At 52.1% G+C, this 60,948-nt stretch overlaps 3 protein-coding genes and 2 pseudogenes across 5 annotated transcripts; 3 read left to right on the top strand and 2 right to left on the bottom strand.

Moving 5' to 3' along the window:
• Positions 1 to 16,341: 16,341 nt before the first annotated feature.
• On the bottom strand, positions 16,342 to 17,704 carry LOC310892032 (olfactory receptor 14C36-like; annotated as a pseudogene). The gene has a single exon. The product of its transcript is annotated as an olfactory receptor 14C36-like (transcript).
• Positions 17,705 to 22,358: 4,654 nt separating this feature from the next.
• LOC310892025 (olfactory receptor 14C36-like) lies at positions 22,359 to 24,887 on the bottom strand. Its single transcript, XM_083854210.1, has one exon. The coding sequence runs from the start codon at positions 24,850 to 24,852 to the stop codon at positions 23,848 to 23,850; it is 1,005 nt and encodes a 334-aa protein (XP_083710336.1). The 5' UTR covers positions 24,853 to 24,887; the 3' UTR covers positions 22,359 to 23,847.
• A 6,731-nt stretch (positions 24,888 to 31,618) lies between these two features.
• On the top strand, positions 31,619 to 33,172 carry LOC310892048 (olfactory receptor 14C36-like; annotated as a pseudogene). Its single transcript has one exon. The product of its transcript is annotated as an olfactory receptor 14C36-like (transcript).
• Positions 33,173 to 45,100: 11,928 nt separating this feature from the next.
• LOC310892045 (olfactory receptor 14A16-like) lies at positions 45,101 to 47,196 on the top strand. The gene has a single exon (XM_083854227.1). It carries the CDS (start codon positions 45,264 to 45,266, stop codon positions 46,221 to 46,223), a length of 960 nt encoding a protein of 319 aa, XP_083710353.1. The 5' UTR covers positions 45,101 to 45,263; the 3' UTR covers positions 46,224 to 47,196.
• A 7,347-nt stretch (positions 47,197 to 54,543) lies between these two features.
• Positions 54,544 to 57,882, top strand: LOC310892044 (olfactory receptor 14C36-like). Its single transcript, XM_083854226.1, has one exon. It carries the CDS (start codon positions 54,718 to 54,720, stop codon positions 55,720 to 55,722), a length of 1,005 nt encoding a protein of 334 aa, XP_083710352.1. The 5' UTR covers positions 54,544 to 54,717; the 3' UTR covers positions 55,723 to 57,882.
• The last annotated feature ends 3,066 nt before the right edge of the window (positions 57,883 to 60,948 follow it).

The following is a 60,948-nucleotide window of genomic DNA, read 5'->3' as shown; positions in this document are numbered from 1 at the left end:
GTAGCCAACAGCTCATCCCTTGACTCCTATCTGTGCCTTTAGGTTCATATCAGAGAGTGTTCTTGATAGGTCTGCAGAAGGCAACTGCTTTGCACATAGTTTGTGAGATCCACTATTTCTAAGTATCTGGTAGTCACCGTAGAGGAAGAGGTCTTGGACAGGGGTTGTCATGTCAGAGGTGTCAGCTTTTGCCTAAAGTCATCCTTCAGGGCTGCTTTTTGTTTTCTACACAGAGGGGGCTACTGCCTCAGAGACACCTGGGGGAAACTGAGGCATGCATGAGGGCCTGCGAAAAGTTACTCTGGATCTATAGGGGCCACTCTGGAACCCAATCTTGTAGGCAGGAAGTGCATTTTGTGGTGGTGCAGAGCTGCTGCGCACAGCTGCTCCCAATAAGATGACTAATAAGCTGATCCCAATAAGATGACTGATATGGGGAGGTCAGGAAAAGCCTGGACAGGAGCAGTGTGAGATTTGGGAGAGGGAAGAAGAGCGTGGCCAGCAGAAATTAAAGATTCTGTAGAGGTAAGAGGGTTCAGGTAATGTTGATTCTGCTGTAACAATGGCTTAAAACAGTCATGTGAGGCCCTCACACTATTGCAACCAGTCTCCTTAACCCCTAAACCTAAGTGCTACTCCACACCCTGACAGGAATCCACTAATCTATTGCCTGACCTTAAAGCATCCATTGAAGACAAAAGTCAGCCCATAGCCCCTTTTTCTTATTCTGTTGCTCACCATAATCCTCGCCCTTAATACTAGCATTAAAATGCTCTAGTTAACCCTAGACAACTTCCTGACACACATAAAACAAAACAAAACAAAAAAACTAAACCACAGAGCTTGCCCATACCCTAACCAGAGACCTGACACCACAAGCAGAACACCAAACACTCCCAATAAATATTTCCTTAATCTCTAAACCAGCAAGGTGAGCCCTAGTCCCTAATTCCCTGCATGAACACCTAACATGCAAAGTCCCCGTTCCTGTGCATTAACCTCCTCATCTGCAACCCCTCTCCTAAACCTTTACTTGAGGCACTTGGCCCTTTGGGGCAGGGCAGGCATTGTGAGGAGGCTGTGCACTCACATGGCATTCCAAGATGACTGTGAGGGGCCATGGATCTGATCAGCTCGTCAAACACAAGGAGGAGATGGGTGGGAATGCTCTGATGAGCTCAGCTCTGCCTCAGGATCCCCTGCCCCAGCAGGAGGAATGTGACGGTGGCAGTGACTGTGAGGTCACTTCTGTCTCTGCAGATGATAGGGCAGCAGCAGGAACGTGTCACGGAAAGGGACTGTGAGGTCACTTCTGTCTGAAGTAGCTGACAGGTCACCCTTGACTTCTCCCTGGGATCTGTACTTTTTGGCTGGCATCTGCCAGTGGCCCTGGTAGGCCAGCAGAAGGCACCTGGTTGGCATGCTGACTGTGGGATCCCCTCTGCCTCCATACCCAGGAGGACCCAGACAGAAAGAAGACCCGCATATGGGTTGTCCTGCCCCTTCTGCTTGAGTCCATGACTGGACAGCAGGCGGCACAAGGCTTGGGTGCGTCTCGCCAAGAAGCTGCAAGGCCAGCAGCAGGCCCATGGCTTGGAAGATGCTGGTGAGGTGACTCGTGTCTGGTTTGCTGACAGGCCGCAAGGAGCCTGATGGGTTGGGATGCCTACTTCAGGAGTGGTTTCCACCCTTATGGAGCTTTCTTTGGTATTGGGAAAGAGCAGGAGAGAAAAAACTGCCACAAAGTGTATCTTGGAAGGGTGGCACTGGCCATGAGGAGGAAGAAATATCCCTCAAAGAGTCATGCTGTGGTGCCAGAGGTCACCCCAAGAGTGTTGTGGTCAGACCCTGGCTTTGTGTTTCAAGGAACAGCTGGTGAGGGTTGACAAGACATTGGTGAAATGATGGAAATGCTGGGATGAGATCAAGGTGGTGAACAGAGATGGGTGTCTGCAGGCTTCAAGGAAATAGAACAAAGTGTGGCACAGCACAGGAAAGCCTGCAGAGGAGAAGGTAGGGGGTGCTGGCAAGAAGGGAAGGCCCCAACAGCCCTGACATTTCTGTCCCTTTGGCTAGAGTTTATGAGGAGACACGTTATATTCATTGCAAGCTAACCTCATTGCTTCCTTGCAACCCTATGCAGAGGTGGAGAGGTGTCATACCACTGTTCTCGTGGGATCGCACTGCCCACCACATCCCACAGACCCTAGGAAGAGCCCTGAGCGAGACATGGGGGTTCAGGATCTCCCCTCCTAGTGGCTGGGGTCAGGCCTTGGCCCTTCTGCTTCACTAAAACCTGGACTTTTCTCAGCACAGTGCCTTTGCCTACCTGTAATCATGGCCTCCAATTATCTGCCCTAACAAGTCCCTGGGGAGGCTTTGTTAGTAACAGCCCTCAGTGGGGCCCATTAATACTCCAAGTCAATTCAACTGTTCCTTCTGACTTTACTTTCTTAAGCAATTGCATCATTCTCCTCTCAGTACCTGTGCTTCATAGACTCAGCACCAAAATATACCATGGAACTCATTAAAATGCAGAAACTCCTAAGGAGCCATATCTCTCCCAAAGTTTTCTTCAAGACTTGTAGAGCTAATTGGAGAGCTTTCATGGTGTAGTTAAGGAGGAAGATTTCAAAGAGCATCTAATAAAAATCCTTTCTCATTTTAAAGGATGGATTTTGCTGCATTTCAGTTTGGAGCATCATTCTCCTATTGATATTGACCCAGGGTAACTTTGGAGGCATGCATAGGGTGGAAAAGCAGAGAGGTCTGACTGCATGGACAACCTTATTCCTCACCACCCCAGCCCTGCCATTTCTCTCATTGGCGCTTGCATCACTTCTCCTTACACCAGATTTCTGCACTGTAGTCTGCAGCTGGATGTTACTGCTCCTTTACACCAGCTCCTTATAGAGCTGTCTGCACTCAGGCACAGAAGGGTTTTTCCTGTTTCCAAACAAACAACAGGAAAACATGCTGCAATTTTCTAAAAAGCAAAGAAAGCTCCTCATCTTGTATGCCTCCATTGAGGTATACCTTCCCAAAAGGATGACAGCACAATAAGTGTTTTATACTGAGAGATAGGGAATTATAAGTATTAAGATAAGTATTAATCCATATGATATGAATTCAGTGATAAACGATGATGAGTTTCCTTAGGACACAATTAGACAGACTGCTGATAGATGAGCAAGCTTGAACTCCCTGAAGCTCAAAGCAGCAGCTGGGTCGGGTGAGAGCGGTCTGAATGATCAAAGAATAAGGGGAGGGCAAAGCAGGAGAACCATGAGAAGTGCATAGGTCCAGACAGGCAGCTGGACAGGGGACATCCAACATGGACTGGTTAATCAAGACAGATGCAAGTACCTGGAAGATGAGGGAGCACACCATAACAGACAAAGCAACGACGATTCAAGTACAGAACATCAGTATTTGTTTTCCTGTGACGAATACAGATCTTTAAAATTCACAGTCCTTCATGATACACTGTGTGACATTTTAGGGAAGGGATTGAATCATTTGAGGTTATAAATAGTTGCTTTATTAGTTAAGTACTGAACAAATTACTGGGTATTCAGGCAGAGCTTTACTATCTGACCATAAGCAACCAGCGCCAAGATCTTCAGAGTAGTTTATTCGCATTTGAAATATTTCCTTGAAGTCACATTTCATGGTTATGCCTTCAATAAAATCATTAGGCCTCCAGAGGCTCTGGTGCATTTAAAGTAATTCCCTGGAATGGAAGCTGTGTGAAAGGACCTGCAGGAGACCAGAGCCCATTGGTGGATCAGGTGGAGACAGACGGAGTTCCCAGGGCACATCCACTGCCAGCAGTGGTCTTTGACCCTGAAACTGCAGCCCAACCCAGCACATGAAACCCCTTCAAAGACAAACCTCTTCTTCAGTGGGTTCTTGGTGTTGATCTGAAGTTGAAATGGCAACTGGGATCCCAAGATACTCTCCCTTGTTCCTAGTATACACCTAAACATCCATTTACCATCCTGGGTCAACTGTGAAAAACTCAGGCTGAAAGACTCAAGAGCAGGACATTTCAAATGGCTGAGGCAGAACCCATCAGTTTGCCCCACTTTGGGAAATCCTCCCTTTCAAACTGAGACTATGAAAGTGAAAAATGTGAAATGACCTGTCAGGTCAATGCACAGAGTAAGGGAAAGTCATATGTATTGTGCTGCTTTGGCAGAAGGCAAAAAGCACTGCATTGTGCCTAAGACCAATCAAGGACCTAATCCAGTTCATCTAAGATAAAGCAGAGTGAAGGACGTTATGTCCTAACACGAAGAAGGATGTAAATCACTGGTGAAGGAACTGTCTTTCTATGCCACCACCAATATACAGAAGCCCTACACTACCTAAAGGTAACACATCCCACTCTGGCTCTGTCATCCTGTAGGGCAGGGGAGACGGAGCTGACATCAAAGGGACACATTCGGATGTGGAAGTTGGGGCCCAGCAGAGACAAGGTCAGGAAGTTTCCTGGCAATGTCCCTGACCTGGACCCCAGGTAGGCAGCAGACTTCCCTACTGGTAGGGTCCGGCGGACATATGGGGCCCTCTGTTCCCCTTAGAAGGCTTTGCCCTCTCCCTGCGCACCACATGGAAGTGTCTGGCCCTGGACACTCCATGACCGCCTTGCCGGTCCTGGCGGGCTGCAGTGAGAGGATGAATGCCCTGGGCCCCCCTTCCTGCTCTTCCCAGGCCAGCTAGGGACCAGAGGGGCCTCCTCTCCCCTGTCCCTGCAGCTCTGGGCTCCCTTCACGCAGCCCTGGCTCTGCAGCACCAAGCACTGCTGGGAGCCCTCCCCTGCATGCTCCCACCGCTCCCTGACGCTGCTGTTGCCCTCTGCCGCACACTGCCCAGCCCAGCCCAGCCCCTGCCCACCTCTCCCCACCTCCCTGCCCTCTCCCCAGCCCAGCCCAGCCCAGTCCTGCAGCCCAGGCTGGGCTGGCCTCATGGCAGTGCCCACCGCAGGCTGCTGCAGGGCTCTGGGCACGGCCACCACAGCCCCAGCCCCTCGCAAGGCACCGCAGCTGCTGGGACAAAGGCAGCCTCTTTGGTTGGGCTCTCCAGCAGCCCCTGGGCTGGGGTCAGCCACAGCTCAGGAAACGGAGGTCGGTGAAGCTGCAGAAGCCGTGGTCTCTTGCCTGGGAGATCCCCAGCACAGAGTGCCTGTGCCCCGCAGGGCCAGCCCCGCTCCCCAAGCCAGTACAGGAGACCTGGCTCAGCACCAGGCAGTGCTTGGCAGGACCATGGGGTGTCTCTAAGGGCACAAAGGGCAGGCGAGTGCAGTACCAGAGGTGGCCCACAAGATTTCAAATACTGCCTCTTCTATTATTCTTCAGTGTTATGTGCCTTCACCTACTCGCTCTTCACCACCTCTCCTGGCATTGCAGAGCCCTCCTTAGACCAAGGAGTCCTCAGATTCGCCTTTTCCTTTACCAGACTCTTCTTTGGATGGTCATTCATTTTATAAGGTTCTAATCACTACCCACTGAGCATTGTCCCTGCAGATCCCCTGACATCTCCTGGCAGATCCAGATTCCTCTCCAGGCTGGCATTGACCATCATCCCCAAAGCAGGTGCACATTCCCATACAGATGAGTCCAAGGCCTGTTGTCTTCTGATTTGATAAGTGCTGTCATAAAGGGAGATCCTGGTCCAGCCCTGGTCTCCTCACAGACCACCCTGTGAACCTAATGAACCCAAGGACAGGAAGCCTGTGTCCTTCACTCCATGAAGAACCCCAGAAAACAGAAGAGCGTGGAGCAAATCCTTGGCTCTGTTCCTAACAGCGGCATTGGAAGAGGCATCCAGGCTTCTGGGTTTGCCCTGCAGAGCCCCATTTGTTACTGCCGTGGTATCAGGGAGGGCAGCTGTGACACAGGCTGCTGCTGCCTGCTGGGACAGGGATGCCAGTGCGGAGACAACAGGACTGTCACCAAGGTACACGAGATCTGAGGGCTAACCCACGTACAAGAGCACAAGAGAACAATGTGGAAGCCAAAAGAAAGCAGCAGTGAAAAGGCCACGTCCTGCTGCTGGCCATGGCCATGGCTCCAGGGAAGCAGCAGCCCCGACCCAAAGGCAGCAGAGAGGCAGAGCCCAGCGGGCAGTGAGGGGCAGCCGCGAGGGCCACCGGGGCTGCTCCTCCATGTAGCAGCTGGGCTCTTGGCCCTGACCCCCTCCTGCATGCTGGGGCTGCTCCCCCAGCACTAGAAAAGGTGTGAACAGATTGGACCTTAGACCAGTAAGGTTCTGATGGCATCTTTATTGTTTTTATCTGCACAGGAAGCCTGGTTGTATAGGTACAGAAGATGATTAGTTTAGAATAAATTAATGAATTTACAGGCAGAACACGAAGAAAAGCAGGATTAAAGTCAAAATCATTCGAGAAATTAATTAAAAAAAAAAAAAAAAGAAAAACATTGACAAAACATTTTCTGAGATATTGTGGGAATCCTTTAAGGAATATATGGACATTACTCATATGGAAAATTTTCAGTACAGAAATGACACCACCAGGTCCAAGGATTGGGAGGAGATGCTGGTGGGCTTTAGGTGGGCAAACATGATTGTGCTGAGAAAGAGGGAGACCACGTCCAGGTGAGGGAGGCACGTGGAAGAGGCTTTGTGCCGGCCATGCTCAGAGGGCATCCTGAACACCGCCCTGAAGATCTGCACATACGACAACAAAATGAAAACAAAACAACAAAAGAATACACAAAGGCTAAAACCAATAACTGCATGTTCCCTGTGGTAGTCTGAGTCTGAGCAGGAAAGCTTGAGAATCTGGGGGATTTCACAGAAGAACTGATCCACAGCATTGCCTTGGCAGAGGGGCAGGGAAAATGTATTGGCCGTGTTCAGGACACCATGGAGAAAGCCACTGCCCCAGGCAGCTGCTGCCATCTGGGCACAAGCTCTGCTGCCCAGGAGGGTCCCGTAGTGCAGGGGCTTGCAGATGGCTACGTAGCGGTCGCATGCCATGATGGTGATGAGGGAATACTCTGCATCAAAGAACGAGATTAGAAAAAGGACTTGAGATGCACATCCTTGATAGGAGATGTCCTTGGTGTCCCAGAGGGAGTTGGCCATGGCTTTGGGCAGAGTGGTGGAGATGCAGCCCAGGTCGAGGAGGGTGAGGTTGAGGAGGAAGAAGTATATGGGGGTGTGGAGGCGGTGGTCACAGGCTACGGCGGTGAGAATGAGGCCGTTGCCCAGGAGGGCAGCCAGGTAGATGCCCATGAAGAGCGCGAAGTGCAGGAGCTGCAGCTCCCGCATGTCTGCGAATGGCAGGAGGAGGAACTCGGTGATGGAGCTGCTGTTAGGCATTTGGTAGTTCTAGGCATGGGGTCCTGACCACAGAGGAAAAAGGCAGTAAGGAAGTACAACAGAATTATCTGATAAGAACTAATTCAGTTTTGGTGTATTCTTCATAGATGTTGCAGGTTCATTTCTTGAGTTGTGATTGATGCTGCCTGAGGGTGTCCCTGAGAGTAGGATACTCTACTCTGGGCAATGTTGTAGTCAGTCCTCACCTATAATAATAAGGAAAGGGGAATGTGGTAATCACAGATAAAATTCACTCCTCATATCAGGTGATTATCCACATTGCCTTTCCAAATTCACCCAACTGCAGAGCAGGGCTGTCTGGATTTCTTTTCTGTATACTGTCGTTCCTGTTACACTCCAAGTGAAACCTTGTGGCTCCACAGAGGCAAACAGACTGTCCCTTTAGTGCAGAGTGTTCCTTCAGAGGGGACAGCCAGTCTGTCCATAAAAGCTGCTCTCTTCTGCTGGCATGTCTATGAGCTGCGGGATAATTACACTCACATGTTCACCTGAAAAGAACCAGGGCACTGCTGAATCCATGCTCAAAGTGCACATCTCCAGACCCTTCACCCTGTCCCCCTACTCCCCTTCCCCCAAGCACACTGAAGGTTCATTCCATGTGCATGTGAAACCCCCATCCCCAGCCAGCCTGGAAACAAGACCAGCAGCAGCACGGCCAGGTGAAGCCAGGAGGAATGCCAGCTGCTGCCAGGGGAGGCAAGGCCAGGGAGGGACAGACGGACGCAGCAGACCCTTCTCTGCTGCAGATCTGTCTGCAGAGGAGGCAGCTCCTGCTGGGGACACCAGGGGCTTGAAGGCAGAGGCTCTGCTGGCAGGAGAGGAGAGCAGGGGGTGCCCCAGGGAAGGTGCCTGCCCTGCAGGGGATGGCAGGGAGGTGCCTGAGCCCTCCCTCGCACAGCATTTCTGGCAGCAGCTCCCTCCCACCGCTTGCCCGTGTCCCTGCTGCCTGCCAGTGTCCCTGCTGGGAGCGGGTTCTCTGTCCCCACATCTCCTGTCCACGCTCACAGACCCCATCCCATAAGCTGTGTGCTGAGCTCTGCCCTGCAGAGGACTACTGAATACAGAGCCCTGTCCATGGGCGTCACAGGGGTTGCAGCTCCTAAAGATCAGCTCAGTTAAAACCTGAGGAGACCACAAACATGAAGCTGGTGCAGTCTTTAAGCTGAGGTGCCTGAAGGGACTTTATCAAGTTCATCGTTGACATATTGATCTCTCAGTGCAATACTCTAGGAATCTCAGTCTCCTCTACAATTCAGAAAATCCATTGCCATGAAACCTGCTTCCCCTCCACTGCAGGAATCTGAGAGCACACAACCAAAAAAATCCTCTTCAGATTAACCAAGCCTCGGTCTTCCTCTGGAAATGCCCCCTCATAAATGCCATTCTCTAAAGCATCTTCTAGTCCACATTACAGGTGGAGTGAGACCTATCCTGACAGATGCTATCAGCCATCAGATGTGCCAGCTGTAGAAGACCCCTTTGGCAACTACACCTGCATTGCCCTGCTGCCAGAGACTCACTGTGTCAAGAGTCTGCAGATCTGTCCTGCCACACGCTGCCCTCTGCTGTTGCGCTCCTCACTGCCTCGAGCCCCTCTCTCCTCCTCTCCTCTCCTCATGCCACCTGTGGTCAGAGCTCCCAGCCCTGCTGCACTGTGCAGAGGAGCTGCTCCTGGGCAGAGCTGGCTCTCTGCAGCGCTGCCCGCTTGCCAGGAGCTCCCACTGGGCCCAGGAGCCTGGCCCAGCTCAGCAGCACAGCACCTGACCATGGCATCGCTTGCTCTGTGCCACTGGGCTCCCTCAAGGTGTCCCCAAGGCCTCAGGGCTGACAGCTCCTGAAGGCAGCAGGGTCTCTCCTGGGGTGTGGTGCTTGCAGCAGACTGAAGTCATCTCAGACTGCTTCTCTCTGAACACGGGAAGACGTGATTTGTGTTATTAGAGTGTGGTTGTCAAGCATGTTGTGCTTTAACCTGGCAGGCAGCTCAGCACCACACAGCTCACCCTTACCCCCAAAAAGCTCATGTGTTGAGATAAGGACAGTTTGATAGGACAGAAAAGGAAGAGATGATGATGATGATGATAATAATAATAATAATAATAGTAATAACATGTAGAAAGCAAGGGATGCACAATGCAGTTGCTTGCCACCCACCGCCCAGCCCGAGCCAGAGCTGCAGCCCCCTTGACCCTGGTCAGCCTGCATCAGGATCCAGTGTGCCGGTCTCTTGACCTTATTTTAATGTAAAATCATATTTCAGAAGGATTTAGTACATTTTCTTCCCGTTCTCAAGAACAGCCTCTGCTTTGTAACCCCACATGATGATGCCATCAATGTACTGCTGGTGTTCAGGAGCTTCCCCCTGTTCCAGGGCAGTCTGGGTCTGTCCATGGCAAATGGTAGGGCTGTGTTTCCACCCCTGGGGCAGTTGATTTCAGGTGGACTGGGTGCCCCTCCAAATTAAAGCAAACTGTTACCTGCATGCTGCTGGCAAAGGAATGGAGAAAAATGCATTAGGAATATCAGTTGTGACATAGCAGTAGGCTGCCTTTGACTCCAGTTTGTATTGAAGATCTAGCATGCCCATCACTGCAGCACTCGGCAGTAGTGAGACTTCATTCAGGCCACGATAGCCCACTGTTAGCCTCCACTCACCATTAGACCTTTGCAGTATCCACAGAGGACAATTAAAGGGGGAGCGAGTCTAGCTGATCGATCCTTGGCTCTCCAGTCGATGAACCAGCTCATAGATGGGAATCAGGGAGTCGCAGTGCAATATTTCTGCTGGCGCGCTCCTGTGGTACTGATGGGCACCTTCCTTTCTTCCACCCTCAGCAACCCCACAATAGAAGGGTACTGTGAGAGATCGGGAATGCACACAACTGTTTAATTTCCTCCGTCTCCAGTTAACAGTTGAGATCCCCATGTCAGTCCAGAAATACAGATGGGTTCTGCCCCTTTATAGCTTGATGACATCACAGTACACTGTGCTCCAGTGTCCACTAGTGCCTTGTACTTTTTTGGGTCTGATGTGCCAGGCCATCGAATCCACACAGTCCAATAAACCTGATTGTCTCTTTACTCCCCTTGGCTTCAGGCAGGGTCCCTCTAGTCCTGCTCATAGTATTCATTACTGTGTTTGGAGGACTACCCACTAGAATCTGGAGCAGAAATTTTACATTCCTTGCAACCCTATTCAGAGGTGGAGAGGTGTCATACCACTGTTCTTCTCGTGGGATCGCACTGCCCACCACATCCCACAGACCCTAGGAAGAGCCCTGAGCGAGACGTGGGGGTTCAGGATCTCCCCTCCTAGTGGCTGGGGTCAGGCCTTGGCCCTTCTGCTTCACTAAAACCTGGACTTTTCTCAGCACAGTGCCTTTGCCTACCTGTAATCATGGCCTCCAATTATCTGCCCTAACAAGTCCCTGGGGAGGCTTTGTTAGTAACAGCCCTCAGTGGGGCCCATTAATACTCCAAGTCAATTCAACTGTTCCTTCTGACTTTACTTTCTTAAGCAATTGCATCATTCTCCTCTCAGTACCTGTGCTTCATAGACTCAGCACCAAAATACACCATGGAACTCACTAAAATGCAGAAACTCCTAAGGAGCCATATCTCTCCCAAAGTTTTCTTCAAGACTTGTAGAGCTAATTGGAGAGCTTTCATGGTGTAGTTAAGGAGGAAGATTTCAAAGAGCATCTATTAGAAATCTTTCCTCATTTCAAAGGCTGAATTTTGTTGCATTTCTGTTTAGAGCATCATTCTCCTATAGATATTGGTCTAGGGTTTCTCCTTTGAAGCCCTGCTTAGATAGGAAAAGCAGGGTTTTTCCTATTTAAAAACAAACAACAGGAAATCATGCTGCAATTTTCAAAACAAACAAAGCTCAAGTTCCTCATTTTGTTGCCTCCAGTGATGTTTACATTTCCAGAAAGATGACTGTACATGATGTATTTTACACTGATTAATAGGAAATTTTAAATAGTAGTGTTAATATTAATCCATATCATACTAATTCAATGATAAACGATGAGTTTCTTGCTACGGAAACCATTAGACAGACTGCTGATAGATGGGCGACCTTGAACTCACTGAAACTCAAAGCAGCAACTAGGTTGGTGAGAGCGGTCTGAATGATCAAAGAGTAAGGGGAGGGCAAACCAGGAGAACGATGGGAAGTGCATAGGTCCAGACAGGCAGCTGGAAAGGGGACATTCAGCACTGTCTGTGTAATCAAGGTGGGTTTTGAGCCTGGAAGATGAGGGAGCACACCATGATAGACAAAGCGATGACAGTGCAAGTAAAGGAGATCATCAGTATTTCTTCTCCTGCGATGAATATAGATCATGGAAATTAGCATTTCTTCATGATAGAAACTACACTTCACGTGAGACATTTAGCAGAAGGGATTGAATCATTTGAGCTGGTGAGTAGTTGCTTTATTAGTTAAGTACTAAAAAAATTACTGGGTATTCAGGCAGAGCTTTGCTGTCTGACCATAAGCAACCAGGGAAAACCTCCTGTGGCCCCCTTGTGTTTGTGGCACCTCCCTGGACCGGCAGATGTCAGAAAAGACTTGCAGGAGACCGGAGCCCTTTGGGAAAATCAGGTGGAGCCAGGTGGAGTTCCCATAACACCTCCACTGCCAGCAGTGGTCTTTGTCCCTCTAACTCCAGCCCAGCCCAGCACAGGAAACCCCTTCAAAGACAAACCTCTTCTTCAGTGGGTTCCTGGGATTGACCTAGATTTGGAATGGCCATTGGAAACTCATGATACTCTCCCTTATTCAAACTAGATACTTGAACATTCATTTACCTTCCTGGGTCATCTTTAGCAAACTCAGGCTGAAAAACTCAAGTATAGCATGCTTCAAATGGCTGAGCCAGAACCCATCAGCTTGCCCCACTTTGGAAAAAAAAACTAAGGTTTTGAAAGTGAAAAATGTGAAATGACCCGTCAGGTCAATGCGCAGAGTAAGAGAAAGTCACACATATTGTGCTGTAGGGACTGAAGGCAAAAAGCATTGCATTGTGCCTCAGAATAATCAAGGAGAACTGATCTAGTTCATCCATGAGATAAAGCAGAGTGAAGGACATTGAGTTGTGTCCTAACATGAAGAAGGATGTACATGATTGCTGAAGGAGCTGTCTTTTTGTGCCATCACCAGTGCAAATACACAAGAACTATATCAAATACAGGTAGCATGTCCCACTCTGGGTCTGTCACCCCACAGGGCAGGGGAGAGGGAGCTGACAGCCAAGGGATGTATTTGGGTGTTTAAGAGGTGGCCCAGCAGAGACAAGGAGTCTATGCAGTGGGGTTGGGGAGGCCAAGAGAAGCAGCCCAAGGGGTGGTGCTGCTTGTGAGGACACGTTTGTGCCAGCAGCCTGAGTGGGCAGCAGCTGTGCGCAGGCAAGGGGAGGCCAGGAAGCGCATGCCAAGAGCGCTCCTGCCAGCAGAGACAAGCCTGGGCCGAGGGCAAGGGGAGAGGGAGGCCCAGGGCAGGGCCATGCTGAGCTCCCTGCCCCTGCAGCAGCTGCACTGGCCCTCAGCAGATGTGCTGGCCGGCATGCACTGGGAGGTCCTGGCGTGCATCAGAGAGCAGCAAGGAGGGCACTGGAGAGGGCTGGGGTGAGGCGGGTGGCAGAGCCCCATGCAGGGGCTGGTTGGGGGTCCCCTCTGCTGCAGCTACCGCATGCAGCATGGCAGGAGAAGGGCAGGCAGGGCTCGTGGCTGCGGGGCAGAGCCTGGCCCTGGGCTCTTCCTGACATCCCTGCAGCTCCTGGCAGGCTGCAGTGAGGTGCCCCTCAGCCTTCCCTCCTGTGCTGCCAGGGCACACGGCTGCCTCCTGCCCAGCTCACTGCCCACCAAGAACGCCTGACAGGGCTGCTTCCCAAGCTGGGCCTTGCCCAGGGTCAGTCCCCTGCAGGGACAGAAACTGGCCCTTGTCCTGGTGGCTTTTCATGGCCTTCCTCTCAGTACATTCTCTTCTCATCCTTGAACTCTTTTACTGAATACATAGGCCTAGGAGAACTTTTTGGTACAGACTAATACAGAGAAAACATTGAGTCCCTCAGTCCCGTCTCTGTCTGCTGCTATGACGTGGCTATGAGACATGGATTCGCTATCAGGTATTTTCCTCTGACAATCTCAGCAGTCTCCATGACAGGACAAGACATGAGAATACATGACATTACACACAGGAAAACACTTTTACTGTGAGCAATACCAAGCACTGGATCATGTTTCCTAAAAAGTACTGGAGTCCCCATCACTGGAGATACCCAAAGAACAGCTGGAAATGGGCCTGGGCTGCCTGGTTTAGGTGTCCATGCTTGGCTAGTGGGTTGGGCTAGATGGGCTTTGGACGTCCCCTCCAGTCTCAGTGAACCTATCACTCTGCAATGCTTGTCAGTGTTTCTGAGAACTCTTTGGCAGTATCTCCAAACCAGCTGGACACCGGGTGCTCATGGGGCAGAGCCTTCTTTTGAGGACGAATTCGTTCACGATGTAACCCCAAGGACAAAGTTGAGCAGGGATTACAAATGCCAGCAATACCTCGACTCACAGAGAGGGAGTGCCTGCCAGGGCAAAATGGGGCAGCCCCAAGGGCCACCAGGGCTTTTCCTCCGCATTGCAGCTGGGCTCTTCATCCCACAAGCACTGCTGTACCTGAAGAGAAATTATGAGAAACAAGAGTCACAGAAAATGAAACAGAAAATGACTACCTGCTGGTTCCTTTATTTGGTTATCTACCAAGACCTTATCAGCACCTGTACATGAGGTCTTTGGGTTAAAAAAAAAAAAAAGAAAAGAAAAAAAAGGTGAGCTCTGACTCAAAACGGAGCACTTTGACCTGAAACACAGCACATCTTTACATTTGCTGAGGGTGCACTCTATTCCATCATCCAGGTCATTGACAAATAAGTTGAACAGGACTGGACCCAGTGTAGATCTCTGGGGGACACTGCTGGCTCCAGGCCTCCAACTAGACTCTGTTCCACTAAACACAATCCTCTGACCTCTGCCATCCAACCAGCTCACAATCCGCCTCTCTGTCCACTCATCCATCCCACACTTCCTGAGCTGGCCTGTGAGGATGTTATGGGAGACAGTGCTGAAAGCCTTGCTGAAGTCAAAGTACACAACATCCACTGCTCTCCCTCACCCACTCAGCTAGTCATTCCATCACAGAAGGCTATCAAGTTGGTGAAGCATGGTTTCCCTTGGTGAACCCATGCTGACTACTCCTGATCACCTTCTCCTCCACATGCTGGAGATGACCTGCAGGATGAGCTGTTCCATCGCCTTTCCAGGGATGGAGGTGAGGCTGACCGGCCTGTAGTTGCCTGGGGCCTTCTTGCGCTTGTTGAAGACTGGCATGACATGAGCTTTCTTCCAGTCTTCAGGCACCTCTCCTGTTCTCCATGCCCTTTCAAAGATGACGGAGAGTGGGCCAGCAGTAACATCTGCCAGCTCCCTCAGCACTCATGGATGTATCCCATCGAGGTCCATGGATTTGTGGGTGTCAAGTTTGCCTAAGAGATCTCTGACCTGATCCTCTTCAACCAAGGGAAAGTCCTCGTTTCTCCAGATCTCCTCCCTTGTCCCGAAGCTCAGAGATTCCAGAGGGCTGGTCTTAGCAGTGAAGGCTGAAGCAAAGAAGGCATTCAGTAATTCTGCCTTCTCTGTATCCTTTGTCACCAGGGCACCCTCCTCGTTAACCAGTGGGCCCATATTTTCCTTCGTCTTCCTTCAGCTCTTGATATATTTGAAAAAGCCCTTTTTGTTGTCCTTGACACCTCTTGCAAGATTTAACTTCAAATGGGCCTTGGACTTCCCTGTCACTTCCCTGCATCCTCAGACATTGTCCCTATATTCTTCCCAAGTGGCTTGTCCCCTTTTCCACATTATGTATGCTTTCTTCTTTCATTTAAGTCACTCCAGGATCTCCTTGATCATCCAAGCAGGTCTCCTGCCCCCTTTGTCTGACTTTTTGCTCACAGGAATACACAGCTCTTGAGCTTGGAGGACTTGTAGGTCATTGCGCTATTGCTGCCGGTGCACCGTTGGGGCAGCCATCGGCACCTGCTCTTCTTCGGCTCTCAGCAACCCCACAACAGAAGGGTCCTGTGCGAGACCAGGCAAGGTAGACAACTATTTGACGTTCTCTGTATTCAAGGCAGTTATGCCAACAGCCCTCTGGTATCCTTTTATTTAGTTGTTTACCCTTGGAAAAAGCCAGAAACAGAGTCTGGAGGCATGTCATTAGGGTTACCCAACGATGTTCACAATACTCAAGAGCTATCATGACTGGCCCCAAAGAAAGAAGGGGAAGGTGCCCTGCCTTGTGCCATCCACCAAGTGGATTCATGAGTGTCGTACCAGTAGCAGCTCAAATAGTATTTATTGGTGCAGATTTAGGGAAAGCATCACAAGCCCATATTTGCTTTCCTAGTGGTAACTTAGTAGTTTCTTGCACTATGTAGTTGCTTTACAGGTAGGGTTTTGTAGCAATATGTAATAAAGACATTCATGAAAACGGAGCAACGAGGTGTCTGTGTCCTTGTGTACTATGGAATCCTACCAACCTCCTGTTGCGATCCATGGGCAGGCTGACCCTCATAGGTCCTGACCATCGTTACTGTGATGCCCTTGGAGTGGTCCTCAGAGCTGCAGGAGCAACCACAGACCTGGGGCTTGGTGACAGCTCTTTGCTGCGGAGAACAGACCCAACCGCAGGGGCTGGACCCTTCAGATGCCCCGGTGCCATGAAACTGGCTTTTTATCTGCTCAGGTCTGCTGCTCCCTCACACACAGCCAGGCCTGTGGCTTATCTCCCTGTGGAGGAGGAGGAGGCAAAGCGCTGCTGGTGCCCGAGTAAGGGAGAAATACTCCACCTGTAGGAGGGCAGGGCTGGAGGGGAGGTGGCACAGGACAGGCACTGGCCTCTTTCTCCTATTCCCTACCCTAAGAACATTGAGACCACAGGTCAGTGTCAGTACTGCTCACAGGTGCCTGCAGCCCTGTATCCTCAGGATCCATCTTCTCTCCTTCTGTACGTAACATTATTACTTTGCTTCTCACAGTTTGGGGCCAGCATTTGTGGACCTGGTACCTGGCACTGAAAGGCTGTGTCTCACACCATGTTTTTTTGGTGAGTTTTTCCCATTGCAGCAGCAGAGCAGCAGCTAATTGTTTCTGGAAGACAACGGAAACAGCTTCTTCAGTGCATGCTTGAGCTCCTGGTTCCTCATGCTGTAGATGAGTGGGTTCAGTGCTGGAGGCACCACAGAGTAGAGAACTGCCACCACAAAGTCCAGGTATAGGGAGGAGATGGAGGGGGGCTTCACGCCAGCAAACATGATAGTGGTGATAAACAGGGAGACCACAGCCAGGTGAGGGAGGCACGTGGAAAAGGCTTTGTGCAGGCCCTGCTCAGAGGGCATCCTCAGCACTGCCCTAAAGATCTGCATATAGGACACCACAATGAAAACAAAGCAACCAGCACCTAAACAAAAGCTAAATGCAATAAACCCAACTTCCCTGAGGTAGGCATCTGAGCAGGAGAGCTTGAGGATCTGTGGAACTTCACAGAAGAACTGCTCCACGGCATTGCCTTGGCAGAGGGGCAGGGAAAATGTACTGGCCGTGTGCAGGACACCATGGAGAAAGCCACTGCCCCAGGCAGCTGCTGCCATCTGGGCACAAGCTCTGCTGCCCAGGAGGGTCCCGTAGTGCAGGGGCTTGCAGATGGCAACGTAGCGGTCATAGGACATGACAGTGAGAAGAAAAAACTCTGCTGACATCAAGAAGACAAATGCAAACACCTGTGCAGCACATCCTGCATAGGAGATGGCCCTGGTGTCCCAGAAGGAATTGGTCATGGCTTTGGGGAGAGTGGTGGAGATGCAGCCCAGGTCGAGGAGGGCGAGGTTGAGGAGGAAGAAGTACATGGGGGTGTGGAGGCGGTGGTCGCAGGCTACGGCGGTGAGGATGAGGCCGTTGCCCAGGAGGGCAGCCAGGTAGATGGCCAGGAAGAGTGCGAAGTGCAGGAGCTGCAGCTCCCGCGTGTCTGCGAATGCCAGCAGGAGGAACTCGCTCACAGAGCTGCTGTTGGGCATTTGCTGCCCTTCATCAGGGACACTGCCAAAGAAGAAAAAATATAGAGTGTTAGGGAAAATTGCTCTGAGCTGTAGCCATTTGATTCTTCAATGCAGCCTTCACATTGCCTTTCTTTCTAGAAGACCATTTTGTCTTTCCCTGGCTGGAGCCCTGCTCTGTGCTGGCTGAGTGTCCTGTACACAGCAAATGCCTCTGCCCAGCAGCTCCCGATGGGCCACCTCTGCTCCAGAGCTGTGGTACACAGAGGTGCCAACAGAGCCATGTACTTGGAGGAGGGTTCCAGGGAAGGGGATCCCTCTGTTGAGTGAGGGGTGTTTGGCTGTGTGACTCCATGTGAGTCTTCTCTATTCCCCACCCTGAGAGAGGAAATCAGCTCACAGACCGCCTGTGTCTGGCCGGAGAGAACAGGAAGCATTTCCTCCTGCTTCACCCTCCCTGCACAGCATTCCCTGTCAGAATCAGGCACCAGCAGCTGCCACGCTGGGCAAGGGAGAGAAGCAGGCATGGGCAGGCAGGGCGGACCCAACCCGGTGCCGAGGCTGCGGTGTCGATGAGGTAGAACCTGTCCTCACACCCCTGTGCCACCTGGCCAGCACAGGCAGCAGAGGGAAAAGAGCTCTGGAGTCTAAGAAGCGTTTGGAATATGCTCCTTGTCATATGGTAGGAATTTTGGGGTAAGACCTCTGTGGAGCCAGGAGCTGGACTCGATGATCCTTGTGGGTCCCTTCCAACTCGGGATATTCTATGATTCTGTGATTCTATGCCTTCTTCCGTGGAGGAAGGTGGAGGGGGCCTGCAGCAAATGTGCCTACTTACACAGAGATTTAGGGTTCAGACACCCCGTATTCTCAGCTCCACAGATTATACATGCCATGACAGAAGCTGTGCTGGGGAGGAGAGGAGACCAGGGGCTGCTGCAAGGAAGGCGCCTGCACTTCAGGGGATGGCAGGGAGGGAGCAGCTCCCTCTCACTACCTGCCCATGTCCCTGCTGCCTGCAACTGTCCCTGCCAGCAGCTCTTTCTCTGTCCCCACGTCTCCTCCTGTCCATGCTCACAGACACCATCCCATCCGCTGTGTGCCCAGCTCTGCTCTGCAGACACCTCCCAGGGACATGTCCCTGTCTGCAGGTCCTAAAGAACAGCTCAGAAAAGCCCTGGTGCAGTGTGTAAGCAGAGAGAAGGGAAGGGATATTCTCAGGTTCATCACTAACCTGTTTATGTCTCAGTTCAATGCAATAGGAAGTTCCTTCACCTGTGCAATCCCTACAACTCTGTTAACACAGAGCCTGCGCAAGAATTAGAGCAGGAAAATGCAGGCAGAGACTGCAGAAAGTGCCTTCTCTTTGCAGGCAGCCCCTGCCCTCCCCTTCCTCTGCCCAAGGCTGCTCTGCAGCACCTTCTCCTCCACACAGCACGAGCCACAAGAGACATCCTGGCAGCTCCTGGCCAGGCAGAGACGTCCCAGATCCAGGAGCCCCTTCCAGGAACCTCTCCTGCACTGTCCTGCAGCCGGACACTTACCATGTGCAGAGCTGTGAAGGTTTCTCCTGCACTGAGCTCTCCTCTGCCCGCACCCTCCAGGCTGCCTGGAATCACTTTCTGCCTGGGTGCCTGCGGTCAGAGCCCCCAGCCCTGCTGCGCTGTGCAGAGGAGCTGCTCCTGGGCAGAGCTGTGTCTCTGCACCAGGGCCCTCTTGCCAGGAGCTCTCTCTGTCCCAGGAGCCTTGCCCAGCTCAGCACCAGAGGCCCAGCCCAAGGCATTGGAATCACCCCTCTGGGAGTTTTGGTGATGAGCCCACGAACCTCAGGCACTGAGAGACAATTGAAGAAATCTCTCAAGAAGTCCAAGTCAGAGGCAAGTTTCCTGCAGTGTCTCCCTGAGGGCCAGCACTGACACAGCCTCCCTTGGAGCTCGTTAGAGCAGAACATTGGAGGCAGTGAGAACAAGGAGACAAAGGCAGTGTAAAGGTGACACTGATGTGTAGACAACCTGGATGTGTTTCACCAAAGAAAAGGAACAGACCTTGTCCCCTGGCACCCAGGAAGGGAGATCTGTTTCTGTCACACACTGCTCAGGGCTCTTCCTGGGGCAGTAGGAGATGGGGATGTGCATGGACAAGTGCAGGAGAATGGTATGACCCCTGCCTGGTTCATGGGTGGGGTCGAGGAGGCAATGATTCCCTGGTACTTTAATGACAAGCTGTCTCCTCATAGGCCTCAGTGGCAGAGACAACAGCCATAGCCATGGACACAAAGACCTGAGTCCTGTTGGGACTTTCAGCCTTGCCACAGCCCTCTATCCTGTCTACACCTGGCTGTTCAAAGGACTCCCACACTTGCACATCTTTCCCTGCTGGCTTTAGACCCTTGTCCGTGTGGTGTCTTATTGGATCTCAGCTGAGTCTGATAACTCAGATTTTCTTGGTGCAATGCTCCTCTTAAGTCAGCTCCGTAGGAAGCTGGCCTGGTTCCTGGTGAGCGGCACCACTGCTCGTATGGCATCCGTCGTGGTGTTCCAGGCCCTCCTCCTCTTGGGCACTGCTCACTCAGCAGGGTCCCAGTCTGCCCTCATGTGTGGGGTTCCTCTTCCTCTGGTGCAGGATTAAGCTCTTCTCCTTGTAAATGTCGAGAGGATTCTGTAGGCAAAATCCTGCAGTTTCTCAAGGTTCCCCCACAATGACGCTCCATTCTGTCAGCTGTTCATGTCTGCAGGCAGACAGTTCAACCTTCACGTGATTGTGCTCTCTCTGACAAGATGGCAGCATCAGGAGTTGCAGGAAAGTTTGGATAATACAGGAGTAACGAGTTGAATGGAACTGCAGCACAGAGTCACAGAAGGGTAGGGGATGGGAGGCTGCCAGGTTCCGCATTTTCTGTGCTTCCTTCTCATGCATGCTGTCAGTTTGTCTGGAGCTGTGTCCTGAACTTTATGGGGCTGTGCAGGTCAAAGTTAGAAGGGCCAAAGCCCAGCTGGAGCTCAATCTGTCTATTACTGTCAAAGACAATAAAAACTGTTTATATAAATACTTTAATAAAGGAGGATTAAGGAGAATCATCATATTTTATTGGATGTGGGGGGAAACCTGGTGACAAGAGATGAGGTAAAGGCTGAGGCACTTAATGCCTTCTTTGCCTCAGTCTCTAGCAGCAAGACCAGTTATTCCCCTAGATATTTCTTCCTCCTCATGGCCAGTGCCACCCTTCCAAGGTGCACTTTGTGGCAATTTTTTCTCTCCTGCTATTTCCTACTTCCAAAGAAAGCTCAAAAAGTGTGGAAACCACTCCTGAAGTAGGCATCCCAACCCATCAGGCTCCTTGCGGCCTGTCAGCCAACCAGACAGAAGTCACCTCACCAGCATCTTCCAAGCCATGGGCCTGCTGCTGGCCTTGCAGCTTCTTGGCTGGACACAACCAAGCCATGTGCCTCCTGCTGTCCAGTCACGGACTCAAGCAGAAGGGACAGCACAACCCATATGCGGGCCTTCTTTCTGCCTGGGTCCTCCTGGGTATGGAGGCAGAGGGGACCCCGCAGTCAGCATGCCAACCAGGTGCCTTCTGCTGGCCTACCAGGGCCACTGGCAGATGTCAGCCAAAAAGTACAGATCCCAGGGAGAAGTCAGGGGTGACCTGTCAGCTACTTCAGACAGAAGTGACCTCACAGTCCCTTTCCGTGACACGTTCCTGCTGCTGCCCTATCAACTGCAGAGACAGAAGTGACCTCACAGTCACTGCCACAGCCACATTCCTCCTGCTGGGGCAGGAGATCCTGAGGCAGAGCTGAGCTCATCAGAGCATTCCCACCCATCTCCTCCTTGTGTTTGACGAGCTGATCAGATCCATGGCCCCTCACATTCATCTCTGAATGCCATGTGACTGCACAGCAACCTCACGGCTCCTGCCCTGCGCCAAGGGGGTAAGCGCCTAAAGTTAAGGGTCAGGAGAGGGGTTGAAGGTGAGGAGGTTAATGCACAGGGATGGGGGCTTTGGGTGTTAGTTGTTCATGTATGGCATTAGTGACTAGAGCTCACTTTTCTGGGTTAGAGATGAAGCAAAATCTAGTGGAAGTGTTTGGTGTTCTGCTTGTGGTGTCAGGTCTGTGGTTAGGGTATGATCAAGCTCTGTGGTTTAGGGTTTTGTTTAGGTCTGCAAGAAGACTAGGGTTAACTAGAGCATTTTAATGCTAGTGTTAAGGGCAGGGATCAGGGCGAGCAAGAGTGTAAGGGTAATGGAAAAAGGCTATGGACTAAGTTTGGCTTCAAGGGATATTGTGGACAAACATTAGAGTAGTGGATTCCTGTCAGGGTGGGGAGTAACATTTAGGTTTAGGGATTAATGGATATGTCCAGACTTTGTCTTGGATGAGGTGAACACCAGTATTTGAGGCAACTTCTAGACAAGGTCAGCTCCCATCTGATCTCTCCTCATGCCTCCTCTCTCCTCTCCAGCTCTTCCTGGCCACCTCCCCATGCTCCCCATGTGGCCCTGAGCTGGTGGTGCTATGAGCAGACCAAGCATGCTGTGGTGCCCAAGAGGTGACGGCACACTGGCTGTGCTGCACACGGTGGGAAGTAGACCTATCTGTATTGGGATCACTGCTGCTAAACTCTCACTCTGGATTCAATATCTGTGGCAGATGCTCAGGAAGGCTAGGGAATATTTCCAAGGACTCTAGGGGTTTCCAGGTGTTTTATAGATCCAGGCAGCTGGACTTCCCTGAGGATGAGAGGAACCCCTCTCCAGCCTTCCTTCTGTGAGCATGCTGGTCCCTCACTGAATCCCACAGGCACTGAGTTCTTGTTTGCCTGGGGACATCAAAATTTGGCACTGTTCCTATGGGTGACTCCACCTTGGGCAAGCTCTCACTCTGTAGGGCTTCAGGCACTGCCCACCCCTGGGACATGCTCCCTAGGGAGAACCCCTGAGCTTCCCAGGCAGCTCCACATTACTCTCCTAGAGGATGTCCTCTACCCTGCCCCATGTGGGACAGACACGGGGATGTACCTCAGTGGCCATTCACCACTTTCACTGTCATCAGACACCAACAGGTTACTCCTAAATCCTACCCTTGATATCTCCCAACTCATATGATGGTGATGAGCTTTTTGTCTCCCAAACGCATGGAGTTACAGGCCTCCTGAGGTGCAGCAGCTTGTATTGGGCTTAGGTGTCACTGTTTTGGTAGCAGGGGGGATCTAGAGCTGGACCCTGTGAGCAGAGTCCAGAAGCTGCCCCATGTTAAAGAAGAGCCGGTTACAGATGGCTCCAGAAGTGACCCGTCACCAGCCAGAGCCGAGCCATGGGCGATGCTGGGTTGGCCTCTGTGAGAACAGATGTAAGTAAGGGGGAAAAAAACCTGCTCTGAAGCTGCAGCTGGGAGAGAGGAGTGAGAAAATGTAGTGAGAAGCAGTCCTTGGTACAGACACCAAGGTCAGTGCAGAAGGAGGGCAGGAGGTGCTCCATGCACCAGAGCAGAAGTTCCCCTGCAGCCCGTGGAGAGGCCCCTGGTGGAGCAGGCTGTCCCCCTGCAGCCCACGGGTCCCACACGGAGCAGATCTCCACGCTGCAGCCCATGGAGAAGCCCCCGGTGGAACAGGTGGATGTGGCCTGGAGGAGGCTGTGGTCCATGGAGGACCCCTGCCGGAGCAGACTCCAGGCTGGACTGTATCCCATGGAGAGGAGCCCACGCAGGAGCTGGGGGCCTGGGGGGATCAGTTCGGGAAGGATGGCATCCATGGGAGGGACCCCATACTGGAGCAGGGGCAGAGGGTGACCATGAAGGAGCGGCAGACACAAAGTGTTAGAGACTGACTGCAGCCCCCATTCCCCGTTCCGCTGCACCACCGGGGGGAGGAGGTAGAAGACGGTGGACGGGGGTGAAGGTGTTTTTAGGCCTTTAGTTTCTCCCTGCTCTCGTCTGTTAGTAATGCTCAATAACTTACCTGAATCTCTCTACAAAGTCTGTTAAGACCATGACTGAAATATATCAGTCATCTGCCTCTCCCTTAAATCAACCCTTGAGTCATTTTCCATTTTTTTTCTCCAGCTTTTCCTTTAGACGGGAACATGCTCAGCCATGTTATTGGCAACATCTTTGAAAGAAGAGACAGGATTTCAGGCAGTGCACTGGGGAGATTCCATTTTATTAAGCAGATGCTAAGAGAGAGTACTGGCATCCAGGTAGACAAAAAATGTCCAGAGAAAAAAAAAAATAGCAATTTCATACCTCGGGAGAAGTGGGGTGAATAAAATACTTTTTTCTACGAAAGTAATACATGGAAATGACACTGAAGATAAATATAATATCATGGTAATGAAAGTAAGTACCAGGCCTCCAAGGGAAAACAGAGGAAGTCACTTGTGGAGAAAGAGGAGAAATGTATCAATCTTAAGAAAAATCCATGTAATCACTTTGCTGATAGCACGCCTGAGCTCCTTGTTTCTCATGCTGTAGATGAAAGGGTTGAATATCGGGGGCACCACTGAGTACAGAACTGCCACCACCAGATCCAGGGATGGGGAGGAGATGGAGGGAGGCTTCAGGTAGGCGAAAAAGCCAGTGCTGAGGAACAGGGAGACCACGGCCAGGTGAGGGAGGCACGTGGAAAAGGCTTTGTGCCGCCTCTGCTCAGATTGCATCCTCAGCACGGCCCTAAAGATCTGCAAATAGGAGAGCACAATGGAAGCAAAACACCCCAAGAACAGAACACTACTGAATGTCAGAAGCCCAGCTTCCCTGAGGTAGGAGTCTGAGCAGGAGAGCTTGAGGATCTGGGGGATTTCACAGAAGAACTGCTCCACAGCATTGCCTCTGCAGAGGGGCAGGGAAAATGTATTGGCCGTGTGCAGCAGACCATAGAGAACCCCACTGCCCCAGGCAGCTGCTGCCATCTCCGCACAAGCTCTATTGCCCAGGAGGCTCCCATAGTGCAGGGGCTTGCAGATGGCAACGTAGCGGTCGTAGGACATGATGGTGAGAATAAAATACTCTGCTGAAAACAAGAAGACAATCAGAAAGACCTGCGCAGCACAACCTGCATAGGAAACGGCCCTGGTACCATGAAGGGAATTGGCCATGGCTTTCGGGAAAGTGGTGGAGATGCAGCCCAGGTCGAGGACGGCGAGGTTGAGGAGGAAGAAGTACATGGGGGTGTGGAGGCGGTGGTCGCAGGCTACGGCGGTGAGGATGAGGCCGTTGCCCAGGAGGGCAGCCAGGTAGATGGCCAGGAAGAGCCCAAAGTGCAGGAGCTGCAGCTCCCGCATGTCTGCGAATGGCAGCAGGAGGAACTTGGTGATGGAGCTGCTGTTGGACATCTGATGCCTCTTGGCCTTGGAGCCTATCCAAAGACAAAAGGACATGGACTGGCTACCTAGGAAAGGCCGTGACACATTCTGAAACCCATAGTTTAGTTCACATGCAGTGCACCTGTAGTACAGAGGGGTTGTTCAACATCTTCCAGCAGGAGAACCTCAGGGACATTGCTGGATTACGTTAAATCAGTGACTTCAACAGAGCCAGCTCATTTCCCAGCCCTACGCACTGCAGTGCCCAGAGCCATATTGGCTGGAACAGCTTGAACACTTTGCTCCCAGTGACATACCTACAGAGCAGGACTCGCTATTCTGATGTTTGAGCATTGGCTTTAATCCCACTGCCCAGAGAGACTGAGGGGAAACCAAGGGCAGGATGGCTGGGAGGAGAAACAGAGAGAAATGCCCCAGTGCTCCTGCTTTCAGGGGCAGGAATGGGACTGAGAGATTGGCACTTGGGGGGTTCTCTCCTTCTGAGGGTCCTGCTGCTAAAGGGACAACAGTCAGAAACCCCATGGTTTTGGGGCAGAGGCTTTGCTGGATTTGAGCAGAGACCACGTGGTTGCTCTGGGTAAGGTGTCTGCACTGCATGGATGTCAGGGAGGTGCCCAAATCGCCCCTACCACGGAGTTTCTGGGAGCAGCTCCCGCTCACTCCCTGCCCATGGCTCTGCTGCCTGCAGCTGTCCCTGCCTGCAGCTGGGTCTCTGTCCCCACGCCTCCTGCCTGCAGGTCACAGCCCCCATCCCACCCGCTGGGTGCTCAGCTCTGCCCTGCAGACACCTCCTGGCAGCAGGGCTCTGCCCAGAGGCAGCTCACTGGGGACACGTCCTAGAGACCAGGTCACACAGACCCTGCTGACTCTGCACGTGTGGTGGTGGAGCTTTCTGTGAGCAGGAAAGAGACTTCCTACGGTCCTTGGAATGCTCCTTAATAGGGCTTAGGAATGTCAGCCTCTTCTTAAAAATAACAGCCTCTATTTCTATTTCCACAGGGACAAAGAAGAGAAAACTGAAAGCAGAGGCTCAGGAAAGCAGAGATGCAAGCATCTAACCCCTGATTGGCTTCTTGCCTTGGATACAACCTGGGAGTGCTGTGGATCTGTGAGCAGGCTGCCCCAGGCAGCAGCCTCCCGCCAGCAGCAGGACTCTGCCCTGCCGGGGGGGCTCCTGCCACCCGCAGCTTCTCCCCGCAGCGCCCTGGGCAGCTCCCCGGGCAGGCTGAGTGCTGAGCCTGGCAGGCGGCAGAGGCCCTGCCCCGGCACACAGCCCCTGGGGCACAGCAGGGACCCTGCTCTGCACCACAGCCCTGGGCACCCCTGCCTGCACCCACAGCTTCTCCTTCCTCCAGGAGCTGCGGCTGCATTGCCCTCCAGCCAGAGACTTACCGGGGTCAGGGCTGGCAAGTGTTCTCCCCCAGCGAGCTCTGTGCATCCTGCCACTTCTGCCTGCCTTTACCCACTCTGTCTCTGCAGGCAGTGCCCCCAGCCCTGCTGCGCTGGGCAGAGGAGCTGCTCCTGGGCAGAGCTGGCTCTCTGCAGCGCTGCCCGCTTGCCAGGAGCTCCCCTTGGGCCCAGGAGCCCGGCCCAGCTCAGCAGCACAGGCCCAGCCCAAGGCCTCCCTTGCTCTGCCCCCCACCAGGCTCCCTGCCCATGGCCCTGGGGCTGCAGGGGAACCTGCTGGGAAACAGCCTGAAGGGATCCCTGGGCTTCCCTCATTCCCCTGGGCACACACACTTGGCAGCAGGCTCATTTCACCTAACAGAAAACCAATTAAGTGTAACAATCACATCTTCTTGTCCCGCTATCAGTTTGCGCTTCCAGACAAAGTCAGGGAATCTTCTTCTTTATCCCCTGTTCAGGGAAGGGATTTTGCAGAGTCACTTGAGACATCTCATGATGGATTTTAGGACTGGGACCAAAAGGGAGCTCATCTCCCTCCCATGCCTGCCCCAGACCCACAGGACCTGGAATTCCTCTGCCCTCCCTTTAATCTACACCACATGGGCACCTGCAGGTGAGCTCCTTTTCTCAGCTCCAGCATCATTAATGGAGATGGAGGAAATCACGGGGCTGCAAACACCTGGTGACATGTCAGGGGGCAGAGGGACGTGCAGGTATCTGCAAGCTCTCATGGAGGAACCCTGAGGGACAGGGCAGCACCTGGGGGCATCCCCTTGGAGGCTGGTGGGGAATGCCTTTGGCCAGCTGAAGGGACAGCAAATGCACACATTTAGGACAACTAAACCTGTCCCTCCTCAGTAGGCTCAGGGCAGCCTGTAGAGGTATCCACCTGACCCAATGGAGAACTGTGCCACAGGGAGACCTGAGTCTCTCTCTCCCTCTTCTCCATCTGGTTTTCCCTCCATCTCCAGTGACTGTAATGCCACTTGTCTCAGGGACATCCCTACATTGCCTAACCTCGTTCAGGGCAGCTGCTCCATGTAATAGCCAGTTCCAGGCCTGCAGTGCTACCTGCGATGCCAACGCTGCCCAGCACCGCTGGAGCATGCAGCTGACACGGGCAGCACAGGACCCACAGGACAGCTCTGGCCATTCATAGCTGGTACTTAACGGGAACCCCGATGGCATCTCCGACAGATCTGGTGCTTATGAGCAAGTGACTGCTTCCCAGGGCTGCAGCAAGCCAAGGTCTGTCCCTCCTCTATCCAGTAGAGGCAGGCAGTGCATGGATATGAGGCACATCACACCGGCGTTTCCACTTGTGTCCTTTGGTTTGCAAACACTGCTGCTGCTTCTCACCCCCATCCTTTACTCAGTCAAGACACAGCCCAGTGATTTTTTCTGTGTCCCTGGATCACAGGATGCCCATAGCCAAGGACATTGGCAGCAGTCCCTTCTCCTGCCTGGAGATCAGCCCCAGCTCCAGCACTGGCCCTCAGGGCTGCACCAACACCACAAAAGGCCCTCTGCTGTCAGGGCGCCACAGCCCAGGCCTGTTTCCTTCTGGACTGGGGAACACCAGGGCGTGCTCTGCTTCGGGCCCCTTATTTCATCCTCCCATGGCCATCTGCCATCCACGGCAGCAGGTCTCTGCTGTGAAGGAAAGCCTCTGCATGCCCACGCTTGGGCACAAGATCTGGGACAAGGCTGAGTTTGGCCCTTGTGCCACAGCTGAGGTGCTGCAGCCCAGATGTGCCCCAATGCCCCCAGCGTGGGGCACAGGCAGGAGGAGCTGGATCCCCGCCTGCTGTCACAGGGCTGGGACATGGATGGAAGAGCTGCTGAGGTGTGGGGGGACAGGTCCCTCAGCTTGGGGTGCTGTGCTGGATGGGTGCAGATTCTTCAGAAGAGACAGGTGGGGATGATCAACAGCGATTACGTTTGCCATTCCCTCGTGTACCACCTCTGCCTCCTGCATGGCAGACCGGGGGATGTTGCTGAGGCCTTCTCAGAGCACAGAGCCTTGTGGGATGTCCAGGGAGGAAGGCCCTGGTATGCACTGCAATTCCATCCATATAACACATCCTACTTCTACAAGTGAGGGACATGCAGAGAAGAGGAGTTCAGGCACGGTGAGGGGCTGCTGCATCCCAGGTGCCTTCGCTCCCATCTTTTGAAAAAAGCCCAGGCCCAGGACAAGCCTCAAACCCCACCTTCCTGGAAGGGCTTCCAAGAGCAGAGGTGTGTTGGTGCAGGAGGACAGCGGTGACTTCCCCAGTGCTCCACTTCCTATATCCAATGGCCTTTGTCACCATTTGGAGATGTTTCTGGTGGATTTGTCAAGTTCCTGTGGAAAAGAACTGGGCAGAAGGGAGGTGACAGTTTCTCAGGACAAGAAGGGAAATCGCTTGTCTCTCTCACAAGCTGTGCCGTCTCCATGCTGCTGACCTCATAGGCCTTCAAATGACACGTGCTGATGTCACAGGGGGATGGATGCACTGCATCACCAGGATATCATCACTGGAGCAGCGGCAGTGCCGGCACTTCCCTGCAAGGCCTGGTCCCTGCTGGGCACTGCTTGGGTGCTCCCCACCGCTGTCCTTCTGTGGCCAGGAGTGGGGGCAGCAGGCAGCAAGGTTGCACTGGGCGACCCTCGGTGACGGGCAGAGGAGCAGGGGCACCTTGCAGAGGAGCTGTGGTTGAGGAGCCAGGGCGGGCATCCCTTGTCGTGAGCTGAGGGCCAGCAGCAAGTGAGATGGAGGGCTGCTGGAGTGCGACTATCACCTCCAACCTGACTTGCCTGTTTCCAGTGCTCCTGCAGCTCTCCTCCAAAGGTGAGGGTGTCAGGAGCCCCTTCCCAAGGGCTGGAACAGGAGCTGTCAGCTGTCCAGAGCTCCAAGTCCAGGGCTTTGGGAGGAGGCTGGACAGGGCTGATGGCTGCTGCAAGAGTCCTGCCTGAGGGTCCTTCTGGGCTGAGGGGACAATGTGGCAGTCAGGATTCCTCGGTCCTGATGCTAGGGCTGCCCTGAGCCCCAGGGCTCCTCTGGGCATGGCTCAGACTTCTCCTGATGGGGACAATCCAGGGCAAGGTTTCCCTGGGAGCTGGTGCCTCTTTGAGATCTGGCTCTGGGAGGAAAGACCTCTGGTGTCCCAGAGCCTGGTGTGGCCTGCAGCTCCCACAGGCCTCTCAGGGATGTGCCAGAAATGCCTGTGTTGGAAATCAAGCCTTCCTCTTCTACTTCTCTCCTTCAGGGGAACCTCTGTTCCTTCTCTTCTGTGCAGCCAGGCTGGCAGAGCATGTCCTGGGTGTTGAGATGCCATCCCTGGGTGGCCACAGTCCTGGTGCTGACCCCTTTCCATGTCCATTCCTGTGGTGGTTTTATCCAGCTACACAGGTGAACTCCACGGCAACTGCTCTTTCACTTCCAACCTACAGCACCTGTGGGAACGGTGTGAAGCTGAGGCAGGGGAAGTTTAGGCTGGACATCGGGAAGGGGTTCTTCACCGAGAGGGTGGTCACACACTGGAACAGGCTCCCAAGTGAAGCAGTCACTGCACCAAGCCTGTCTGAATTTAAGAAGAGATTGGACTGTGCATTTAGTCACATGGTCTAAACTTTTGGGCAGACCTTTGCAGTGCCAGGAGTTGGACTTGATGATCCTTATGGGTCACTTCCAACTCGGGATATTCTATGATTCTATGATTCTATGATTCTACGATTCTACAAGGAAAAGGGGGAGAAAATACGATGAAAAGACCTCAGGGGTTGAGGCAGAGCACGAGGTCACCCACCAAATACCATCATGGGCATCAATTATCATCACGGACAAGACAGACTTAGCAGAGGCAGATTAATAGAATTTATTGCCTATTACCAGTGGACTACAACCATCAGGAACCACAAGCAAACTAAAAACACCATTCCCCCCATCCAGCCTCTTGTAACTCCTTCCCCTGAGTGGTGCAGGGGAATGGGGATTGCAGTCAGTCCATGACACTTGTCTCCACCGCTCCTTGACAATCCATCTCTGCCCTCTCTGGGTCTCTCCTGTGGAGTGCCCTCCTTCCTGAATGGGTCCTGCGTGGGGCCCAAAGGGTTGAGATAATAACAGATATGACCAGATCATGTTAAAATAAAATGGTTACAAGCATTATGTCTGCTTCATAGCTGCTGACCACAAGGTGTATTTTTTTATTTATTTTTTAATCTCGATGTAGTAGTTGTGTTTCGCCTCAGAATTCTGTTAGATAGCACATTATGTACTCGGCGTATTCCCTGTTGTGCTGGGGGCTTTCTGGGGGCTGGTTTATGGTTATTAGTTTACTCTACTGGGTAACGCTACCTTATGTTATTATGAAATTGCTGGTCATGAGACTAATCTGGTAGTTGTACTCAGCATTGCTGTGGGAGCTTGCCTGGGGCAGCCTGCTCACAGCTCCACAGCACTCCCAGGTTGTATCCAAGGCAAGAAGCCAATCAGGGGTTAGATGCTTGCATCTCCGCTTTCCTGAGCCTCTGCTTTCAGTTTTCTCTTCTTTGTCCCTGTGGAAATAGAAATAGAGGCTGTTATTTTTAAGAAAAGGCTGACATTCCTAAGCCCTAATAAGGAGCATTCCAAGGACCGTCGGAAGTCTCTTTCCTGCCCATAGAAAGCTCCACCACCACACGTGCAGAGTCAGCAGGGTCTGTGTGACCTGGGCTCTAGGACGTGCCCCCAGCGAGCTGCCCCTGGGCAGAGCCCTGCTGCCAGGAGGTGTCTGCAGGGCAGAGCTGAGCACCCAGCGGGTGGGATGGGGGCTGTGACCTGCAGGCAGGAGGCGTGGGGACAGAGACCCAGCTGCAGGCAGGGACAGCTGCAGGCAGTAGAGCCAAGGGCAGGGAGTGAGCGGGAGCTGCTCCCAGAAACTCCATGGCAGAGGGGATTCAGGCACCTCCCTGCCATCCCTGCACTGGAGATGCCTTCCCCTGAGCAGCTGCATGGTCTGCTCTCTCATCCAGTAAAGCCCCTATCCCCACAACCATGGAGTCTTTAAACGTTAGCCCCTTGGCTGCCCAATCTTCAGCACAAGAGGTCACCCCAAATGCCCAGCTCTCACTCTCATTCTTGGCTTCTTCAGCAGAAGCAATGGGGCATTTCTTTGTGTTTCCCCTCCCATCCATCCTGCCCTTACTATTCTCCTCAGACTCTGGGCAGTGGGATTAAAGCCAGATCTCAAACAGCAGAGTACTGAGTCCTGGAGGTGTATCCCTGGGAGCAAAGTGCCCAAGTTGTTCTAGCCAATATGGCTCTGGGCACTGCAGTGCGTAGGGCTGGGAAATGAGCTGGCTCTATTCAGGTCACTCTGGTTTAAGGACATCCAGTGGTGTCCCTGGGGTTATCCTACTGGAGGATGTATTACAGGTGCACAGCATCTGAACCAAACTATGGGTTTCAGAATGGGTCACCAGCTTTCCCAGGTACCCACTGCTGCAAAGCAGGGCTGAGTCCTAGAGAAATCATGGGCAGAGGCTGCTGCTCCAAACAGCACTCAGCCAACACGAAGCAGAGCTCCAGCCAGAGAAGAGAATGAAACTGCTGCTGAGAATGCGTTTGTGTAGGTGAGTGAGAAAGGAAGAGTGTTGCTGAAAGTACAGAGCTTTGCTCAGAGAAGTCTGCCCTAAGTTCTCTGTGTCCTTTTGTCTTTGGACAGGCTCCGAGGCCAAGAGGCAGCACATGTCCAACAGCAGCTCCATCAGCGAGTTCCTCCTGCTGGCATTTGCAGACACGCGGGAGCTGCAGCTCCTGCACTTCGCGCTCTTCCTGGCCATCTACCTGGCTGCCCTCCTGGGCAACGGCCTCATCCTCACCGCCGTAGCCTGCGACCACCGCCTCCACACCCCCATGTACTTCTTCCTCCTCAACCTCGCTGTCCTCGACCTGGGCTGCATCTCCACCACTCTCCCCAAAGCCATGGCCAATTCCCTCTGGGACACCAGGGCCATTTCCTATGCAGGTTGTGCTGCACAGGTCTTTCTTTTCCCCTTTCTCATGTCAGCAGATTTGTTTCTTCTCACCATCATGGCCTAAGACTGCTACGTTGCCATCTGCAAGCCCCTGCACTACGGGAGCCTCCTGGGCAGCAGAGCTTGTGCCCAGATGGCAGCAGCTGCCTGGGGCAGTGGGGTTCTCTATGCTCTGCTGCACACTGCCAATACATTTTCCCTGCCCCTCTGCCAAGGCAATGCTGTGGACCAGTTCTTTTGTGAAATCCCCCAGATCCTGCAGATATCCTGTGCACGCTCCTACCTGAAGAGTTTTTGGGTAGTTGTGACTGGTGTCTGTTTAGCATCTGGCTGTTTTGTTTTCATTGTTTTTTCCTATGTGCAGATTTTCAGGGCTGTGCTGAGGATGCCCTCTGAGCAGGGCCGGCACAAAGCCTTTTCCACGTGCCTCCCCCACCTCTTTGTGGTCTCCCTGTTTATCAGCACTGGCTTTTTTGCCTACCTGAAGCCCCCCTCCATCTCCTCCTCATCCCTGAACCTGGTGGTGGCAGTTCTGTACTCGGTGATACCTCCAACATTGAACCCCCTCATCTACAGCATGAGAAGCAGGGAGCTCAAGTGGGCTGTTAGCAAAGTGATTTCATGGATGTTTCTGAATAGTGACAAAATTCCCCTCTTTTTCCAGAAATGACTTAACTTGGTACCTCCCCTGAGGCCCGGTCCTTCTTTCATTATCATTATTGTTATTCTTATCTTTGGTATCATTTGCATTTATTATGCTCTTAGAGTAATATTTCTTTTTCCTCCTACTTCTGCTGAGGATCGACACTGCTCTGTTTGCTCTTGAGCCTCTGTAAATATGTGTCTAACAGAAGGTCAGAGCTGATTCTTCCATAGCATCTGCAAAATAAAACGGGATCTCCACAGTGCACTGTCTGAAGCCTTGGCTCTTTTTTCAAGGTTGTTGCCAAGCTTTCCAGAAGCTTGTGCCACTTTCCATCACCTGTCAGACGCTTTCCATCCTCTGACAGTGGTCATGGTCATCCAGAGAGGTCCCAGATGACTGGAGACTTCCTAATGTGAAGCCCATCTACAAGAAGGTTTGTAAGGAGGACCCGGGGAATTACAGGCCTGTCAGCCTCACCTCGGCACCAGGAAAGGTGATGGAACAGATCATCTTGAATGCAGTCACACAACGTATGTGGGACAACCTGGGGATGAGGCCCAGTCAGCATGCGTTCATGAAAGGCAAGTCCTGCCTGAACAACCTCATCTCCTTCTATGTCTGGGTGACTTGCATGGTGGATGAGGGAAATCATGTGGATGCAGTCCACCTAGACTTCAGCAAGGCCTTTGACACGGTCTCCCATAGTATTCTCCTGGAGAAGTTGGCAGCCCATGGCTTGGACAGGTACACACTTTGCTGGGTTAAAAACTGGCTGGATGGCTGGGCCCACAGAGTAGTAGTGAATGGAGTGAAATCCAGCTGGTGACCGGTCACTTGTGGTGTTCCGCAGGGGTTGGTGTTGGGGCCCATGCTCTTTAGCATCTTTATTGATGATTTGGATGAGGGAATTGAGTGCACCCTCAGTAAGTTTGCAGATGACAACAAGCTGGGGGGAAGTGTCAATTTGCTGGAGGATAGGAAGGCCCTGTAGAGGGACCTGGACATGTTGGATCGATGGGCAGAGGCCAGTGGGATGAGGTTCACCATGGCTAAGTGCTGAATCCTGCCCTGTGGCCACAACAACCCCATGCAGTGCTACAGGCTTGGGGCAGACTGGCTGGAAAGCTGTGCAGAGGAAAAGGTTGGATGTAGTACTTAGGGATCTGGTTTAGTGGGTGATATTGGTGGTAGGGGGATGGTTGGACCAGATGATATTGGAGGTCTTTTCCAACCTTAATAATTCTATGATTCTGTGCTTCTTACGATACAGAGCCACACGTCCACGGTTTCCTGGTGCTTCACCAAGCCTAGGAAGTGGCTGAGGAAGAACTGGTGCCCTATATTCTCCAGCCCTTGAGGCAACCATCTTTCTAGTTGGGTGGCATCGAAAGCAATGCCTGTGCCCTGTGTCAGGGCTTTGACTGATGGAAACAGGGCCCAGCAGCCATAGCAGTTTGCTGCTGTTCCTCTGGCTGTGTCTAGCACATGGCCGTGAGACAGTCTCCCCCAGTCTGTGTGCTGAACCTGAGCCCAAAAGTCCTCAGCAAGTCCTCAGCTTGGGTCCTCCCCAAGGACTGCAGTGCAGTTGTGACCACAGGAAGGACGATCCCTCTCCTTGGGCCTGTCCATGGCTGGATGCCTTTGCATGCTCCACAGGAAAAGGGAGCATATTGATAACATGCTACCACCCCTTTCACCATCTCTGTGTCTGTGGGAGCATCAGAAAATGTCCCTCAGTCCTAAGACCCAGGAAAGCTTCTTCTTTCATCAGGAACCTGGAGAAATTCTCTCAAAATTTCCAACACTCTCGTGCACACAGGCAAATACACACAGGGCATGGACACAGCCGACCACACACCGACCAGCTCCAACAGGGAACAGCACCTTCACAGCCACCACACCACCAGCAGCACACACAGAGCCATGAGCAACACACCTGGCCCCATCCCATTCCCCACCTCAGCCTGATCTGCTCTGAAGGTCACCAGTGCTTCACGCATCCCCAGCAGCAATTACCCATGGGTGCAGACGCACACATGGCTATGTGGTTCCATAATTGTATGATTCACCCCTAACACACCCAGGAGTGGGCACACTCATACAGCAAATAGCCAGCAACAGAGTTGAATAAGAAGGCAGGACAGTGATCAGGAACAGGGCCTGACCAGACTAGCCCTGACCAGCCCCATATCCACATGCAGCTGGCCCCTTGCATCCCTCTCCCCTCCTCTTCAACAGCATTCTTCCTCCTCGAGACACTTTAATCCCTTCCTTTCTTACATGCAGTGCCCTGCTCAATTACCAGTGCTCACCAATCACATTTTCCCCCACTGATCCCTAGTTTGCTATACCTGTACCCGCATTTGGTAATTCAGATACCATTGTCTACTTCATCTGGGCCTCCAACAGGCAGGAGAGGTCGACATGTCACAGATTTGCTCTGCGGCAGGAGTGAGGGTTGGCATGAACAGTCCTGAGCAGGGAGTGTTTTATGGTAACTGTGCTCAAGGCAGGACTGAAAATCGTCATTTTATGGCTGTAGGCCCGAGTATTGCCTCCATTTTTTTTAACCATTTCAAACATTTCACTTCAATCAGCACACTTCAATCAACTGAAATGACTGAACACTTCTAATACAATGTTTGAATTGTCCCATGACATTTTTTTTTCTTGAATGTTTATTACAGCAAAAGAAAAAAATACCAATCTTCCCCTGTACTTGCATTGCCAGAACTCTGTCTCTTATGCACTGCACTTCATCTCCCCAGTCTATCTGGTATTTCCACCTGGCTTTATGAAACAGACCATGTTGGAAGCCACTTTTCCAGCAGACTCTCTGGACATGTGCAGTTTCCATTCTTCTCCAGATTCCCCTCCCCTCACCCTTTGATCATTCAGATACCTCTCACATACACAGTTGGTTCTCAGAACTTGAGGGATCTCAAGCTTGCCCATATTTCAGTTTTCTATCTCATCATCCCTACAGCCAACTCTGTAATTGCATTTCTATTCATTATTTCCTACCTATGTCAAACATTTATGTATAGTCATCCCTTGTGGAAGTTGCACCTCATTGGAGGCAACTTGGATTTGGCTCACAGTTGGGGACTGTGGGGTTTGCTTCTTTGTTGTAAAATGTTAATAACAACGACATCAAAAACTGTGCCTGTGTGCAGCCAGTTGTCTGAGGAAAAGAGGTGGGACTTGGTGCAAAGAAGCTATAACAACTGTGGACTTAACAGCTATAAGAGCTGTGGACTATAACAGCTATAACAGCTACAACAGCTGTGAACTTAAGTGGAGAAGTTTGGTGTAAGGCAAAGTGATGCAAGTCCCAGGTGCCTGATGAGGGAAGTGCTGGGGATGGAGAGGTGAGCAGCAAGGTCGTCCATAGGTTGTCCATACAGCAGCAAGGTTGTCCATACAGTCTAGGACTTCAAGGGACTGCTTTTCCACTTATACAGATCTCCTTAGGAGGCACATTGGATCCATGACAACTAGAGAATGATGCTATCAGTTCTTCTGAAAACTCTAAACTAATGGAAACTAACCTTAAATAAGGAAAATGCTCTTAGTGAAGTGGTCATTGAAAATTTCCTCTTTAAACTGCATTCTTGAAACCTCACTAATTAATTGTACAAGTCTGGAAGACTGAATGAAAATGACTGAATTGTAATGAGCCCCATGGTGCATTTGGTGCCGAGTCAATAAACTTCAGGTAGTGATAAGAGAATGATGTAACTGCAGGAGAAGTTAAAGTCAGAAGGAAACTTAGAAGTGTCTAGGAGTATTAATGGGCCCCAGTGAGGGTCATTACTGACAAAGCCTCCCCATGGACTTGTTAGAGCAGACAATGGGAGGCCATGATTGCAGGTAGGCAAAGGCACTGTGCAGGAGACTCTGATGCTGAGTAAAGGCCTTGGTTTGTTTGGTGAAGCACAAAGGCTAAAGCCTTGTCCACAGCCCCTGGGAAGGGAGGCCCTGACCCTCACCCATGGCTCAGGGCTCTTCCTGGGGCAGTGGGATGTGGGGTGTGTGATGCTGTGTGAAGGACAATGCTACGACACCTCCTGGCCTCCCCACTGGGTTGCAAGGAGGCAACAAGGCCCCAGTGTCATGAGCACAGCATGTCTCCTCATGAGCCTCAGTAGCAGAGACAACTGCCATCGGCAGGGGGACAAAGCCCTTGGATATGCTGGGGTCTTCCAGCCTTGCCAGTGCTCTCGGTCTTCTCCACCACAGGCTGTCCTGCCCTGTCCTATCACTTCCCCCTTTTCCCTGCAGGCTGTAGGCACCCACCTTGCTTCTCCACCTTGCTCTCATCCAGGCATTTCCTTACTTTCACTGATGTCTCCCCACCCTCCACGGCAGTTGCTTGAAACACAATAGCATGGGCTGACCACAGGCTCCTTCTGGGTGACCTCTGACACCACAGCACTACCCTTTCAGTGACATTTCCTCCTCCTCATGCCCAGTCTTAAACTTCCAAGCAGCACATTGCAGCAGCTTTTACTCTCTCCTGCTGTTTCCCACCAGCAGAGAAAGCTCCATCATCCACAAACCGCTTTTTTAGCAGATGTCCCAAGCCATCAGCCTTCTGGAGCCCTATGGCCTGACCAGACAGGAGAAACCTCACCATGGTCTTCCAAGCCATATACCTGCTGCTGGCCTTTCAGCCTCTCAGGTAGACGTGACCAAGTTGTGTGCCTGTTGCTGTCCCACCATGTGCTCAGGCAGAAGGGATGTTATAACTCACACCAAGGCCTCTTCCTGCATGGGGCCTATCAGGCTCTCAGACAGAGGGCATCTCACAATCAATGTGCCAAGCAGGTGCCTTCTGCTGCCTTATCAGGGATGCTGGCAGGTGTAAGCGGAAAAGCACAGGTCTCAGCCAGGAGGCAAGGGCTGACACATCAGCTGCTTCAGGTAGCAGTCACCTCATAGGCCCTGTCCCCAGCCATGTTACTGCTGCTGGCCTGTCAGCTCCAGAGACTGAGGTGACCAGATGCTTCCTACTGGACTTTAAGTTTCTGAGGCACAACAGACCACATAAGAACACATTCACCCAGCACTCGCCTTGTGGGCCAGGACATGAGGACACAAAAAGTAAGCTTTTTAAATGAAATTTATCCATCAAATTTTCTAACACTTCTTTAAATATGGAAACATTCTTCACAGGATCTACTTTGTTCATAGTAAGACACGATGTATCTGTACCTCTGCCTGTCTCTCTTTTCTTCTTCCTCTCCCTATTATGTCTTCAGAGAGCTCTCCAATGGAAAGAGTCATTGAATCACAAAATAACTCATGTTGGAAGAGACCCCTGAATGGCATCCTCTTCACCTGTCCTGCTCAAGGCAAGCTAAACCAGATGAGGTAGCTAAAGGGCTCCTCTGAGCTTGGCACCATCCAGAAAGGATCTGAAAGTGTGCTCCATCCTCTAATTCAGAGAGTTAATAATGACATTCAGCAGTGTTGGCCCAAGTACTGCTCACTGAGGGATGGTGCTAGGAACTGCCTGACAGGAGAACTTTCCATCACAGATGACAACTGCGCCTGAGTGTCCAGCCAAATTCCCACCCACAGCCTCATCCATTTGTTAAGTCCACATAGCACCAATCAGGCTGTAAGTAGTCTCCAGGAGACAATGTCAACGGCCTTGCTAAAGTGCAGGTAGACAGCGTCCCTTTCTTTTCCCTCACCTATGGGTTCTGCAATCCCATTTTTGTCCTTCAAGTGCCCGGAGGTAGCTGTGGAAAAACTTGCCCCATCACCTTCCCAGGGACTGAGGTGAGGCTGACCAGCCTTAATTCTTCCCACCCTCTTTTTTCCTCTTCTGGAAGGCAGATCTGATGTCATTCCAAGTCTCCAGAAAGCTCTCTGATCCCCCTGGCACATTTGCTGACACAGTCCAGGAAGGCAGGGGAGGGTGGTGCAGGAGACAGGCAAGAACACACAAGTCCTACCCTTGTACACCCAAAGGCAGGGCATTGCAGTGCTTGTGGTGTCCCTCTGGCTCCTGCTGCCTCTCCCAGATTCTGGGAGGCACCTCAGCCCTGCAGTGCATGACCCTGCTCTGCACTTCTCTGAGATACCCCATGGCATGAGGAATGGACACAGGGAGAGGGCATTTGTGCTCACTCATGTTCACCTCACATGCACATGCACACAATGTGCACACTGAAGCCTCAATTGTGCAGGGCACAGATATGGACTTCTGACTTATCCATTAAGTGTCCCATTAAGTGTGGGGGAGTAAACCACCTCTCTGAGCTGCGCTGGGAGCCAAAAAAGTCACCCAAGAAGTAACCAGGACAATACTCACCCCTTATTCTGTACCGTTTATACCATGACAGGTTCCAGACTTTCCAATATGTCTTCATTAATCAGCACCCTGCAATTAGAACACGGATATCATTCCCTTAGTCTATGGGCCACCTCCCAGAAATGTCCGTATTAATCAAATATTCAGTGAATCCATTTAGTTCATGAATTGGTTTCTATCTGTTGTTGTGGCCTCACAGGACAGGAGAAGGCAGTTTGGCCCACACTGGCCAAAGGGATATCCCATACCACATGATGTAATGCCTAGCAAGAATGCTGGGGGAATTGACCAGGAGTGTCTGGGCATTGGTCAGCAGAGGTCAGCAATAGCATTCTGCATCACTTTTTTGTTTTTTTTTTTTTCCCCTTTGTTACAAAACACTTGTTTGTTACACCAACAAGTACCTGCGCTTTTACCATTTTCAGTCCTCTGCCCTATTGCGCTGGGGCAGGGGATTTGAGCCAATAGCTGTGTGGTGCTTATCTGCCTGCTGGGTTAAACCACAGCACAGACCAGGCTGCAGAATCTGACCCTGCAATGAACTCCTCCCCTCACCCCTGCTCCAGCCTGGGCTCATCCACTGGCCACACACCCTTAGAGCTGTAACTGTTCCAACACATCCTTATCCACAGTCCCTTCAAAGCTCTACCTACTGTGCGTGGACTTACCAACAGCCATAGACGGTTGCAGGTGTGCCTTCAGAGGTGTGGACTTATCTATGTGCCACACTCTCTTCAGAGGTGTACCTGCTCTAGTGTGGCCTTTTCCATTCCAGAAGGATTATGTCGAGTTCAGGGCGGCAATGTAGAGATTCAATCCAATGACAATTGAAGCAAATGTGGGGCTGGGACATACTGGCTGATAGAGTTCCAATAGGGTGAGGCTTTGGAAGAAGCCTGATGTGTCGTGGGGAAACCACAGGTATTGGTAAATCCTCAGGAAAACACAGGTTTGTGTTTGAAGCCAAAGCTAGTAAGGATGGAGAGAAATTAGGAGAGCTTTGGCAATCATGGGGTCAGAGTGAGGTGGGAATGTGAGTGCGTGGTAAAAGTGTGCAGGGATGCAAGCACAGATACAGGAAAATGTAGGACAGGATGTGGAGGGGCATGGGAGAGGGCCATTGTGGAGCAACCTATTCCAGTGCTCTGTCACCCTTACAGTAAAGAAATGTTTTCTCATATTCAGCTGGAACTTCCTCTGTGTCAGTTTGTGCCTCTTGCCTCTTGTCGTGTTGCTGGGCACCGCTGAAAAGAGTCCGGCCCCATCCTCTGGACACCCTTCCCTCAGATAATTGTACACATTGGTTAAGATTCCCTCTCAGTCTTCTCTTTCCCAGGCTAAAGAGTTCCCTCAGCCTGTCCTAGTACGACAGGTGCTCCAATTCCTCTAATCGTCTTCATAGACCTCCTCTGGACTTCCATGTCCCTCTTGTACTGGGGAGCCCAGAAATGGACACACTATTCCAGGCGTGGCCTCACGAGGACTGAGTAATAATTGGTGCCCGTAACAATGCACGGAGGATGATCTCATGTTCTTATCTCAACAATCGGGCTCTTTCGTCGTATTTTCTCCCCCTTTTCCTTGTATGTGGGGATATGAAAGAGCGGTTGTGGTGGAGTTCAGATGCATAGCAGGATTAAACCACCCCAGTAGGGACATGGAAAGGGTTCAGCACCAGGACTGTGGCCATCCAGGGATGGCATCTCAGCATCCAGGACATGCTCTGCCAGCCTGGTGGCACAGGAGGGAATGAAAAGAGGTTCCCCTGAAGGAGAGAAGTAGAAGGGGAAGGCTTGTTTCCCAACTCAGGCATTGCTGGCACATTCCTGAGAGGCCTGTGGGAGCTGCAGGCCACACCAGTCTCTGGGACACTGGGCATCTTTCCTCCCAGATCCAGATCCCAAAGAGGCACCAGCTCCCAGGGAAACCTGGCCCTGGATTGTCCCCATCACGAGGAGGCTGAGCCATGCCCAGAGGAGCGCTAGGGTTCAGGACAGCCCTAGCATCAAGACCCAGGAATCCTGACTGCCACATTGTCCCGAGTCCAGAGGGACCCTCAGGCAGGGCTCTTGCATCAGCCACCAGCCATGTTCAACTTCGCCCCAAAGCCCAGGACCTGCAGCTTTGGACAGCTGACAACTCCTGTTCCAGCCCTTGGGAAGGGGCTCCTGACACCCTCACCTTTGGAGGAGAGCTGCAGAAGCACTGGGAACATGGAAGTCAGTTCGGAGGTGATGATCACCCTCCAGCAGCCCTCCATCTCGCTTGCTGCTGGCCCTCAGCTCAGGGATGCCCGCCCTGGCTCCTCAGCCACAACTCCTCTGTGAGGTGCCCCTGCTCCTCCACCCATAAGCGAGGTTCGCCCAGTGCAAACTTGCTGCCTGCTGCCCCCACTCCTGGCCACAGAAGGACAGTGGTGGGGAGCACCCAAGCAGTGCCCAGCAGGGACCAGGCCTTGCAGGGAAGTGCCGGCACTGCCGCTGCTCCAGTGACGATATCCTGGTGATGCAGTGCATCCACTGTGACATCAGCATGTGTCATTTGGAGGCCTGGGAGGTCAGCAGCATGGAGATGGCACAGCTCAGGAGAGAGACGAGAGATTTCCTTTCTTGTCCTGAGAAACAGTCACCTCCCTTCTGCCCAGTTCTTTTCCACAGGATCCTGACAAATCCATCAGGAACATCTCCAAATGGTGACAAAGGCCATTGAATATAGGAAGTGGAGTGCTGGAAGAATCACCACTGTGTTCCTGCACTAATATGCCTCTTGTTTGGAGCCCTTCCAGGAAGGTGGGGTTTTCACCTTCTCCTTGGCCTGGGCTTTTTTCAAAAGATGGGAGCGAAGACACCTGGGATGCAGCAGCCCCTCATTTTGCCTGAACTCCTCTTCTGCATGAATCTGGGCTCTCTCTTACAACCTGACCAAGTCTCTCATTTCAGGAGACCTGTGGCATGCTGAAGGCAGGACTACCGTCCCTGACTGTACTGCACAGAGATCCACGTGGTTCTGTGTCAGCTGGACTATGCTGCAAGCGAACCCTGCTGGATCATGTGGAGCTGATCATGGTGTCCCGTCCATTAGCTGCCATGTCTGCAACCAGAGCCCCAGAAGAGGAGAGGCGCATCTCTGCGGACATGCTCCCCTTTCCTCTTGCATGACAGAGGGGATGCCAGTGACTGCCCAGCAGTGCCCATCCCTGGGGGCTGTGCACAGCTGGGTGAGGCTCTCGGGGGGGGTTTCTCTGCCTCTTTGTCTTCCTCAGAGTGAGCACCGTGATATTTCCCCACATTTCTCCACCCGTTCATGCTGCTCCTGCTATTGTGTTTAGGCTCTCTAGGGATGGGGGTTTCAGGTGCAGTTCCAAAAATGACCCTGAACATCCTGCCACAGATGTGTTGGCACAGCAATGAGGTGTTCCATCGCCCATCTGACTTGTGGGGCCACAGGCAATGCAGTGCAAGGGGGTGGGTAACATGCCAACTGTCCCTGCACAAGACCTAGAGTGCCTTTCTCCTGGGATCATAATGAACCAGCACCTCCTGGTCACAACCAAGAATTCTTCAATGTAGGCCCTACTGTCCCATGGACTATAAGAATGTAGTTTGCAAAGTACCAGTGATTTTATCCCTGCCCAGCACCTCTTGTACCCAGGCAGAGTCCTGTGTCAGGGCATAAAAGGCAGGCAGACCTTGCTGGTGTTAGATGAAGCCATGTGGACATGTCCATGACATAACAAACTAATTCTCAGAGAAGATGTGATTGTTACACTTAATTGGTTTTCTGCAAGGAGAAATGAGCCTGCTGCCAAGTGTGTGTGCCCAGGGGAGGGAGGGAACCCCAGGGATCCCTTCGGGCTGTTTCCCAGCAGGTTCCCCTGCAGCCCCAGGGCCATGGGCAGGGAGCCTGGTGGGGGGCAGAGCAAGGGAGGCCTTGGGCTGGGCCTGTGCTGCTGAGCTGGGCCGGGCTCCTGGGCCCAAGGGGAGCTCCTGGCAAGCGGGCAGCGCTGCAGAGAGCCAGCTCTGCCCAGGAGCAGCTCCTCTGCCCAGCGCAGCAGGGCTGGGGGCACTGCCTGCAGAGACAGAGTGGGTAAAGGCAGGCAGAAGTGGCAGGATGCACAGAGCTCGCTGGGGGAGAACACTTGCCAGCCCTGACCCCGGTAAGTCTCTGGCTGGAGGGCAATGCAGCCGCAGCTCCTGGAGGAAGGAGAAGCCGCGGGTGCAGGCAGGGGTGCCCAGGGCTGTGGTGCAGAGCAGGGTCCCTGCTGTGCCCCAGGGGCTGTGTGCCGGGGCAGGGCCTCTGCCGCCTGCCAGGCTCAGCACTCAGCCTGCCCGGGGAGCTGCCCAGGGCGCTGCGGGGAGAAGCTGCGGGTGGAAGGAGTCCCCCCGGCAGGGCAGGGTCCTGCTGCTGGCGGGAGGCTGCAGCCTGGGACAGCCTGCTCAAATCCACAGCACAACCAGGATGTATCCAAGGGGACTTTGCAACAGCCGAGAAAAGGTAGGGGATTTCAGCTTCAGTCACGGCTTTCCTGAGCCTCCTGAGTTTTCAGTCTTCTCTACTTGCTTCAGTGGAAATAGAAATATATGCTTTTAATTCCAAGAAGAGGCTGAGACTCCATGATGGCTGAGAGGTTACAAGGATCTTTTCCTTCCCCTCAGCCCATAGAAAGCTCCACCACCACACGTGCAGTGTCAGCAGGGTCTGTGTGACCTGGTCTCTAGGACGTGCCCCCAGCGAGCTGCCCCTGGGCAGAGCCCTGCTGCCAGGAGGTGTCTGCAGGGCAGAGCTGAGCACCCAGCGGGTGGGATGGGGGCTGTGACCTGCAGGCAGGAGGCGTGGGGACAGAGACCCAGCTGCAGGCAGGGACAGCTGCAGGCAGCAGAGCCATGGGCAGGGAGTGAGCGGGAGCTGCTCCCAGAAGCAACATGGGACAGGGGATTTGGGCACCTGCCCTGCTGACACCTTCTTCATACAAACTCCTTAGCTTCTTTTCTCATCTAATAATAATGTCATGAGTTTCTTTTGATTCACTAGAGTTTTGAGGATGAGAATTCGTGTGCAGCTCAAAAACTGGTGATGGTGTTCCTATCTCTTCAATACGTCCATGAATAAAAGGCATCCACATTCCCTCCTAACTGTTGGGTCTCTGGGAAATGCTGTGTGTGGGGAAGGAGCTGACTCTCCCTTCAGGACTCCACATCTAAGGAAATTTGACTCTTTACATGGGGCTTCGGCTGGGCTGCAGGCTGCCATGCACAAGACCACAGCTGTGCTCTAGGAGCTCTGTGTTATCTAGCATCCCCATGGAGAAGACACGTCAGCCCTAAGGCCATAGAAATGCTGGTGGGTGGCTGTATGTGGGCAGCTGTTATGATTCCTCTGTGTACGTGGTGAAAAGCAGGGGGCTGAGATCCTCCTCAGGTACAATGAGATGGGTGAGGTGTTTGGAGATCTGCCCTTTGAACCTGGATTCCTCTGCTCTCAGCAGCATCCAGGTTCTTTTCAGGGGAACACCTGAGTGCGACCATCCTCCAGAGGTGCCCGCGCAGGGCAGCTGAGACCAGGACTGATGGATACCCAAACTGTCCCCGCTCTGCCTTGAAGGACAGTCCCTTTGCCTCCCAGGACCCCAAGGTTTCCCTTGGTGAGCAGTACAAGTGCCAAGAATTTTGCCTTAAATACACTCCTCAGGTATAGGGGGATGAGTATGAAGTAACAAAGCAAAGCATTACGCACAAAGCCCTGCTCTGCAGTCGGGTGAATTTTGAGAAAGAATGCTCCAAAACTCCTTGTTACCTCAAACACACTTCATCTGAGACCACCCCATGTTCCATTTACTTACTGTTCTAGGACAGAACTGTCTCCTGCAGAGTCTCTTGCCCCCACTAGCACCCTCAGGCAGCACCACTTTGACATCAAGTAGAGAAGCAGTCTTCTGAAAAGCGAAGAGGCAGCTTTTTATGGCTTCTACAAAACAATAGGCTAGGTTTTCCTCACAGAGGTCTACCCTAACATTTTAATTCTCTTTCCTCCTTGGACAGACCTCCCTCTCCAGAGGAGCAGATCCCAATTCCCAGGAGCACCAGATGTCCAACAGCAGCTCCATCACCGAGTTCCTCCTCCTGGCATTCGCAGACACGCGGGAGCTGCAGCTCCTGCACTTCGCGCTCTTCCTGGGCATCTACCTGGCTGCCCTCCTGGGCAACGGCCTCATCCTCACCGCCGTAGCCTGCGACCACCGCCTCCACACCCCCATGTACTTCTTCCTCCTCAACCTCGCCCTCCTCGACCTGGGCTGCATCTCCACCACTCTCCCCAAAGCCATGGCCAATTCCCTCTGGGACACCAGGGCCATTTCCTATGCAGGTTGTGCTGCACAGGTCTTTCTGATTGTCTTCTTGTTTTCAGCAGAGTATTTTCTTCTCACTGTCATGTCCTACGACCGCTACGTAGCCATCTGCAAGCCCCTGCACTACGGGAGCCTCCTGGGCAGCAGAGCTTGTGCCCAGATGGCAGCAGCTGCCTGGGGCAGTGGGGTTCTCTATGCTCTGCTGCACACTGCCAATTCATTTTCCCTGTCCCTCTGCCAAGGCAATGCTGTGGACCAGTTCTTCTGTGAAATCCCCCAGATCCTCAAGCTCTCCTGCACTAACTCCTACCTTAGGGAAGGTGGGCTTCTCATATTCAGTAGTGTTCTGTTTTTGGGGTGTTTTGCTTCCATTGTGCTCTCCTATTTGCAGATCTTTAGGGCCGTGCTGAGGATGCCCTCTGAGCAGGGCCAGCACAAAGCCTTTTCCACGTGCCTCCCTCACCTGTTTGTGGTCTCCCTGTTTCTCAGCACAGTTTTTTTCGCCTACCTGAAGCCCCCCTCCCTCTCCTCCCCATCCCTGGATCTGGTGGTGGCAGTTCTGTACTCAGTGGTGCCCCCGATATTCAACCCTTTCATCTACAGCATGAGAAACAAGGAGCTCAGGCGTGCTATCAGGAAAGTGATTACTTGGATTTTTCTTAAGATTGATACATTTCTCCTCTTTCTCCACAAATGACTTCCTTTGTTTTCCCTTGGAGGCTTGGTACTTACTTTCATTACCATGATGTTATATTTATCTTCAGTGTCATTTCCATGTATTACTTTTGTAGAAAGAAGTATTTTATTCACCCCACTTCTCCCGAGGTATGAAGTTGCTATTTTTTTTTTCTCTGGACATTTTTTGTCTACCTGGATGCCAGTACTCTCTCTTAGCATCTGCTTAATAAAATGGAATCTCCCCAGTGCACTGCCTGAAATCCTGTCTCTTCTTTCAAAGATGTTGCCAATAACATGGCTGAGCATTTTCCCCTCAAAAGGAAAAGCTGGAGAAAAAAAAAAATGGAAAAGGACTCCAGGGTTGATTTAAGGGAGAGGCAGATGACTGATATATTTCAGTCATGGTCTTAACAGATTTGTAGAGAGATTCAGCTAAGTTATTGAGCATTACTAACAGACGAGAGCAGGGAGAAACTAAAGGCCTAAAAACACCTTCACCCCCATCCACCGTCTTCTACCTCCTCCCCCCAGTGGTGCAGCGGAACGGGGAATGGGGGCTGCAGTCAGTCTCTAACACTTTGTGTCTGCCGCTCCTTCATGGTCACCCTCTGCCCCTGCTCCAGTATGGGGTCCCTCCCATGGATGCCATCCTTCCCGAACTGATCCCCCCAGGCCCCCAGCTCCTGCGTGGGCTCCTCTCCATGGGATACAGTCCAGCCTGGAGTCTGCTCCGGCAGGGGTCCTCCATGGGCCACAGCCTCCTCCAGGCCACATCCACCTGCTCCACCGGGGGCTTCTCCACGGGCTGCAGCGTGGAGATCTGCTCCGTGTGGGACCCGTGGGCTGCAGGGGGACAGCCTGCTCCACCAGGGGCCTGTCCACAGGCCGCAGGGGAACTTCTGCTCTGGTGCATGGAGCACCTCCTGCCCTCCTTCTGCACTGACCTTGGTGTCTGTACCAAGGACTGCTTCTCACTACATTTTCTCACTCCTCTCTCCCAGTTGCAGAGCAGATTTTTTTTCCCCTTCCTTAAATCTGTTCTCACAGAGGCCAACCCAGCATCGCCCATTGCCTCGGCTCTGGCCAGCAATGGGTCACTTCTGGAGCCACCTGTAACCGGCTCTTCTTTAACATGGGGCAGCTTCTGGACTCTGCTCACAGGGTCCAGCTCTAGATCCCCCCTGCTACCAAAACAGTGACACGTAAGCCCAATACAAGCTGCTGCACCTCAGAAGGCCTGTAACTCCATGCGTTTGGGAGACAAAAAGCTCATCACCATCATATGAGTTGTGAGAAATCAGGGGTAGGATTTAGGAGTAACCTGTTGGTGTCTGATGACAGTGAAAATGGTGAATGGTCACTGAGGTACATCCCCGCGTCTGCCCCACATGGGGCAGGGCAGAGGACATCCTCTAGGAGAGTAATGTGGAGCTGCCTGGGAAGCTCAGGGGTTCTCCCTAGGGAGCATGTCCCAGGGGTGGGCAGTGCCTGGAGCCCTACAAAGTGAGAGATTGCCCAAGGTGGAGTCACCCGTAGGAACGGTGCCAAATTTTGATGTCCCCAGGCAAACAAGAACTCAGTGCCTGTGGGATTCAGTGAGGGACCAGCATGCTCAAAGAAGGAAGGTTGGAGAGGGGTTCCCCTCATCCTCAGGGAAGTACAGCTGCCTGGATCTATAAAATACCTGGAAACCCCTAGAGTCCTTGGAAATATTCCCTAGTCTTCCTGAGCATCTGCCACAGATATTGAATCCAGAGTGAGAGTTTAGCAGCAGCGATCCCAATACAGATAGGTCTACTTCCCACCGTGTGCAGCACAGCCAGTGTGCCGTCACCTCTTGGGCACCACAGCATGCTTGGTCTGCTCATAGCACCACCAGCTCAGGGCCACATGGGGAGCATGGGGAGGTGGCCAGGAAGAGCTGGAGAGGAGAGAGGAGGCATGAGGAGAGATCAGATGGGAGCTGACCTTGTCTAGAAGTTGCCTCAAATACTGGTGTTCATCTCATCCAAGACAAGGTCTGGACTGTGTGTACCCTAACTCATGCTCATCATGCAGAACTACAAGTCTACGGTTTCCTGGTGCACCACCTGACATGAGGAGTAACTGAAGGAGGACTGGTGCCCTAACCTGCCAATCTCTTAATGCCATTGCCCTTTGTGAAGGGTGTCTTGGAACGCAAGGCTGGGATCCCGTGTCAAGGTTTGCATTGATGGAAGCATGACCCAGCAGCCATGTGAGCTTCCTGCTCTCCTGCTGTACACATCCATGTAGCATGCAGCACATATCCTTGAGACAGTCTCTCCCAACCCATGTGCTGGCCCTTACCCCAAAGATCACCCCAGACAAGGTTCTTCAGCTCAGGTCCACCTGGAGAACTGAAGGGAAACTGTGACCACAGGAAGTCCCAGAAGAGAATCACAGAATCATAGAATGGCCTGGCTTGGAAGGGACCTTAAAGATCATCTAGTTCCAACCCCCCGATATGGGCAGGGATGCCACCTACTAGAACAGGTTGCTCAGGGTGTCATCCAACCTGGTCTGGAACACCTCCAGGGATGAGGCATCCACAGCTTCTCTGGGCAACCTGTTCCAGTGCCTCACCATGAAGAATTTCCTCCTACTCTCCACTTCAAATCTCCCCTCTTTTAGTTTAAAATCATCCCCCTTTGTCCTCTTATTGTCTGCCCGAGGAGAAAGTCACTCTCCATCTTTTTTATAAGCTCCCTTTAAAATTTGAAAAGCTGCAATGAAGTCACCCCTGAGCCTTCCCTTCTTCAGGCTGACCATTTCCAGCCCTCTTAGCCTTACATCATAGGAGAGGTTCTCCAGCCTTTTGACCAACTTTGTGGCTCTCCTCTGGACCCATTCTAACAGATCGACATCCTTCTTGTACAGGGGACCCCAGACGTGGATGCAGTACTCCAAGTGGGGCTTCACAAGATCAGAATAGTTTCTGATAGATAGTTCCTGAAGTACAGTGGTGACAGCAATGCTGAGTACAACTACCCGATCAGTCTCACTTCCAAAAATTTTATCATACCATACGCCAGTGTTACACATTACAGCAAAATAAAAACCTTAAACCAGCCCCCAGAAGTGATAAACAGCACTGCAAGGAACACACAGTTGGTAATGTACTATCCAACGTAATTCAGAGACCAAACACAACTACAACCCTGAGATCCCCCCAAAATATCAACATTATTTTCAGCAAATAATAAGCTTATAACAATTTTATTTTAACATGCTCTGGTCAGATCTGTCATTATCTCTACCCTTTGGGCCCTATGTTATGTGCCAAAGGGAGTGTTGTGGATTAACCTTGCAGGCAGTTCAGCACCACACAGCCGTTTGCTTCACACCCTATCAGTGAGATGGGGGAGAGAATCGAGAGGGGAAAAAAGATAAAATCTCATGGGTTGAGATAAAGACTGTTTAATAAGAGAGAAAATGAAGGGAAATAATAATAATAAAGATGTTATTGCTGTTGTTGTTGTTGATGATGATGATAGTAGAATGCACAAAGCAAGTGATGCACAGTGGAATTGCTCACCACCTGCTGACCAATGTCCAGCCCGCTCCAGGCCAGAGCAGCTGCTGGTCGGAGCCGAGCCAATGAGTGATGCTGGTTGCACCTCTGTGAGAGCAGATTTAAAAAGGAATAAACATGCTGGGAAACAGCAGCTGGGAGGGAGAGGAGTGAGAACCAGTCCTGCAGACACCAAGGTCAGGAGGTGCTCCAGACACCAGAAGTTCCCCTGCAGTCCATGGATAGGCCCATGGAGAAGCAGGCTGTCCCCCTGCAGCCCATGGGTCCCACAGCAGAGCAGATCTCCACGCTGCAGCCCATGGAGGAACCCCCAGTGGAGCAGGTGGATTTGGCCTGGAGGAAGCTGCGGCCCATGGAGAGATACCGCTGAACAAGACTCCAACTCCTGGGACCCCAAAAGACCACACAAAAAATATTTACTTCCCCTTTTCCTCTGGGGAGGGGTTGTGATGGAGTGGGGTGGAGGAGGTCACTTGTGTAGCAGGGTAAATCCATCATGTAGGGGTATGGGAAGTGTTCAGACCTAGGGCTGTGGCATTCCGGAGATGGCATCTCAGCATCCAGGACATGCTCTGCCAGCTTGGCCACACAAACAGGAATGAAGAGAGGTTCCCCTGAAGGACAGCAGTAGAAGAGGAAGGCTTGATTTCCAACACAGGCATTGCTGGAACATTCCTGAGAGACCTGGGGGAGCTGCAGGCCACACCAGTCTTTGGGACACCGGACATCTTTCCTCCCAGAGCCAGATCCCAAAGAGGCACCAGTTCCCAGGGAAACCTGGCCCTGGACTGTCCCCATCAGGAGAATTCTGAGCCATGGCCAGAGGAGCCCTGGGCCTCAGGACAGCCCTGGCATCAGGACCCAGGGGTCCTGGCTGCTACATCATCTCCTGAGCCCAGCGGGACCCTCAGGCAGGGCTCTTGCAGCAGCCATCAGCCCTATCCAGTCTCCTCCCAAAGCCCTGGACTTGGAGCTCTGGACAGCTGACAGCCCCTGGGCAACCTGCCGGGAAGGGGCTCCTGACACCCTCACCTTTGGAGGAGAGCTGCAGGAGCACTGGGAACATGGAAGTCAGGTTGGAGGTGATGGTCGCCCTCCAGCAGCCCTCCATCTCACTTGCTGCTGGCCCTCAGCTCAGGACAAGGGATGCCCCCCCTGGCTCCTCAACCACAGCTCCTCTGCAAGGTGCCCCTGCTCCTCCGCCCGTCAGCGAGGGTCGCCCAGTGCAACCTTGCTGCCTGCTGCCCCCACTCCTGGCCACAGAAGGACAGCGGTGGGGAGCACCCAAGCAGTGCCCAGCAGGGACCAGGCCTTGCAGGGAAGTGCCGGCACTGCCGCTGCTCCAGTGACGATATCCTGGTGATGCAGTGCATCCCCCTGTGACATCAGCATGTGTCATTTGAAGGCCTGGGAGGTCAGCAGCATGGAGATGGCACAGCTCGGGAGAGAGATGAGAGATTTCCCTTCTTGTCCTGAGAAACAGTCACCTCCCTTCTGCCCAGTTCTTTTCCAGCATTTCCTGACAAATCCACCAGGAACATCTCCAAATGGTGACAAAGGCCATTGGATATAAGAAGTGGAGCGCTGGAGAACTCACCGCTGTGTTCCTGCACCAACACGCCTCTGCTCTTGAGAGCCTTCCCAGGAGGGTTGGGTTTGAGGCTTGTCCTGGGGCTGGGATTTTCTCAAAAGACAAGAGTGAAGGCACCTGGGATGGAGCATCCCCTCAGTGTGCCTGAACTCCTCTTCACTGCAGTTCACTCCCTTGGAGTAGTAGGATGTGTTATATGGAGGGAATTGTAGCACATGCCAGGATCCTCCTTCTGGGACAGCCCACAGGGCTCTGTACTTTGAGATGGCCTCAGCACCATCCCCTGGTCTGCCATGCAGGAGGCAGAGATGGTACACGAGGGAATGGCAAACGTTCCCTTGGCTCATACTTTTGAGGGGGAGGAGTATGGCAGCACTACAGATGGAGAGGAGAGTGGGGAAAATGGTCTGTGACAGATGTGGTGCACTCCTCAAGGCTGCTACCCGTTGCCCATGGCCATGAGCCTCTACAGGAGAAGGTGCCCATGAAGAGGTTGAGGTGGAGGGGTGGCCTGCCCCTTGCAGCCGGCCTGCCAGATCTGCCTGCAGGAGACCACTTGTGTCTTTGTGTCCACAATGAAGGAGGAACCCATCCCGATTTAGGATCTACTCTGTGTTCTCTCTCAGAACTTGACCAAGTCTCATTTCAGGAGACCTGATGCATGCTGAAGGCAGGACTACTGCCCCTGACTGTACTGCACACAGATGTACCTGGTCCCGTGTCAGCTGCACCATGTCAAGTGGGCTGCAGGGAAAGACGAGAGTGAGCCTGTGCAGTTCTGTGTGTAGGGCTGGGCCCTCAGACCTGATCTCTTTCCATGTGCTGAAAGGAAGCTGGACTACAACATGCATTTGCAAGAGGAGTGTCAAGACACAAGTTTTTCCTGTTTGCAAGTCCCAGATCCCGGTGAACATCACCTCGGTTGGCCCATCTGGCAGCTGTGCACAGAAGCTGTCTTCAAGAACCCACAGAAACCTTGGGAATGTTTGCACCCAGCAGTGTCCCTTTCCTGTGACCGTTCGAGTGATTAAAGGCCCCCAGGGTGACATGGAGTCATTGAACTCAGCTTAGTCCAATGGCTTCCACAAGACTTTGTCCACTTCTTCAGCCTGACTGCAGGCATTTACCTCCGACCACACTGTCACCCTAACTGGCTCTGCTCTGACCCTCACCCACAAGGATCCTCCCAGTCTGCTGCCCATCCCATAGAGGAGCTCCATGCATCCAGACAGATCCTTCACATGGAGGGCAACCCCCTGTTGATCGTCCCCGCTTGTCTCTTCTGAAGAATCTGCACCCACCCAGCACGACCACACTGTCACCCTGACTGGCTCTCCTCTGAGCTTCACCCACAAGGGCACCCCCAACCTGCTGCCCATCCCATAGAGGAGTGGCTCCTTCAAATGGAGGACAATACCCTGTTATTCGGCCCCCCATCCATATGTCCCTATCCAGCACAGCGCCCCAAGCTGAGGGACCTGTCCCCCAACACCTCATCAGCCCTTCTTTCAATGTCACAGCCCTGTGACAGGAGATTGGGATCCATCTCCTCCTGCCTGTGCCCCAGGCTGAGGGCATTGTGGCACATCTGGACTGTGTGTCCTGCCTGTAAACAGGACAAAGAAACAGAATAAAGAAAGACGATTTATAGCCTAAAAGGAGAAATGATCCTGCTGTCAAGAAGTGTGTGTGCCCAGGTGAGGGAGGGAACCCCAGGGATTCCTTGAGGCTGTTTCCCAGCAGGTTCCTCTGCAGCCCCAGGGCCATGGGCAGGGAGCCTGGTGGGGGGCAGAGCAAGGGAGGCCTTGGGCTGGGCCTGTGCTGCTGAGCTGGGCCAGGCTCCTGGGCCCAAGGGGAGCTCCTGGCAAGCGGGCAGCGCTGCAGAGAGCCAGCTCTGCCCAGGAGCAGCTCCTGTGCCCAGCGCAGCAGGGCTGGGGGCACTGCCTGCAGAGACAGAGTGGGTAAAGGCAGGCAGAAGTGGCAGGATGCACAGAGCTCGCTGGGGGAGAACACTTGCCAGCCCTGACCCCGGTAAGTCTCTGGCTGGAGGGCAATGCAGCCGCAGCTCCTGGAGGAAGGAGAAGCCGCGCGTGCAGGCAGGGGTGCCCAGGGCTGTGGTGCAGAGCAGGGTCCCTGCTGTGCCCCAGGGGCTGTGTGCCGGGGCAGGGCCTCTGCCGCCTGCCAGGCTCAGCACTCAGCTTGCCCGGAGAGCTGCCCAGGGCACTGCGGGGAGAAGCTGCGGGTGGCAGGAGCCCCCCCGGCAGGGCAGGGTCCTGCTGCTGGCCGGGGGTTGCTGCCTGGGGCAGCCTGCTCACAGCTCCACAGCACTCCCAGGTTGTATCCAAGGCAAGAAGCCAATCAGGGGTTAGATGCTTGCATCTCGGCTTTCCTGAGCCTCTGCTTTCAGTTTTCTCTTCTTTGTCCCTGTGGAAATAGAAATAGAGGCTGTTATTTTTAAGAAAAGGCTGACATTCCTAAGCCCTAATAAGGAGCATTCCAAGGACCGTCGGAAGTCTCTTTCCTGCCCATAGAAAGCTCCACCACCACACGTGCAGAGTCAGCAGGGTCTGTGTGACCTGGTCTCTAGGACATGCCCCCAGCGAGCTGCCCCTGGGCAGAGCCCTGCTGCCAGGAGGTGTCTGCAGGGCAGAGCTGAGCACCCAGCGGGTGGGATGGGGGCTGTGACCTGCAGGCAGGAGGCGTGGGGACAGAGACCCAGGTGCTGGCAGGGACAGCTGCAGGCAGCAGAGGCATGGGCAGGGAGTGAGCGGGAGCTGCTCCCAGAAACTCCGTGGTAGGGGCGATTTGGGCACCTCCCTGACATCCATGCAGTGCAGACACCTTACCCAGAGCAACCGCGTGGTCTCTGCTCAAATCCAGCAAAGCCTCTGCCCCAAAACCATGGGGTCTCTGACTGTTGTCCCTTTAGCAGCAGGACCCTCAGAAAAAGAGAACCCCCCAAGTGCCAATCTCTCAGTCCCATTCCTGTCCCTGAAAGCAGGAGCACTGGGGCATTTCTCTCTGTTTCTCCTCCCATCCATCCTGCCCTTGGTTTCCCCTCAGTCTCTCTGGGCAGTGGGATTAAAGCCAATGCTCAAACAACAGAATACCGAGTCCTGCTCTGTAGGTATGTCACTGGGAGCAAAGTGCTCAAGCTGTTCCAGCCAATATGGCTCTGGGCACTGCAGTGCGTAGGGCTGGGAAATGAGCTGGCTCTGTTGAAGTCACTGATTTAACGTAATCCAGCAACGTCCCTGAGGTTCTCCTGCTGGAAGATGTTGAACAACCCCTCTGTACTACAGGTACACTGCATGTGAACTAAACTTTGGGTTTCAGAACGTGTCACGGCCTTTCCTAGGTAGCCAGTCCATGTCCTTTTGTCTTTGGATAGGTTCCAAGGCCAAGAGGCATCAGATGTCCAACAACAGCTCCATCACCGAGTTTCTCCTGCTGGCACTCGCAGACACGCGGGAGCTGCAGCTCCTGCACTTCGCGCTCTTCCTGGCCATCTACCTGGCTGCCCTCCTGGGCAACGGCCTCATCCTCACCGCCGTAGCCTGCGACCACCGCCTCCACACCCCCATGTACTTCTTCCTCCTCAACCTCGCCCTCCTCGACCTGGGCTGCATCTCCACCACTCTCCCCAAAGCCATGGCCAATTCCCTCTGGGACACCAGGGCCATCTCCTATGCAGGATGTGTTGCACAGGTCTTTCTGTTTGTCTTTTTGATATCAGCAGAGTATTTTCTTCTCACTGTCATGGCCTATGACCGCTATGTTGCCATCTGCAAGCCCCTGCACTACGGGAGCCTCCTGGGCAGCAGAGCTTGTGCCCAGATGGCAGCAGCTGCCTGGGGCAGTGGGGTTCTCCATGCTCTGCTGCTCACTGCCAATACATTTTCCCTGCCCCTCTGCCAAGGCAATGCTGTGGAGCAGTTCTTCTGTGAAATCCCCCAGATCCTCAAGCTCTCCTGCTCTGACTCCTACCTCAGGGAAGTTGGGCTTCTCACATTTAGTGGTTTTGTATTTTGGGGGTGTTTTGTTTTCATTCTTTTTTCCTATTTGCAGATCTTCAGGGCCGTGCTGAGGATGCCCTCTGAGCAGGGACAGCACAAAGCCTTCTCCACGTGCCTCCCTCACCTGGTTGTGGTCTCCGTTTTTATAAGCACTGCTGCATTTGCCGGCTTCAAGTCCCCTTCCATCTCCTCACCATCTCTGGATCTAGTGATTACAGTTTTGTACTCAGTGATGCCCCCAGCAGTGAACCCTCTCATCTACAGCATGAGGAACCAGGAGCTAAAGAATGCCATTTGGAATGTGTTATTACAAATATTTTTCAGTAATCATGAAGTTCGCATCTCTCTCCCAAAGTGACTCTCAATATATCCCATTCTAGCCTTGTGTTTCATTGTTTTATATTAACATACTTTTTTTGTAATTATTATTTTTTGTATTTTTTGTGCTTCTGCTGTTCCTAGACCTGGGATACATCTCCGCCACTGTCCCCAAAGCCATGACCTATTCCCTGTGGGACACCAGGCCATTTCCTATGCAGGATGTGCTGCATAGGTTTTTCTGTTTGTCTTCTTGATATCAGCAGAATATTCTCTTCTCGCCATTATGTTCTACAACTGCTACGTTGCCATCTGCAAGCCCCTGCACTACGGGAGCCTCCTGGGCAGCAGAGCTTGTGCCCAGATGGCAGCAGCTGTCTGGGGCAGTTGCTTTCTCCATGCTGTCCTGCTCACTGCCAATACATTTTCCCTGCCCCTCTGCCAAGGCAATGCTGTGGACCAGTTCTTCTGTGAAATCCCCTTGATCCTCAAGCTCTGCTGCTCACACTCCTACCTCAGGGAAGCTGGGCTTCTCATAGTTTGTTCCTTGTTGGTGTTTGGATGTTTTGTTTTCATTGTTCTGTGGTTGTTTTCTGGTTCTCTGATTTCATTGTTTTCTGGTTTGGGGGTGTTTTGTATTCATCATACTGTCTTATGTGCAGATCTTTAGGGTTGTGCTGAAGATCTCCTCTGAGCAGGGATGGAACAAAGTCTTTTCCATGTGCCTCTCTCACCTGGCTGTAGTCTCCCTGTTTATCAGCGCTGGCAGATTTGCCTACCTGAAGCCCCCCTCCATCTTCTCCCTATGCCTGTATCTGGTGGTGGCTGTTCTATACTCAGTGGTGCCTCCAGCAGTGAACCCCCTCGTCTACAGCATGAGGAACCAGGAGCTCAAGGGTGCTGTTAGGAAAAAGATTTCATGGCTGTTTCTGAAAATTGATAATTTCCCCTTTTTCTCCACAAGTGATTTCCTGAGTATTTGTTTCATTATCATTATATATTCTTACTTTTATCTTCAGTGTCATTTCTTTTTATTAGTTTCTTAGAAAAAAAATATTTATCTAGTGTACTTTGAGGAATAAAACAACAAAGTGTTATTTTGTTCGTCTGTATGTCAGGATTGACTCTTTCTTACCATCTGTTTAATAAAACATGGTCACCCCTATAAATTGCTTGAAACTGTCTCTCCTTTTTCAAAGCTGGTGCCAGTAACAAGGCCAAGTGGTGTGGTGGTTTCACAATGATGTTCAGCTGTACTCCATAGTGCCACTTTCACCACCCATCCTCAAAGGCACAGATGGAGAAAATAGAATGGAAAAGGGCTGCAGTGTTGATTTAAGGGACAGGCAGATCACTCACCAATTGCAGTCATGGGCAAAGCGTACTTAGCGTAGGGAGATTAAGATAATTTATTGAGTGTTACTAGAAGACTGGAACAGTGAGAAACTAAAAGCGAACTAAAAAAAGACCATCCACCCTCTTCTTCCTCCTCCCCCTGAGCAGCTCAGGGGAACGGGCAATGGGAGCTGCGGTCAGTCCATGACACTTCATCTCCACCGCTCCTTCATGGTCACTCTCTGCCCATACTCCGGCGTGGGGTCCCTCCCAAGGGTTGCTGTCCTTCCCAAACTGATCCTGCGTGGGCTTTCCACAGGCAGCAGCTCTTCAAGAACTACTCCAGTATGGGTCCTTATCACAGCATCCATCTGCCAGGAGCAAACTGCTCCAGCACGGGTCCGCCACGGGCAGCAGCTCCCCCCAGATCCCCTGCTCCTGCGTGGGCTCCTCTCCACAGGCTGCAGCTCCGGCCCAGGGCCTGCTCCTGCGGGGGCTCTCCATGGGCTGCTGCCTCCTCCAGGCCACATCCACCTGCTCCACCGGGGGCTCCTCCACGGGCTGCAGCGTGGAGATCTGCTCCGTGTGGGACCCATGGACTGCAAGGGGACAGCCTACTACACCATGGGCCTCTCCATGGGCTTCAGGGGAACTTCTCCTCTGGTGCCTGGAGCCCCTCCTGCCCGCCCTCTGCACTGACCTAGGTGTGTGCAGGGCTGTTTTTCTCTACATTTTCTCACTCCTCTCTCCCAGCTGCTGTTTCAGAGCAGTATTTCTCCTTTCTTAAATATCCTCTTACAGAGTTGCAACTAGTATTGCCCATTCGCTCAGCTCTGGTCAGTGATGGGTCCCTTTTGGAGCCATGTGGAACGGGCCCTTACCTGACAGGGGGCAGCTTCTGGACTCTTCTAACAGAAGCCACCCCTGCAGCACCACTGCTACCAAACCATTGCCACGTAAACCCAATACAAGCAGCTGTACCGCAGAAGGCCTGTTGCTCCATGGATTAGGGAGAAAAAAGGCTCGTCGTCATACTGTGAGATGTGAAAGACTGAAGGTAGGATTTAACAGTTACCCATCAGTGTCTGTTGGCAGTGGAGATGGAGAAAGGTCAATGAAGTACTTCTCCAAGGCTGTCCCACATGTGGCAGGGCAGAGGACATCCTTCAGGAGAGGAATGTGGAGATGTGTGGAAAGGCCAGGCTATCTTCCTGAGCAGCATCTGTGCAGGGTGGGCAGTGACTGGAGCCCCACAAAATGAGAGATCACCCAAGGGGTTGTAATACCACATCGGGCCAAGATTACCCTCATAAAATTATCAGAAAAAAAAAAAAAGAAAAAAGAAAAACCACTCTCAGTTTGGATATAGAGGTAGCACAACTGGAACAGTGATGAGCATTGTGGTATCACCTCGTCAGTGTTGGTTCAAGGCCTGGCAGCACTGTAGGCACCACTGTAGTTACTGAGTCATTCTGGTGCGGATGGGACATTCCTCCTGCAATGTGTTCTTGGAGAGGCTCTTCTCACCCCAGTCTCTCCCCATACTTACGGTCCTACACCTCTCACAGAAGGAAATAACCCTGCAGTGCCTGGATTTGTCCACGGTTGCTCCTACCCACAGCACTGGCTCTTTGTGGCCTTTCTGACTTGTGTATTTTTCATCCTGATGAGAAACGGCCTTGTCCTGATCCTGACTTTGTTGGGTACCCCAAAAAGACAGACTGGAGCTTATTGCATCATATGTAGGGTTTCAGAGTAAGGAATCAAAGACTGCATGAACCTCACACAAGGGCAGGAGATACTCCCCTCTGGAAAGGTTATTTGTGCTACTGACCGTAAAGCCACGCAAGGCTACCTTGGTAAGACGCAGTCATCCCTTTTTTTAAGGCACTGAAGCCACATTAATTTGTATGAATATAGAGGCCTGTCCTGGAGTGGCATGACACCATCCTTTTTTGTGTTTCCAACCAAGATTTCTCTCCAGGTCCTTTCTGGGTGTGGACTGGGGGCAGGCAACATGCACAATTGGATCTGGATCTCTCAGGGCTGCCTCTACCTTTTGGCTAACATGGACACAGTAAAGGTGTTGAGACCCAGAGAGGTGAAGATACAGAGAAGCCTTTTCTGTTGCTGCAAAATAAAATTAAACACGGACTGATTTTTCTCATTTTCTGTTTCCTTCCTTGGTTTGGTTTGGTTTGTTTTTTCCTCCTACAAATTTAGCAGTTTTCCTTTGAACAGCTAAATCTAATTCCTAACTTTCTGTACTTTTGAAAGACATGTAGTTATTCTGGAAGTTGCTCAGATCCTCCTAATGTAGTTACTGATGCTCTGGGTGTCTGGGGAGAAGCACTGGCAGCACTAGGGTTGCCAACTTCTCTCCTAGGATTGCTCACTGACTGACTTATAACCAGGTAGGAACAAGAGTGATGGAGTAGTGTCCAGAGAACCCTATCCAGGTGCTTTCCAGGGAAATGACACAAAGAAAATGAGGTCACCTCTGTCTCCTGTATCACCGACTGAGAAGAGTGCTCCCGTGTCCTAGCTCCTGACAATGGTAAATCCCTTTTGCCATGCTCTGAAGTGCTGAGATACTGTGCTAGAACAGCCACTGCTAAAAGCAGCCGCAGGCAGCTGTGGCTTGCCTGGGCTCAGAGGAATGGGTTTTGTTCAACTTGGAGAAATGCTGCTGATGAGACTGTCACTATGTAAGGAGTACCCCGTCAGTTTTCCTTGAGCAATGCTCAAGCTTTGCTCAAAGCAAAGACATGCTCTATGTGTGATCATGTGAAGCATTGCGATATCCGGGCATTAAAAAGCATATCCTACAGGTTTAGGGAAGAAACAAGGAAACAACGCTGATATATGGAAAATCTGCCTCTAAATGGTTGTTTTCAGTTACAAAACTTTTTTCCAAAAATGCAGGGATCTCAAAGTATTTCAGGAAATAAAAGTTTTTAATTTTCCTACTTATTTGCATGTGTAAATAGGTAGGTTAGGAAACAGATCATGGCCACTTCTTCCTCAAATGTACACTAATTTTATCTTGGAGATTTTGAACAGTGCTTCTAGGAGAACTCCAAAGACAAGACTCATAGAAATAGGCAGGCATGATAGAAAAAAAGAATGAAATCAAGCATCAAGCTCTCAGATCATGTCTCTGTGGATTCAGTTTTCAGTTGAAAAAAAAATCCTTTTTTTTTTTTTTTTCAGAGCTTAAGAAGACTTTAGTTAGCAGTGGATAGAGACATGCAGCAAGCATCCTCAGTTCTCTCTGCTTGGAATAGAACATTTCTTCCCCATGTCAAACTGATACCTTCCAAAATCTTTCAGCTGAGTCTGTTATTCACAGGAAGCAACCTGCAATTGCAAGGGCTGCTTGCTTACAGCTCACGCCCTTCAAGTGTGATCAGCAACATCCTTACGCTCTGGGAAATGGGAAATGCAAAAGGGAAGGCTCAGTTTTCCAGCCAGCGAGAGCATCGCTCTGCTCTGTGAGGGCTTGCAGTGGCCTGGGAAGCCTTGCTGGGTTGAGATCACAGCTAGTGAGCCTTCAGTTGCATTTGGAAGCTGCCAGAACTCCAAGTGACAGAACTGCAAGGTCAAGCAAGGGAACTAGACAGCATATTCAGAAGTTATAATAGCCTGCCCTGTTTGCCCCACCTTTAATCACCTTCCTCTCTGGATCCCTTGAAACCTATTTGACATTGGGTTGTGATTGCTTGCATAATGCCCCTTTTAGCCCCCTGAAAGCTTGTGATTTCTGCACAAGTAGCTACCTTTCTGCCTCGTTAAAATGCCCCAGGGATGCATCAATGTCCTTTACTCATTGACAGGTAGAAGTCTGTTTTACTTCTGATGGAGTTCACCCCTCAACCATGCAAAAAATTAATAATTTGGATCTAAGGTAGTGTCCCTGCTCTCTGTGTGG

The sequence above is a fragment of the Anser anser genome (assembly GCF_964211835.1).
Source record: "Anser anser genome assembly, contig: HAP1_SCAFFOLD_133, whole genome shotgun sequence".
Classification (NCBI taxonomy): Eukaryota; Metazoa; Chordata; class Aves; order Anseriformes; family Anatidae; genus Anser; species Anser anser.
Note: the sequence above shows the minus strand (reverse complement) of the source record. Positions and strands in the feature narration are given on the sequence as shown.

What these genes read in the sequence shown, in the direction of transcription:
- LOC310892025 (XM_083854210.1), bottom strand. Translation starts at nt 24,852, where the DNA reads ATGTCCTTTTGTCTTTGGATAGGCTCCAAGGCCAAGAGGCATCAGATG.
- LOC310892045 (XM_083854227.1), top strand. Translation starts at nt 45,264, where the DNA reads ATGTCCAACAGCAGCTCCATCACCGAGTTCCTCCTCCTGGCATTCGCA.
- LOC310892044 (XM_083854226.1), top strand. Translation starts at nt 54,718, where the DNA reads ATGTCCTTTTGTCTTTGGATAGGTTCCAAGGCCAAGAGGCATCAGATG.